Raw genomic sequence first — 72,089 nt, forward strand, 5'->3', positions numbered from 1 at the left:
TCCCCGCGACCCTGAATTGGATTAAGCGGTTTAAAAAATGAATGAATGATGGGGTGCTATGTTCATCAATGCTTTCTTGTTTATTTCTGGAAAAACCTCACCATTTTATACCTCATCCATGTGTTGCTTGGTGTAGCGCTGGTGCAGACTGGTGCAGACTTGTAGGTGATTTTAGTATCACCGTGGCAGCTACCATCTGGGAGAAGGAGACACGCTTTGATCACACCTTTAGTATCTGTACTGGGAATGTGGAAGGTCAGAGTCACACCAGTGTTGTTCCAAACAGGAGATCTGACCAGAAAACACAGGGTGACAAAAACAAAAAACAGTCACCAACATGGCCATGCTGTCATCTGGACATTTTTTTTTCTTTCAATGACAAAGTTTCAAGATGTATTACAATCATCTGGACATCCCAGTTCTACATAAACAAAACCTTTGATGAACATCCAGACATGAGATATCACACTGTGTCATTATTCATTTTACAAGAACAAAGCCAAAGGTACACCCTTACTGCTTCTATGGGAAACGAGGGGGGGAAGTAGCTTCGCAGCTGGGTTCTTCAGAAAAGTGGATTTAATTACATCAGCAAGTGTGAACATTTCCATAAAAGCAGAAGTTTTAGCAGTATACTGGTCTGTAGCTGGTGTGCGTTAATGTTGCGGTGTTGGATTTCCTCCCTCACACATTGCATCCCGAAGGTCTCGTTCATATGGCACTGATTGTGGAGCAGGGTGTCTTTATATCTGGGCAGATGTTTGTCCCGCACTGTGTGTCTTTGGCGGATCTGGTATATGCTGACAGTTGGTGTGTCTGTAGTGGCCGTGGTGGAAACGGTACCAATCAGCATTACGTAGTGGTCTGCTGGCTGTTACAACCACAGTGAAACCCTCGTGTCAGGCAGTTTTACCTGAGCAGGTGTACTGTTTGGCTGTGGGTGAGCCTGCTGCCAGTACAGCTCATCAACCCCTTTCACAGTACTCCTGGTCCACCCCTTTTCTCTCTCCTCTCTGTGGGAGGGGCGACACTTGGCATGGGAATTAGCTGTGCCCTGCGTATGGTGCAAAGTTGCACTCGGTTGTTTCATCTCCACTTGGTTCCGCCAGTCAACCATTTGGTAGACAACTGCTTCTGTTCGAGATGGTTCACTCCTTAGAACCTTACTGTAGTTTGAAAAGTGGATGGACAAACAGATCAAAAAAACCTGCAGCCATTTTTAGGTCCAGCAGTGTGAGCCTGAGTGTGCTCTTGCCCTCTCCAGTTGCAGTCACACTTCAGATGGTGGGAAGAGTTTTTTGCCTTCACTTTGAGCTCGGACCACTTCTTCATCTCTGCAACAGCTCTCTGAGTTACACTGACAGACTGCACACCATGCACAACACTTGCCACCCACAGTGGTTTTTTTTATTTGTGACTCCACTTCTGTGGCAACCACATAACATTTATTTTCTTGCCCGCACTTCACCCATCAGCACTTCTATTTCGGTCTCCGAAAAGTTTAGTTCTTTTTTTTCATGTTGCCATGATTTACCTTTCAGCAGACTTTTTATTGTGCAAAGATGTTTGTGTGCTGCTTTGCATGGTCTCTGTCTGTCTGTCTGTCTCTTTCTCTCTATATCTATCGCTATACACACACACACACACACACACACACACACACACACACACACACACACACACACACACACACACACACCCGTCACTGTCTTGCGCAAAATGGATAGAAAACTTGATAAAAGAAAAAATACATTTAAAGAAATACTTTCGAAATAGTTTGGGGATGACTTACTTCTTTGAGGAGTGTAACTTATCCAGTCTATATGCAAATGTAATTTATGTGCATTAGATTGTAGTTTATCAATCATCTTTCATTCTGCAGAGATTCTTCGTAAAGAGAGGAGGTTTAAAAAAAAAAAAAAAAAAAAAAGGAACTGCATGAAACTGTGCATTGCACTGCTTCTTCATAATAATGTGAGATGTGAACAGTTATTTGGTGTGTTTGCTATTACATGCAGAAGTTCTCTACAACTCTAAAATCGAGGAATCCTCTGCTGTATTCAGACCTTCATCAAGAAACTTGCTTTTAAGACAAGTAATGAATTCAACTTTGTTTGAAATCAGTAAATGTTGCAATTAATAACTGTAGACATTCAGCTGGGACTAATAAGTGCCTGACATCACCTCAGCTCAATTCCACAGGCATAGATTAGGTCATGTGAGATTAACAACAGAATAGATCATTATTTAGATAAAGTGTTCAGTATTTGGAAAAGCAACCACTGTGAACAGTCTCACTATAGTAAATGTGTGTATTACAGATTAAATAAGATATTCTTGATATTTTTACACTTGATGGAAAAATTTTCAGTGGCTGAAATCGAAAATTGAGACGTACAGAAAAACCAAGATAGATTAGAACTTTACCAGAAATAACTTTGATGAAACAGGAAGTACAGATAGACGGCAAAAACAGACGCACCGAGTAAAAGAAGAACAGAGGCAAGAAGACATGAGAGACAGAGACAGTGGTTTGTGTCAAATAGAAGTTGTTTCTATTTTAGGATAAATTTTGGTCTTCATTTGAACTCCAGTCAATACTAAAAGTAGTTTTTTTTTTTTTTTTTTTTTTTGTCTTGTCCAGCATTTAGGCAAGCAGAATGATGGTCTGGATGCTGTGTTCTGCTGAGCAAATTTTCTCTGCCAAGGGAAGCTTTATAGATATAATGATCCCCTTGACTTTCTGAATTTTTATTTTATTTCTATATTTATTTTGTATTGTTGTTTGAATTGTAGAGTTTGTACTGCTGGACCAGAGAGGACAGACGAAAGACAGAAAGAGAAAGGAGAAAAAACACCTCATAAGAAAAGAGAAAGACATAAAGGGAGAGGAAAGGAAGAGAAAAAAAAAACAACAAAAAAATAACCCAAAAACAAAAAGAAAGGAAGCAACCTACAGATGTATACATATACACACATACAGGCACACACATACATATTCACACACATACACACGCATACATACACATACATATACACACACGTATACACACATAATATATATATATATACACATATATATTCATATGTACACATATACATATACACATACATACATATACACACACACCTCTATGCACACACATACACACACATACATACGTACAAACATATACGCACTTGCCAGTATTAACACATATACATACACATACAAGCCAACTTTAGATCATAGTAACTAAACTATGAATCTAAAAAGTTAAATATAAATGAGAAACAAACAGAAATGAGAAAACTAGCTGCTGTTAGTGAATAAAACTGCGTGACGACTCGGTGACTGTGTCACATGCAGAACATGCAGAGTGGAACGTGTTCCGGAAAAGGTGATCATGCCAGTGTGACCCTTCACCAACAAAAAGGCAAGAGGCACGCCAGGAGTACCCCCGAGACCGGGGCCATTGGCAGCCACCCCCAGGCGCAGACACCAACCGCCCCACCCCGGAGCCAGCCATGCACCGACCCAGGAGGCGGCAGAGGGGGGTCCCAGCCAGAGTCCCCCGCAGTCAGGGGGAACAGGCCCCAGCAGGCCCGGACCAGCGAGGACCGGCCCCGCCGGGCACCGGCCACCCAGGGCAGACAGAGCGCGGGCCCCACGGCCCCAAGAGCCCAGAAGCAACCCCCCACCCCCGTAGGCAGAGGGCCCAGCCCACACCGACGGAGGGCCGGGATCCCCAGACCGCCACCGAGCGGCAGCCAGGCCGCACCCCAGTGCACCAGCAGCGCTCCCCGAGCACCAAGACCCTCCATGCACCCACGCACGCACGCACACACACACACACACACACACACACACACACACACACACACACACACACACACCCACACACATACGCACACACATGTGCACACACACACACACACACACACACACACACACACACACACACACACACACGCACCCACCCACCTACCCCCACCCACACCCACACGCATCCACACTTCCTCCTTAAACACACCCTATCCACCCATTCTCTGACACACGCTCAAACTCACACTCTCCTACCCCTGTTCTTTATACACACACACCCCCTCACACACACATCCCTGCTCCCTCTATAATCACCCATTCTTCCATACACGCATACCCCACTCTACACACACACCCCTCTATCCACATTCACACTCCTCATTGTACACCCACCCCATCACTTCCCCGTACCACCAACATAACCCCACATACACACCCCCACCCATCTGAATACACCCCCCCTTCCTCCTATCCCAGCGGCCACCCACTTTCCTAAATTCTTTCACCCTGATCCCCCCCCCAATCTACCCTAACATTCATTCACCACTTCATCCATTGGCTCATGCACGCCCTCACCTTTCTTTCCCAACGTGTCCCCTGTGAGATACCCCCGGGGGAGCAGGGGATAGGAGGGCCCCGATCAGGGCCCCACAACTACCCCCCACCCCTGTCAACGCCCCCCCACCACTTCACACATGCAGCCGATCCAGGACCACCCAGGGCCAGCAGCAGTCCCACCCCTGCAAGGCCAGCCCAGACCCAGGCCCCCTGAACAGAACCACTCCCCCGCCCAAACTCCTCCGGCACACCCCCGGAAATACACCCGTGGCAGGACCCCATTGTCACCGCCTCCCTCCCAGCTTATGAATGATTGTGATTAAAATTGGGAAGAAGTAACCACATCATGTTGGGAGCGGGACCACCAAAGCAGCCCCGCCCACCGCACACTGCATGGCCCGCCCCCCAAAATATGTCCATGTGTTGTCAGTGTGTGTTTTTTGTGTTATGTTGACTAAGTGTAATTAAAACTGGGAGGTGAACCGATGCTGGGTGCAGCGATTGAGACCACCTTGATGGCCTCTCTCACCATCCAGATCAACGTGTCCACCTCCCAACGCCCTGCCTGTGTGTGGTGGAAGAAGGGAAGGAGGGGGGTCCGGGGATTTAGGTCCCGAGGGAAGCGCGCCTCCCTCAAGAAGATGAGTCACCTGGGGCACGAGGCACGTCCCCCATTCCCGGGGCCCCCGAAGGCCAGGACAGGCCAAGGGCAGCTGCCCCAACAACCAGGGCCCTCAGCAACCCCAACAAAGGAGCCGCCACCGGCTCCAGAAGGCACCAACGAAATCTCTGCTGAGATTTTACTGACTGAATAAAACGAGTGAGAACTGAGGTTCAGACTTACAGAGAAGTTCGTCTCAGCGTCCATCTTTGGGCAGAAACTGTCCTGCAAGAGGAAAAAAGAGGAATAAAGGAAACGTGCTCAGTAACTCAAACTACAGGAAACCATTTATCTGATCTTATTTTAAAGTTTAAACATGTATAATATCTAAACTACAGAAAATCTTCAGCCATTATTTGATAAATTATAATTAATAAAATGACTGGATTATTTTGGTTTGCATGTTGTTTTTGCAAAATAAAGAATATGTACGAAATGTATGTACTTATAAATAAAACTTTTAAATGCGAAATAAGAAAAAAAAAATCATTATAACATTCTGCACCCCTTCGTTGGCCCAGGAGCAGCCATTGTTTCTCCATCCACATATATATATATATATATATATATATATATATATATATATATATATATATATATATATATATATATATATTCATATATATATATATATATGTGTATACGTGTGTGTATATGTATGTGTATGTATGCGTGTGTATGTGTTTGTATATGTATGTGTGTGCCTGTATGTGTGTATGTATACATCTGTAGGTTGTTTTCTTTCTTTTTGTTTTTGGGTTATTTTTTAGTTTTTTTTTTCTCTCCCTTTTCTCTCCCTTTATCTCTTTCACTTTTCTTATAAGGTGTTTTTTCTCCTTTCTCTTTCTGTCTTTCGTCTGTCCTCTCTGGTCCAGCAGTACAAACTCTACAATTCAAACAACAATACAAAATAAATATAGAAATAAAATAAAAATTCAGAAAGTTGAGGGGATCATTATATCTATAAAGCTTCCCTTGGCAGAGAAAATTTGCTCAGCAGAACACAGCATCCAGACCATCATTCTGCTTGCCTAAATGCTGGACAAGACAAAAAAGAAAAAAAAAAGTGATGAGTGGTGCTCCGAGGTAATTAATAAATAAAGAATTAGTAGAGGCATATTCTGCTACAAATATAATTAAAAATAAAAGCTTTTTCTTAAATTATATGTTTATTTCCTCCAGACGAAGAGGAAATAAATTGTAAACTAAAATAAATAATAATAATAACCTCAAATAATTTAGGTACGGGGTCTTCAACATTCTTCAGACCAAACACCCCCAAACTGATGGAAAATGGAGCAGAAAGTCTCTACTAGATGTAAATCTTTGGGTCTTCTCCTGTTAGCTGCTATATCAGCAGCAAGTACCACCTCTCCATTTTCATTTTCACCAGTGGTTCCTGAGGTTCAGGTCATCTCTCTTATACTTGTGGTACGTGTGGTTTGTTTTTGTTTGAGTTATATGCCGGACTCTGTGATTGGCTTTTATGGATAAGAGCTGCAGTGCTTAAGCCAGAATGACAGAAGGACTTGCAGGTAAAGTAAATGATTTATTTCATGCATGTGTTTTATTTTACAAAGGTATCTTCTTTTCAAATGACACTGAACCGTATGTCCTGTCTGAGATTGTAACCAGCTGGGGACTGAAAAAGCTCTTTGCCAGTCACAGCGAATCAGACAGAGGCAGCAAATAACATGAAACATCATGTGGGGTACTGATGCAAAAAAAGGGCAGCTTCTCCTTTTTGTGTGCCTGAAGCTTGGAGGCACGGGTCTAAGCTCCTCTTGTGCAATAATTGAATGATTAAACCAGAGAGCTGTTTGCCTCTGTGACTGAAATAAAACACCATACTCCTACATTTATCTGTTTATCACAGTATGTTCAAATCATGCCAATATGTATTCAAAGATATTTTAATTTGTGGAAAATTTAAAAATGTAAAAAAAAAAAAAAGAAGAAGAAAAACAAAAGAAATGATCTAATATTTACAAAGACCTCACATTTAGACTAACTAGCTTGCAATGAAAACAACAAAATCTGTTTAATCCCATCTCCTTCAACTAATATATGTAGAAACACAGTTGAAACACATGGCCTTTTATCCCAAGGGTAAATGTCTGAGTGAGTGTGTTGCTGGGTTTGACTATGCAAAATCCTGACCACCAACAACCAGCCACCTAAAATGTAGAAGCAGTTTTTTCTTCTGCCACCAAGCTCACACCACCACAGAGAAACATGAAGTGAGTTAAAGTCAGCCATTTCTCTTTCATGTTACTTCCACTTTGTTGCAACACTTTGTCATTATACATAACAGGATGTGATGCAACTGTGTGTAAAGGGTTGAAACGCTAATAATCTTAAACCTATGATTCTAAACCCCGACAAGCCAAATTCGAGCCAAATGTTAAATGAAGATAATGTGAGCTTCTATCTGTCTGCTGTGTTCATGTTGTCCACATTTCTCTCTGTTTTTCAGAGAGCTTGCAGATGTTTACTCCAACATATCGAAAGGAGCAGGACCACCAGAAATCATTTCTCATGTCTGCTGTGGGCTAACCATTTCCCATTCCCAGACAAAATAGTCATATTACCCCTTACGTTTGCTTTTAAAATAAAGCTAAGCACATTATGATGGAATATGTTCAACATATTGACAACAATATTATGTCAGAATGTGTTATGGTTTATTTTTTTCCTCTATTGTCAGTTATATGCTTCTGTATGTAACTGCAGTGTGTGTTTAATAAATCAAGCAAACTAACATGATAAATAGTTTAAAAGTTTCGCTGTTGAAGATGGAGGGATAACAAAAGCATTTTATAGAAACTCCATTCAGCACACTTTCATATTAATATTTGAAATTGTTTTTTAAATGACACCTGCATTGTGATTTTGGGAGTAATTTTGTAATTATTACCTCACTAATGTCAATAAATTCTGTCTGGTTCATGATGCTACATCTGCTAATGAAGCTTTTCTCTGTCCAGTGGTGGATGCATGTTATTTTGTCTACACACCTTGATGAGCTGCCCGTCTCCTGTTCCAATGAAGAAGACCATCCAGCTCCTCTGTCTCACTGCCAGCACAGATGTCATGTGGTTCTTCTTGAGGAGCACTGCTTCTGGTTTCAGGATCTTTGGTGTTAACTGAGAAACAAGCATAACGATGATCAGATCTGGTGTTTATGGACAGTTGCAGTTAGAATTAGTTTGTTTTTGAGATTTAAAAAAAAAGTAAATGGAAAGGTCTCCAACATGGACATTGTTTAGCTCTTACATTTATTTATGTTTCTGTCAGAGAAGTTTGGAAGATAAATTATTCCAGTTAATAAGTGGATTGTTTTGACTGGGAGTCTATATCAATGTTGCTGTAGATCACACAATGCTCATTTATTAGAATTTATATAGAGTACATGCAGCACCAGTCCAACGTATGACTGTCTCAATGAAGACACAGAGAGAGACTGTACTGTCTTTACTTTCAAAAATGACAACAAATAAAAGTCTGGATCTTTGGAGGCAAAATGGAAAGAAATCCATCTTAAACCAGGAATTTCAAATTCCAGTCTTCAAGGGTCACTGTCCAGCATTTTTTTTTTTTTTTTTTTTTTACCATTTTTATATGTTTTGACCATTTATATTTTGACTTCACTTTTGTTTTTCTTTCACACGTACAGAGTTCAATCCATCGTCTTCATCTGATACGACCCAGGTTGGGGGATGCGGTCAGTTTCCATGGTTGTAGCTGCTGTGGTAGGTGTCCATCAGCTGGGAAAAGGTGGGCACGTAACAACGTTCAAGTCTTTTTAACTGTTGCAATATTCTTCACTTTTTAAAAACTTATTTATTCTGATGCTCTTGTTTGTTTTTTTCTTTCAAATACTGAAACAGTGTGCATAACAGCACTTTAGGACCAGCCGTGCCCAGTCAATGTGAAAGGGATATGTAAATACGAGATAGCTTTGGGCAGATAATTTTCTCCTAAATTATTATCACATCACAAAATCAAAATCATAAAGCATAATTACAAACTTCCTCACAGTGTCAGACCTACATCAAGCAAAGATACAGAAGGAAAAATCCCTAATATTGAAACATGTTTGCATACAAACCCAGCAACTTGAGCAGCTTTTAGAAGATCTCCCCCCCCCCCCCCCCCCCCACATAACGAAAAGGAGGGCGGAGCTATTTCAAAATTTAAAAACTACAGATTTGAGTAGACCTTGAATTTTTCAAAGCTCAAAAGTTTTTCTTCAGCTTCCTTAAGATCGTAATATATATTACATTTTCAGAAAATTAACACTCCATAAATCCCAGACTTTTTTCACTCTTCTGATTTGTTTTGATGACTTGCTCAGCAGCATCCCAGGCCCGAGAAACTGCACTTCAAAATACATTTTAGTAACAAGTTATATCACTTTAAAGCAGCATTTTGCTGTAAATGTCACATACTGAATATCAACAAAATGGTTGTTTTAAAAGTACACCATGGCCAATTCAACAAAGGAACTCAAGCTGGCAATTCCAGAGGATGCCAGAAAACGACAGAGTACGGGAAAGGCAAGAGACAAGACAAAAGTCTAGATCTATATTTTACTGGCTGGAGAGAGCTCAGAGAAGAGGCAGAATGAAAGACTAACTGAATTAGCCACAATCAGGGGGTGTCTCAATGAGACCAAAGTTCAGGCTTTAATGGTTTACTACTTTAATAGTACAATGACATCTTGTCATCACCTTCTGAACCGAGCCATGACAATTATAAAGAAAAAAAACTTTTTTTGTTCAACAACACGTTATAGACTACCGTTTGTGTTTTTATTCCAACACAGGTGACCAATATTTTTTGATCGATTAAACTGAAATAATGGACAGATATCCGAGTTCAAACTTTTCCAGAGGAAATGTACTTTTTTTTTTTTTTTCTAGAATTTTAAATGTTTAACTTGAATGAATAAAAGACGGTTGTGGAACCCACCGTCGTTGTAGGCTTGCTTGCATGTGTGTAGAAGTCTGGGTCTGAATCAGTCTTAATGCTGTGATCAGGACTGATGTCAAACACCACCAGCTGGGTGTTGCTTTGTTCTCCTTCCACACCGAACACGCCGCTCCAAAGCACCTGCTGTCCTCCTGGGATGATGGAGGAGGCCAGAAGTCTGCAGCTTCCGTCTCTATCAGAGACTCGTAGAGTCGCTCCCCGCAGAGACCCGAGAATCTCACTTTTACTTGTTTTACTCTCAAGCCAGATAAGACGGACTTTGGCTTTTTCATCACTTGGATGTAAAACGTTGGAGAAAAGGTACATTGTTGAGTTGATCTAAAAATCCGTCCACAAATTCCACATCACCTTCACTTTTGATGAGAGTTTTGGTGTAGACATCATGGAAAGAAAATATTCCTCCATTCTGTGTGTTATCTACATTATGAAGGTTGATCGTCTCTGAATCAGAGGCACAGTTTGTAGCCTTACTTGACACTTCTCTTTGTTGTTGTACTGCGGTGAGAATATAATTGTGTGTCCGAGTTAAATCCTTCTTCACATCCACCAGAAAACTGACAGAAGCGTCGCTGCGGTTCTTCGGTCCCACCAGGAACTGTTCACTATACAGAAGATTGGAGATGTTCTTCAGGTCCAGAACTTCACAGTAACCACATATATTGTCAGTCACTCCGCAGCTGACCAGAGTCTTATTCTCAACAAATGGCAACAACACGTTAACTCTGAAAGTTGTGGTCCACGCAGCCGACTCAGAGACCCGGATAAACCTCCCAGCATCCTTAAAACTCCCTCTCTGGTCCAGACTGTGGATCAGTTTCAGGTCGTGTCTCAGTTGGTAAAGCCTTGTTTCTGTAGCAATGTAAACAGTGTTGTTGCCCACGGCAAACTGGCGGAGGTCTCCATCAAAAATAAAAGCATCCTCCTTCTCCAGACCCTGTACTGGTTCTACCCAAACAGAGAAAAGCAGACCAAGCAGCAGTACTATGTCGTATTGCAGTGCCAGCTCCATCAGAGACTTCATCCTTTACTGACAGCATGTGTTACTCTGCTCTTGGCCAGTCACACAGAGCTGTGTTTAGCACCAAGAAGCAACAGGAAGTAGAGGGGTTCAAAACATTTGTCATTGCGGTGTATAACCAAGCCCCCTCATCAATACCTCTCTCTTTAAATCCGAGATCTCTTATAACATATTCTGCAATCAACCAAACTAAAACAGCTGCTGCCAAAACTGATGGATTAAACACACCACAATGAATGGATGAATGAAGTGATGGATTTGATCAACAGCTGATCAGTCTGGCTTTCAAAACAAAACAAACTTTTTCAAAAAGATTTTGAAAAATTCTTTCAAAAAATTGAAAAATGAAAAAATGACAATCGTTCTTTACTACTTTCCTTCAAGCAGAGAAAAAGAAAGTAAAATTTAAATTATGGGTATCATATATCAAGTGCTTTGTATGTCTTGAAAAGCACTATATACACTTAATGCATTATTATTTCCTTGGTTGACTTGCAACTTTCTCTTCTCAACTTTTGTTTGTTCAAAGTTGACATACAGCTGAGCTGACAGCAAGACAAAAAACTTAAAAAACATTCCTCAACAAGGTCATCTACATTCTCTAAAGCAGTGTTTCTCAAATCCAGTCCTCAGGCACCCATACCTGCATGTTTTAGACACATTCCTCCTCCAAAGCACCTGAGTCAGATTATTGAACTTCTTTATCAAGTTTTTTTGCAGCCTGTTAAGAGACCTTTATTTCATTCAGGTCTGTTGAGGTAGGGTTGCCTATAAAACATGCAGGGCAGGGGGGCCTGAGGAATGGATTTGAAAAACACTGCTCTAAAGGAAGGTGACGGGACTTTTCAGAACACTTCCTCTCCAAACCTGATGACAAGTTATTTTGCTAGTATTTTTAAATCTGTGAGGAGATTCATGAACTCATTACTCAGTGACTGAAATGCATTGCGGTTAATTCAAACATAAATCAAATGACATTATAAGCAGTGCACATGTCCAAGGGATTTGAAGGCCGCTTTTCCAGGTTACGTGCTTTTGTCCTCTCCCATGTTTATTCCTTAAGTTCCCAAAGTTTGGCATCAAACAAACTGGACTATTGTTAAAGTTCATGCAATCTATCTAAATTTTCTTTTCAAAGACAGAAATCACAGTGCAGTGGTGGTTATTAATATAACATTTAAAAGTTAAAAGTTTAGAGCAACAAAAAAGTTAAACAAGTTTAGCCCCACTGTATCAGTCTGTCTTGTAATTTGGTTTCCAAATTCAAAATATTTAATTGAAATCATTAATTAGTCACAATGCAGTATGAGTACAGCTAAAGACATGCTAAATTGCTCTTCTTTATAAGGCGGCAGCTTCATACAAAAGTGTGTCAAAAAACTCCATAAAATTGAAACAAAAAGGAAAATCTAAACTTAACTAGTTCTGTTAATCTGTTCCTCAAGAACCAATCGGATCTTCTCTAACCAAACGGATTCTGTTCTCTTCAATTGTTTTTCATTAACCATGGTTGACCCACTCCGTGCAGGTGTTGATGTGGCGAGGTAGCTTCAAAAGCTGATGTCATTTGTATGCAACACAAATCCGTCACAAAAATATGGACACTGGTGATGGTGTACCTGCGCCTTGGTCTATGGCTTGAGTTCAGAAGAGAATAAAATAAAAATAACCAGGAGGCTATGGGTGGTGAAGCAGGTGTTTGTTGCCTGTTTGAGAATATATAGAACAGACCCTGTTGACAGTTTCCTAATGGCAGGGTTCGCAGTCCCTCTCTTAAATCACACAGTGATGTCATTCCCTGGTCAATTAGTGCCCTGCAGTGTGTAGACGTTGTGTTTTCTGCTTCCCTCGCCACAGCTTGCTAAGAACCACAGATGAGTGGGATCTAAAAAAAAAAAAAAAAAAGCATTTACATGGGAAAAGCCAAATGGAAAATTATACAGGCCAAATCAAGTTAAGTAGAAAAGTGGTGAGTAAGTAGTATTGGAAATATACATAGTTCAGTTCACTTAAGGTCCTTGTGGATGAAATGCATGCCTGGCAGGTTTAGGGAGGTTTCGGAAATCAATACAAACACAGATAATGTGCTATGTGACACTGGTGTTTCTCTGCAAGTGAAAAGAGCACATATTTAAAGCACTTAATATTTCTTCCAGCTCTTTTGAAAAAAAAGTTATGCTGAGCTTCAAAGCGTGCAGACCATGGAACCACTAAAGGACCACCATGGCAGATCAAATGTAGGTAATGTTCCAAGAAACTGTGTTTTGGTTTTAGATCACAACAAGGAAAAACTTTAAATTGTGTTCTGTGCTCAGAGATCTTAAAGTCAATGTGGGCAATGGAGTGCTCTATATGAACAGGACAGAAACATGTTCAGCATTGTCCTTTAGGTCTGTCAAGATCTGCCATGCTGGCAAAAAACCTGATCAAACTCCATTTCTTGCGTGCATGACCCTCAGCACTTGTTTTAGATACAAAATTGAGAACAACCCATAAGAGGTTTATTACTTTTAGCAGACCACTTAAAACTGAAAGATGAAATTGCTTAATTTAAAGTTGACAACATAAAATACTTTTTTTTAATACACTGAGGGACAAGGTCATTCAAAAAGAAGATCACAAAGATCATGTATGCTGTCTGGAGGAAACCCTGTGGCAATGTCAAAATAAGACAAATGTTTTGATAAAATACAAGCTGATTTCACACCACAATAACTTCCTCAAGAATTTATCAGGGATCTGAGTTAAAGATTTTGATTCTCAGTGGAAATACACCACTTCTAACCTCTGTATCTTGATTTTCAGCTTTAACTGCAAGGCACAACCTGCATCCAGCTGCAGTCACTTATTCAGCTACCTCTGCAAGTTAGGTTTATTGGCAAAATGTCAAAAGTAGCAGCTGTTTGCAGCAAGCAAATCAAACAAGAACCATTTAAATAGCTCAACACAACTAATTTTATCGGCGGTTTCTCCAAATTCAACAGAAAATGACACCTTCAATGACCAGTGTCATTGAAAGTGGCCTTTACAAAATAATCTCCCCCCTTAGACAAAAGCTCATTTTCACTGAAAAATGTTCCAAAGAAAAACCTCTAATGATCTTATCCACAGAACTTTATTCAGTCGATCTATTTTGATCCAAGAAAACCTGACAGAGACTTGCTGCAAAGACTTTAATACGGATACACACTCTTATTTCTTGTATCAGGTATATCCTCTGCAGGATCTAACACTTTCCACACTTGAAAGGCTTTCTCAATATATAAGCATCATTTTCACAGAAAAGTCAGACATTAAAATTACCTCCAATTTGGTTAAGCTCTGCATTACATGGCTCTTTTTTTTTTATTATTGTACCGTCACTGCTTAATATTCTGTTGATTTTAAGTTCAAAACAAACTTTTTCATTCCCAGTTCAGTTTTCACATATGGCTATATTTAATTTCAAAGCACGCTTCATATGCACAGAGTTAGATCATTGTGCTTAAAAATGATCCATGAGGAAATAGGTCGGGACCCACTGTCCTAACCCATTTATTTTTAGCTGTGCTGCTAAATCCGAAGAGGTACGATCCTTACAAGCTATACTTCATTGTAAATGTGACTAACCGGGCTTGTCAACATGTGTAACAGAATTTATAAAACAACATTAACTGGTATTGTAAAAAGGAAAAAATAATCGATGGAATCTCCCCCCCCCTTTTTTTTTTTTAAAATAACAACCCATGTATTACCACTTCCTGCCACTAGATGTCACTGTCGTTTCTCAATGCGCATCTGCAGCGGCATGCAGCAGCAGCCGCCCGGTCTGAGGAACTCCAGCAGCTCCGCTCCGTATATTTCCACTGACCCTGTGTTTTTCGGATTCATTCATCTCAGTTAGAGCTGCTGTTCGGTCCACCCGAACAAGATCTGTCCATTCGTCCACCCGTCTGTCAGTCCTGCTGCGTAAAGGCCATCTCTGCTTCCAACCAGTGGTGCGCGGCGTCCGCATCTTTATCTCAGGTTTGACATAATTTTTTTTCTCTAATAACCGGACCTGACAACTTTTCCCCTCTTATTCCTCTCCACCTGATCCACGTTTCGATGGTGAGTCGACCTGCCGGTGTTTTAATGTGAGATGTGTCTCATTTAGATGACAGCACTGCAGAATGAGGTGTGGAGGAGATCAGAGCTGTGGTCAGACTGGGAGGTCTCCTATTTCACCATCATCATAAAACCTTTAAGAAAAGGCCATGTCATAGTCCATAACCCGTATACTCTAAAATAACACTATGCCATGGCAAAAGAAATAATATTTATACCATTTGACTATGTTCGCCTTCTTTTTAAAGTACAGTAAAATGTTAAATCTTTATAGCAATACAATCCAAACGTGGGAAAATGATTAACAAAGTTTTGAGGTGTTGTTACAAACTCACAAGAGTGCAAGGGAGCATCTTTGTTTCAATCTGTTGATGTAATCCCCCTCTCCCCCCCACAGCAACTCTTGATTTCTGCAGCTTTAAATCCCTCCAGCTTCCCTGCTTGGTATCAAGGGTGCACTTTGCATTCAGGGGTAGCCCCAAGTGTTACATAACAGCCCAAATCTCAGTAGGATTATGGGTCAGTCATCCCACACAGGTGTCTGCTAAACAAGGGATCATGGAGCTCTCAGGGGTCCTCAAGCAGGAAGGTTGCCAAAATCTTAGTAAGAAGATAGATTTATCTTGTAAGATGTGAATTTCTTTCGTTGTGACTTATAAAAACTAGGAAGACTTTATCCTTAAAATACAGTGCTACCAAAAGTGTAAGAAGAGATTACTCTGGAAGGAGCCACTCTTTGTAATGAATATGGCATAATTTGCTATTTAGAAGATTTCCGTGGGGCATTGCCATTGTGTGCTGTTTTCGTGAGTATCCACATGTGTAATTATACAGATTCAAACATATACACATTAAAAAAATCAAATAGTCACATAAACGCCTGAGCTTGAAGTTGTGCCTCTTCTATCGTGGCTCTGGGAGAAGTGAGGTCTGTCACTGCTGTCTGGCTACATAAAAGGCTGCTTTTACTGTAAAGCGACTCCAAGACACCCCCTTAAACATTAAGAACAATTAATCAACCTTCTTATTGTGTCTTATTGGAGACAGTTTGCAATTCTAGTAGATCTACTTTCAGTTGAATGAGCGGTTCTGAGTGAGATCTTGTGGAAATCTTTTCCCCACTGCCTTTCCTCCAGCTGTGCTGCACCATTTTCCTGAGTATATTTTGATGTCGGACCTGTGGTTTGCCATCTTTCTATAGTCGGTGGTGCAATAGGTCTCCTCCCTTGGTTGGAGTTCTACGCTCTGTAATCTCTCAAAACCACAGAACCACCCAGATTCATTTCTCAGAGTAAAAATGACACAAAACCCAGCTGGGCACACAGTGGAAATTTTGACACGTGCTCGTTTTGACAGTTTGGACGAGGTCCATTTAGCACAGAGTACCATGTGTAATAAAAAAGCAAACTTGTGCATCTTGGACTAGAAAATCAGGCTCTTTGTGTTTGAGTGTATTTATATTTTTCTTCTCCTGGATGGAGAATGTTTAACAATGATTACTCTTGATATTCATCAGGAAACCTGACAATACAGATTATGCCTTCATGTGGTCTGTCAGCAGTTTACTTGACGAAGGACATCATTTCATTCTGTGCTGCAGCAACGAGGACAGCATTTGGCATCTTGTTCCCTTAAAACTGCATGTTTTTAGCCTCCAAAAAACAAATCCCCACACCCAGGGCACTATAGCAGCAGGCTTTGGAGCAGATGCCAAAACCACACTGGTACCTGCACACAGTGTAGGACACATGCTCATACTGAACCATGTGTCCTGTCCTCAACTCACATTTGGGTGGTGGATTTACAGTGGGGGTGGCGAGATGTTGTTGCCAGCCCCCTGGGGTGGCACCCATTGTTCATGGCCACATCTGACTGGGGCCTGGTTGATCATATGGTGGAATGCCTGAGTTCCAGGTCTGTTATTGTTGCCGGCTGCCCCGGTTTTAAGACTCTTTGTTTGCTTCAAATCCTTGGAGGGCTGGGGTTGCATTTGCGTGATTGCACTTATTTTGAACACAACTTATTCTTTATATTTTACAATCACACTCATATACATACACACACACACACACACACACACACACACACACACACACACACACACACACACATCCACCAACAAGCATGATAACACTGTTGCTGTGTTATCCCACAGGCTTAATCACCAATAGCAAGTTATGTTTTCCAGTACTTGCTGAAGATGTTGCTCATGTTTTCTTAGTTTGTGCTCTTGAAGGTGCTCTTGATGATTCTCTGCCTTGCTATCTAGGATATTCTCTGTTTAGTTTCTTTACAGGTGTTGCAGCTGGTTGTTATTTTTACAGTTTGGATTTGGTTGTACAGATGTTTTCTGCTTTCATCTATGTTGCCCCTCCTCCTGTTGTCTTCTCTCTCTCTCTCTCTCTCTCTCCCTCTTCTCCTCGCTCTCCCTCTTCGGTTGTTCCCCATGTCAGGCCCAGGATTAACATATAATTAAGTAGGAACAAAATTATAAAATGAACAATACTCCAGTATCAAAGGGGAGCCTTATATCAACAAAGCTCAATTCCCTTCATATTCATACAGCTGCCCTTTGGCAAAGCAAATTTGTTCGGTGCAACATAGCAATCTGACCATATTTCTGCTTGCTATGAATTTATTCCAAGGTCCAATTAAGGAGAATCATAATTTCTTTTTCACCCTGTTAAGAGTAGTAAAAAGATTGTTTCCACTCTCACCTCTGTGAAATCATCAGTAGCAGATGACTTAAAACATAGTGATTAGAGGCTCCTGAAACTTAGGTTAATTATATGTAGTTGCTTTAATCCACAAAAAACCTCATTTAAATGTGTGTGCTTTTAATAGTGATTTGTGGTTTTATTTTCTCTTTGCTTTGGGTAAAGTAGAAGGAGATCTAATCTCTGAATTTAGCAACAATACATTTCCAGTATAATGGATTCTTTATGTTGAGAAAGAAAGAACTAGTCAGACGGCTCATTCACTGTATTTGGCTTCAGTAAAGATAAATATATTAAAATGTACTCTCATACCAAATAGATCATATAGATCTATTTTTCTCAGTGTGCTTTTATTTTAGTTTTTCTTTAAAAAGAGAAACACGCAACTGAATGCATCCACAAGCTACAGTATCTTGTCAGGAAACTAACACTTTAGATTGTATTGAGCTAAAAGCATCCTCCCGGTTCCAGGTTTGTTGTCCTGTTCTTCTATGCCTGCCACGGCGTGTCTCACCCTGGAATGGATACAGCTGAGATAAAGTGGATAATGATCATCCTGTCTGACACACAGAGGTAGCAAAAAGACATTGGCACCGTTTCTCTTTCAGTTCCTTCCTAGTTTATTGCTGCACTCTGGTACATTATGTTTGACCTCAGATCAATACACGATTTTTATTAAATGAATTTATTTCTCTTGTCTTGGCAACGTGTTTTACTAAGCAGAACTTGCCTCAAGCAGAAACATCCGCATGTGTCGAGTTTAACAGCTGCTTTAGCCTCTCTGATGCAATCTCTTCCTCTGACGTCTACATGACTGAAGTGTGTGTGAAAGCCTGGATGATGAGTGGGTGAAGGCCATAAATGGCAAAATGTGAAGAAGAATGATCTCGTCATACGACCGTGCATTTGTATTCTTCTTCTCAATGGTGATTCCCTGATGCAGCGTGGGAGTGTGTGGGATTTCTGTAGTGTTCTCTCTGTGTCTGTAACAGAAATGGGCTTCAGATGTACAGCGGATAAAGCAGCAATAGAAAAAAGTGTGAGAGAAAAAAAAGAAAAACATATTATTCCATGAAAACACTGCCTGCATTTCTACTGAAGATATAGTGAAGGACTAGTTACCCTTGTGTCTATATGTGCAGATTCACAATTCACAACCACTGTGGTTAACTTCTTAAAACTAATAAATTAGATTGAGCCTGAAGGTATACTTTAAGTGACTGTACAAGATTACATTTTGTAAACATACAGCATGGCCATGATGCTGTCCATTGAGAGTATAAGTAGAACAAAGAAATATAAAAGGTTAGCATAATGCAGAGTGCAAATACAACTTAATTAGTCTATGATGCCATTTAGTGTGTTTTCATGCTCATTTATGCTTGTTTAATGTACAACATATACAATTAGATGTCCCTTCATTGTCAAAATCACAACCCAGATACTCCCCATTCATGGTTTATGTTTGCATGGATGTTAGGAAATACATCCACCAGAGGGTTGTGCAGAATTCAGACTGAGGATAGTGGAGGAGTCATTATAATGCAAATTCTCAGACAGACATAAAAACAGGCAGCACCATGGATGGTGTTGTCTGTGCAACTACTAAAGACATCGTAGCTACCAGTACTTCTTTTTTCTTTACACTGGTCACGTACTAGCCTTGCTGTGCAACACTCCACCACATTTGTTGGTGGTACTGCTCTGTTGTGTTTGGGTATGCATTTGCAAGCTCACCAAAAATGTTCTGAAATACACATGAAATATATACAGAGGACAGACATAAGGGCTTTGTTTCTATATTGTTTGGCATTTATGGGCCATGAAGCTACAATCTGCCGACAGTGCACTCTGCACTGCCATGGACATGTTATGTTAACATGACAATTCTCTAATTAATCCAAGGTTTCCATGAAACCTTTTCATCATGATAAAATTTACTTGAAGTTCAACCAAGTTGTTTTAAGAAAAGTACTTTTTCAGTTGAGCCATAGTACGCAATAAAAAGAACATAATTACACTGAAAATAGACAAGCCAGTTAGCCTAGCAGAAAACAGGAAACAGTTGGATGCAGCTAGCTAGCTAGCTAGCCAGTTTTCCCTTTTTTCAAGCTCCAGTAACTCAAGGACTTCAGGATAACGTCCATCCCAGCTGCTTTATCAATATTTCAATAATAACTTATAGAGGATGAAATAGCTCATATGCTAACTCACTACGAAACCCAAAGTTAATCTTTCTCTTACAAATTCGTAGGCTACTCCATTGAAACCATTTTGCCAGAACAAAGTGCTGCGACTGTTGTTGCAACCTTACTTCTTCACTGTTGACTGTCCTGTCTTGTGTGTAGATTAATAATTGAAAAAAACATATTTAAAAATGCTGACAGGCTTTTTTTTATTTGGCTTTTTACTTTTGTGTGCAACACAAAAGTAAATTTTTGTAAAGAATATTTTAGGCATTTTATTGCTGCTTAAACAAATCAGATGTTCTGTTTTTCTTTCTTGTTTGACAGGGACAGTGTGTAATTACATAATTGCACCGGAGTGAGCTAACAGCTAATTTGCATATGCAGTCCCTTGGCAGGTACAAACAACAATAGACACAAAATGAAGATATTACATAAAAACAGATGCTAACAAATTAAAAAAAAAACAAACATGTACAACAACAAGGCAGTGTTAAAAGTAGCTCTATGAATAAAACAGAAACAATATAGTCTAAATAATCTAGTAAAAAAATATAATCTTTACAGAGCTTAAATAAATAGCAAAAATAGTATTAAAAGACCTAATCTATGACAAAAATGACAAAAAGCACTCTATTTTACTGGTAGGCAAACATTTAAGAAGGGTCTTCGTCATTAATTAAACTTGTAATTTAATAACACATCAAATATGGACAGACTGGAACCTACATGTTCAAAAACTATCTAATTATGATTGTAGTTTTTTTATTAGTTAGTTTTTTTTTTTTTAAATATTGAAGATCTTACATACTCCACCTTTAAGATGTTTTTAAATTTGTTCTCTTAATCCTGCTAATTATTACAACCACAAATGCACCTAATAAGCATAGCCAAACTTTGCATTCAACACTAGAATGACAATAAATATTATGAGAGGCGTCATAGTCAACTATAAATATAACCTTATTACAATTAATAATTATGATCATGTCTGCATAGTTGTTTAAATACCTAAAAACTAATTTTATGTTCATATCTGTCCTTTCATAAAGTCGATTTCATTTTCATGACTATTGTTTGTCCCCTCCTGCTGACATGGCCTCATCTTTTTTCCATTTAAAAATTCATGTTCTTGTATTCTTCATCATAACAATTAAGCAATGAAGTGAATATCATGAGATCAAGATTATCAGAACCACAAGTGAAAGGTTTGGCTAGGTGAAAGTAGTTCAAAAGAAATGTGTAGCTGTGCAAAAAAGTGAACAATTGAGTAGAAAATTGTAAATTTCGAATCAAAGTGGAAAATCTACAAAAATATCCTGTTGGCGCTAGAACAATGCCATGACCAGCAGTAGGCCAGTCGAGCCTTCGCTATTGGTTGTTTAGTTCTGAAATTATAATGCATCCAAACACATAGTTAAGGAGTACATGTACATCTGTAAATAAGAATGAAAACCCCTTTCAATAAAAAAAAAACAAAAACAAAAAAAAAAAACAAAGGTTCTTGGCTACGTCTTGAAACGACATCTCAGACATATTTTGGAGTCAAGTGTGAGATCATCTTTTTGACATCTGCAACTTGACCAAAGTTTGGTCATGTGACAGGACAATTATCCCAAACTAGCAGCAAATCTACCACAGAATGTCTGAAAAAACTAGCAGTATTGCAACAACCCAGCCTCAAAGTTCAGACCTGAACCAGATAAAATGCTGTTTGCCCTAAAACTTCAACAAACTGAAAATGTCACCACCATTGTGTGAGAGACTGATAACCTCATACAGAAAATGATAGCTAAATCTTTGGTGCTAAAAGCTACTTCTGCTAGACAATGGAGTGTGGGTGTGTTCAGTTTTTCCACCTACTGCTTCTCCAGTTTAGTTTAGAGTTTAATGATGGTGTAAATATGTCATCTATTGTTTATCCAGGACACTTAAAGTTGTGGTGATTTTTAGACTTTCAGATGAACTTTCTACTGAGGGAGTAAAGTATAAAAACTTAATCTTTCATATACTGCTGCTGCCATCAAGCAACAAAACTAAAAAAAAAAAAAAAAAAAAAAAAGTCACATAAACATCCTATTTGTTTACCTGCAAAAACAGGCAAAGCAGTTAAGATTCCCAAATCTTGACTTTTTATGTAAAATCCCAAAGACATCAAACAGTCAAAACCAACAGAGCAAATAAGTTGCTAACAAAATGAGACATGCAGCATCATCAGTATTTAGAATATAGATATTAGCAGCCCAGTGGGAACTCTGTTGCATTTCCTCCACCTGCAATTTAAACAGGCAAGACTTAGACTCAACTCCTGAACAGGCTGATGGGAGCCACTGTGCTACAGGACATCACACACTTCAAGCAATCAACATTTGTCTTCTGTTGCAGACACTGAACTGAAAGTTCATAAACACACTCCCCCCAGAGGTTACTTATCTAGTCATCCCTGCTTATATTTAGATGTTTCTTGAGCTGGTGTGTGCTTGTTTTCCAGGATTTCTCTAGAATTATCTTGGTATTGATTTGATTTGACTGTAGTTCATCTCAACTCAACTTTATTTATAAAGCTCTTTAAAACAACCACAGTCGAAACAAAGTGCTGTACACAATCGGCCAAAATAAAAACAGAATAAAACTGTTCAAATGCAAATAAATGACAGAATAAAACAACAGGTCATAAAAGGAATACAAAATCAAAACAATGAAACACACTGAATAAATAGTAAGTAAAACCAATAATAAAATTAACTAGATCACACAGACCAGAAGCTGTCTTAGGTAAGGTTAAAGGCCAAGGAATAAAAATTCATAGTTTGGAGCAGCAACCAGAAGAAAACCAGGGGGATTTTAAGTTAGTCTGTTGAGAAGTCTTCACAGCAAGTTTTCTTATCAAACAAACTTTGTGCACAGTTTTTTTCTTTTTTAAAATAAATCAGACTGGAGTTATTTTTGAGTTTTAAATGATGATATTGCTTCTCTTACGGTATCACTTTGCATTGTGATGTACTTTACCCTTCTGCCATCTTTACATTTCCATGCATATCAGTAAAAAATTACCGTGATGGGAGGTCAACAAATTCTCCAAACAAACCGACAGCATCATTTCAGTCCTAGATGAAGCTAAGTTTGGAATTTGAAACTAAAGCCTTGATTTGTTTTCTTGCAAGAAAAATGTGCTTAAATGCTTAAAGGGGTGCTATTATGGTATTTCGAGTTTTCTGAGCTTTCTACAGTGTTACAGTGTTGAATCCTCATCAGACATGTGAACGGCACCGTTTTTTATAACCTAAACACATGTTTGAGTTTGAGTTCCAGTACGCTCTCCGTTCGGTTTCCATGGCGACGAAAAACGCGTTGTTTTAGAGAGTTTTTTCTACTTGGAAATCCTTGTGACGTCCCGGGGGATAAGGTTCGGTGATTGGTTACCTTCTACTGGTTAACAAGGGCATGTACAAATACATCAGGCGGGTGGAAAACGTGGGATAAAGTTATTTCCAATGATGGCTGGTGAGTTTACCAAAGAGAGACATCCTGCTGCATTCGTTGCTGTGGGTTGCTGTTTTCCACTTTGTTTTCAGGGTCTGATTCAGGTTCCAACATGTAGGGCTGTATGCTATGTGTTGACATTGTATTTTGGTTTTTTTTATTGAGTTCATATTAGCCTAATCCTTCTGTTGATGTGATGTTACAATGATGGCGAAAGCAGGTGCGGTGCGCGCTCCCGATGTAGTGCAGTAGCGGGAGGCGGGGCTTAATGCGGAAGAGTCTCAATCCACTCGTTTTGCCCACAGGCTGATCTGACAGCCTACGGAGAGGGTCGGTCCGAAGTAAATAAAGCGATTTGTGGCAATAACTCCATCAATCCCAGCCCTTCTGGTCTCAGAAATAAAAATAAATTAGCCTGAAATGCACATAATAGTTCCACTTTGAACACTAAATTACCAGGATGTACAGTACAGTAAAATGAGCAAAAATACAAAAGAAAAAAAAAGAATATAAACTCATCAGTGACAAGGTTGGACTAAAACAAGTTCATTTTTAGGACCTAAAAGCAGAAAATTAAGGCAAATGAAACAAAGGAAAAAGCAAAAACCTTGAAAAAAGGTGAAACATGATGAGTGAACAAGTAAAACTCAGTGAAAGCACAGTTCAGCAGCAGTCAAGGTAATGGATAAAATGATGCCATGAAAAGTGCACTGGTACTTGGAGGGTGCGGGTGTCATTTTCTGTGAAGGCTCAAAAAAGTTCCAGGCATCGCAGCTGTACAAAGAGATTTGAGATGAAAAATTGCCTGAAGAACTGACCGATGAAGTCAGTAGAAAATGTGTTCAACCCAGATGGGCTTCGACATGTTTGGCATGAACCAGGTCTGGAATACCACTTTTGATGCTTTGATTAGACAGTGAAGCACGGAAGCGGGAGTGTTATGACGTGGGACTGCAAAAAATGTGACAAAAATGGCTGATTAGATGACTTCTAGTCTCCACATAAGAAATATTCAGTCTGATATTGATCAAAAGAAGAAAAAAAGTGATAACTACGGCCGAGCAAAACACGTAGCCAGACCTGGATGAATAGTATCTGCCAATGAATAATATCCTCCATCTAAAATCGATAAAAACAAGCATTAAATTTGAATTAAATTATGCTTTTTGTCACAAATTTGTGACAAACCTCCTCTGACTTTTGCTTATTACTTTTTGTTAAACTAATTTACTTAATTGAAATATTTACTTTTGCTTGCTTTTATCGTAAGTAAACTAAGACATTAACAGGTTAAAATAATTTAATATTTTGTCTCAAGGTTCCTTCTGTGGGTTCTGCATTAAAAACACAGCAAATTCTAGTTCCAGATAACATACAGTCCACAGCGTTGAAAACAATACTGCTGACAATTTTAGATTAGATTAAAATGTCTTTGTCAGTTGCATGAAATAATTATCTTATACTGTGCTGTATTATAAATAAACAGAACTGGTTTTCATAAAAAGAACTTTGAATACCTGGAGTGCGTTTAGAGCCCTGTACAAATGCTAATAAACAAATCAATAAAATGTACTAATAAAAATAACATCCTTTGAAAATACAGTGCTGCATTGATTTGAGTAGACACATAACAGTTTGTTCAACATTGCAAAATACTGAAAATCATTTAGTTTGCTTGCGTCAGTCCATTTTTCAACAGTGTGCTTATTATTCTCCATTCCCTTTCAGACCGAGACCTGCTGTGCCAGGATGCAGTGGTTTCCTTTATGACACCAAAATTGCTTTCATTCTAAATTTAAGTCTATAAAAAACCTTAAATTGCGGTCCATATTAATGAAAATAAAAGAATTAAAAAAAGAAAAGAAGCATTAACCTTTTACATGTTGTGCACACAAACCGGTCTCCTAGAAACCATTTTATAGACCCGTGTTCATGACTGTATTTGAGACACATCACTTGCCTTGAAGGATACACACTTTATTAACCAAAAACAGGATATTTAAGATGTTTCCTCCCTTTTACTGGGTGCAGACAGGTATACTTTGATGAAAAATTCTTTGTATTCTTGTCTGTATGCATTCTTTACTGAGCTAAATGTGGGAATGCCCTAAAGAAACCAAAAGGTCCCACTCTAATAGGTGCATTTCAGTCAGGATGTTTAATGCTCTCCCCTTTTGAAAATCTCACAAAGCATTTCTGTTCAATTGACCCATTCAGACGCTGCTTCCTCCTGCAAGGACGAGGGGATGGTCGGATGACCTCTGAGCCCACCGATTGGCTCACCGCGCTTCACCGATTATCGCTGCTGTCATGGCTAAAAGCCCGGAGGTGAAGCTGGCCGTCTTTGGCAGAGCAGGAGTCGGCAAGTCAGGTAAAACGCACCCAGTGCTAAACAGCTTTAAGTCCATAAGACAATAAGAAATTTTCCTAATGTGAACCGGCTGTTTTCACACAATTCTGATATTTGGAATGATCTGAACACATCATTTGCAGCTAAACTTTTGCATTGTTCCACTCTAACCAGCAGTACTTTCATGCTCTCCTTCTCCTCATACCAGTTTATTTGCGTGGTCACCATTAGAGTAGGTGGTTGTTTTCGTCAGGTTTACATGCTTTCACTCCTTCAGATAAGCAAGCTGAGTCATTTTCACTTGTTTTCAGCCTTCATCCACGAAGCTGCAGCAGCTCAGCCTCAGCTGGCATCCTGAACATTTTATTCACGCAAACACATATCGCGTGTTTCCTGTCAGCCACTCTGACAAATTGCTTCTATGTAGCAATCAGATACAAGGAAACATGCTTTGGGATTTCTTCCACGTTGAAGGAGGCCATTAAAATGTCGAGGGTGAACTCGAGGGCTGCAGTGACAGGCATAATGACTGAGGAGCTCATAACTGAACAGAGTGGGGCTGTAAAACTGAGAGGATGGAGGCGTCAGACTTAAAATATTGGAATCTTATCCATGAAAATGAGAACTTGGAGCTATAAACTGCTATATTTCTCCATGGATTTAGAAACCTGTAAGTGGTGCCTCTTGCCTCTTTATTTAGTCAAGTTCATCCCCCTAAAATGTGTCAGTCATGTTGACAAGCAGCCATCTGCCCTGATCCTTCACCGCTGCTATGAGTTTTATTTCCTCTGAGCTTTTATTTTGACTTTACGGTCTGTAACGACCTTAGCGTAATATTTTTTTTTCCAGCTTTGGGCACCACGGTATTTTCTTTGAAAACAACACCATAGCACACATCAGTGGATTTTTCTTTTTCTTTTTTTTTTGTTTATTTCTGAAAAATATAAAAGACTGCCAGATGGGAGTCAACATCGCTGCGTTATAACCAGCAGGAAGAAAGCCAGGACCATTGGCTGCTCATTTTTTCCAATCCTCCTTCACTGCTGAGGTATTTTATAATCTTGCAGTTATATAATAATGAAAAAAAAACCATTATATACAGATATTGTACAAGTAAGTGGGCAGCTTCATGAATATTCACCGGTGATGTAGATGTTTTGTGTAGTTGTTTACAGCTGTAAGGGCATGGTGAGCTAAGTGCTAGCATACAAGTGCTATCATATTAAAAAAATAAACAGTGCTCTGCAAGCTAACACAGAACAGTGGGTGCATTCAGTAACACTACAACCTTCCAGGATACCGCTCAGGAAACCTCAGAAGGGATTATGTTTTTTGACCATGCTTCTTTACATTATGTGTTGGAGTTTTGCAGATATGCATGCTGCTGCTTCTTGAAGGCAGTCTCGGGAGAAAGTGAAAGCATCTGGTCTATTGGCTGTTCCCGGTTGTGTTGGTGGTCCTTTCATTGTGCCGTGACAAAGTCACAGTGGAAAAAGATCTGTTTTGTGAACTGTTAAAATACAATAAAGTCTCCACATAATCAGCATTCAATCTACACGTAGCATCAAGTTTCACTCTGGATGACACAAAAGTGACACAACAGGCTCTTACACTATCCTGCAGGTAGCATTGAACAACAGATTGTGAAAAGCAAAAGTTTGCTTTATTTGTTTTTTACAGAATAATTAACTCAGCAATCAGCAATAAAGCTTATTTTTCCCTCCATGAGTTGTGTTTTTATCAATAAAAAAATAAAAACCCCAGTAAACCCCAGAATGACCATGTTGTATGTAAAGCACCAGATGTTTGTAGGTGTCAAGAGATGTATGCCACTGTAACGCATTAAAAAAAAAAAAAAAAAAAAAAAAAAAAAGCACAGTTGTATTATAAGTCTCCTGGACTTGTGAGGTGTTGGGAAATATTCATCTGCAAACAGAAGAAAGAATGACATCATCTCTACTGCTGCAACCTTACACCCCCCTCCTTAAAAACCATATTCAGTTCCAACCAAAGGCCTGAATGCATCATACTATATGATCTGGTCATATATGGAACACCACTTGCAAGCCTGACAAAGACGACGCAGGAAACTCTGGACTGCATGGTTATTTCTTAACTTCACTTAACTTACAAGCCACTAGTCAGATAAAGAGGAAAACGTTGCAGTTTTCAACCTGTGGTTTCACTTTGATGTAAATATTATCTGACCCCTGGAAGACCAGCTGGCTCTCCTGCTAATGGACTTTTGGGTGGATCCTTGTCCATCACCAAAATGCCCTGCTTTGTTTTTTCCTCTGCACAAAAACAGTCGCAGCAGGATGGTAGGCATTGTTGTCACATCTGACGCTACCCTGGTGATCAACAGTAAACTGCTCTCATCTAAACATAGCCCCTTAATGGAAACCAGTGGATGCTAATGAATCCGTTTTCTCTCTATTTGGCTAACACAGAGATTTGAGCGGTAAATTACACTCCTCCTTCTTGAACAATATAACAGGGAGTAAAAAAAAAACATTGCTATTTGCCAGATTTACATTTGGAGTGAGGTAGTTTAATAATGTCAAGTAGATAATTTAGCTGAAACTGTTTTTTTTCCCCCCAATTGTTTTAGTCAAGTTGTGTGTGTAAAGGGAATCTTTCCTCAGTTTTACTGTCCCATAGATCCCCATCTGCATCCATCATGGCAGTAAAGATGCCATTTGAGGAAAATATAAAGCAGACAATAAAAGCTTTTGCCACATCTTTGCCAATCAAACATCATTACAAAACTAATCAATCAGCATTAAGCAACCTGCTCTAAGAAAACATTCTTTCCAAGAGCAAATCTGACAGTTTTAGGCTATCAAAGAGTTATTTCATTTAGTAAAAACTTACATTCTTTGTGCAGTGATGTTTGCATGATGTGTGACTGTAATGCCAACAGTTCGTGTTTTAGTTAGGCTTATGGGGTTCGCACTTAGCAGCGATTATTTCTAATGATCAGCGGCAGAACTGTCGGATGTCTCATCATTGCAGGGGGCTTTCCAGGCCTGGTATGACTGTCTAACCAGGACTCCTGCAGAGCACTAACAAAGAACAGCATGTATTAACTCAAGTGAGAGCTGTTCTGGCACTTTGCAGTCTTTTAGTTTATTGACTCAGCAGGGGGAATCTGGGGTTTGGAAACAAGATACATTTAACTGAGACTGCAACACAAACACACACATACACACATGGGCTTTCGGTTGGTTTCTGAGAAAGAGTTTAAGTAAATATTGAAGACTGATTTTTTTTACATGTCAAAAATTAAAAGACGACAAAATGACTTAACGGCACCAGAGAGAACAACACCTGCATTAATATCTAAACTCAGAGTCACTTTCTCTCTCTGATTCCTAAATCACTGGTGACACAACAATGTACGCAGAGCTGAATGACTCATTGTTGGTCACATTTATTATTATAGACGCAAAACTAGATTTGCACGTTTGTTTTGAACCACATGCAGCTGTAGTGCCATTAATGTGCTGAACATATCCAGCAGTTCTGTTAAATTATCCACAAAATGTGGAGTTCAAACTGTAACCAGCTGGAATAAAAGGATTAGGATGCCTTCCACACGTGCAGAATGTTTATTTTAATACTTATTGTGGTTTGTTATGTCAAAACTATTGTTTAAAAAAAAATTCAACTGTATGAAGGAGATTAGTATAGGTTGATGCTGTGTTTACAGCTTGTTTATGTGTCCAAAGGACAAAAAAAAAAAGGCAGGGCACATTAACATGTTATTATTGCTTTAATTAATTAAAGTTGGTAATTATTTAATTGTGAATTAATGCGTTGTGCGTTTTTTCTTTGACTACTGTAAAAATTAGTGTGATTATTGACAGAATGTATCAGGAATATTGACAATGTTACTTTATTAGCCATATTGGAAACCAGTATTTAAAACCAGTATTGAAATAAACTTGGAAGAAACGCTTAAAGTAGCTCCATATGATACTAATCTGTTTACTTTCATTTAAAGTGTATCAAATTGTACTCTTACAGGATGGGAGTTCTTTTGGAAAGTTACGCTGCAATAAATCACTGGCTCGTAAAAATCTTGTCTTACTCCGCAACCGGATCTCCCCCATCTCCTCCTCTTGACCTGCTTGACAACAAAGTATCAGAACAATAGCAAGTAAAGGAGTCAGAGTGTGTCTGCCCCAGAAATCCCAGTGTTTGTCACCTCCGGTTCCAGGCGTGATCTATGAATCAGCCTGTTGTGTGGTCTGGAGTGTGATGTAAACAGTCGCTGAGAAGGTAGACATGAGAAAATAACTTTAAAAACAACTAGTCATGACAGAAAACAGTGCAGTATTTGGTTTGATTTTTCTATTTATGAAAATGAACTGAATGCAATTAATTATGCATGTCTAACTCCTGAAAGTAAAGTCAACTCAGAAAACTGAGAATGGCTTATCCTGCTGCTTCTCATGTAGCTTTCTAACTGCTGCATTGTTTTACTACCTTTTCCATGACATCAAGCTTTAAGGCTTCACTCTCTTTAAATATCACATATTTATTGAAACTGTTTTACTTGTGTGTTAAAGTCTGCAAATGTGATTAAGTAGTCGGTGTTCTTGCCATCAGACAACATAAGCTGATCAAAACAAACAGGAATTTGTTCAATTGAATCAAGCAAATCCTGATTCACAGCCATTACACCCCACCAGCTTTTCCATATTATCAATCGGCTCCCTGTTCTTTTTTTGTGTCTCATTTGGTTGAAAACAAAGTGAAAGGGTTCAGTATATTTGGATTTTAAACAGGCCTGTCGAGGAGTTATGATCAGGTGATGCTTTTTAATCCAGTCAGTCAAGGGAATGAAGATAAAGGTCCACATTTATGTGCAAACATGTATCCAGACGAGTTCTGTTTGTAGTTAAGTCAGTAAATTGAGTGTTTGCTGTGTCAAATAAGTTTGATGACATTGCTGGCACTCGTGACTTTATCCACATCAGCTGATGAAAAAAGCGAGTCATTTGAAAATGAATCAAGTTTAGCATTTTCCAAGACGTCTAAAACTTGCTCACCTCACAAGTCAAAATGAAAAGTAGCATCAGAAAAACATGTTAAAACTTTCAGAGTACAAATGTATAATCATCAACGAATTACCCTTTTTTATATGTAGCACACAGCATGAGATTGTTTCAGATGGTTATAGGACACACTCATGAAGTGAGGGCTACGGGCTGGTTAGTGTGTGATGCTAAAAGTTTGCTACACTGTTATAACTGAACGTTGGGCCACTCTTTGTTAATGTCTGGTGTGTGTTGCTCTTTATCAAAAGAAGCTCTTAGATCCTGTTGCCTCTTGTTACCTTTTTGGATTCAAGTGATTGTAATCTTCATTTTCAATGTATTCAGATATACTTCTAGCTTAAAAAGAAGGCATTGACAGTCCAACATACCGGCTCGTGATCAAATGTGGACAATGACCTGCTCTGTTTGGAGATTACATGCAGTATCAGCTGAACTGACCTCTAAGTGACACTCAACACAAAAGCAGAGTGAAGTAAATAGTTTAGATGTAGGTACAACTACTGGATGATTTCCATGATATAATGTAAGGCCCCTGTTTGGTCTTTCAGGTGCTACCATGAAGGCATACTTGGTTCAGCCTGCTCCACTTTCCATCAGCATTCCCATTAGCCTATACAATACTTTGTTTTGAGTAATTTAGCAAATATTGGCATGCTAAGTAACTAGAGAAAGATATTATAATAAGCACCCCCTCTGATATCTCAGCTTAATATCTCTGAAGCATCTTAAAATTCAAATAAGTTACATTCCCTTAGGAAGCTCAAGCTCGGTCGCTCCATCCTCCTTCACTTCCTGTTCTGAATGCACGTCTGCTGCTTGCAGCTTCTTTTGTCCTCAAAGGAACATCGCGTCTCTGCTATTCACTTTTCTGATTGAGCTCTTATAAGGCCACATGCCTGCTTCAATGTCCAAACCTCCCTCATCCTTTTTCACCTGACACATATGCACAAAGGGATTGCTAATATTAGAGTTTGCCAGTTATAGAAAATGTCCATGGAGTGACTGACGCCATCGTTCTGTACTTCTAAATATATAGACCAGAACATTGTCCATATTGTCCACTTTCCATTCATATTCTCTGATGTCCTTGGCCAGTAGGCGAGTCTTTTATGGTCATTTCCTTTCCAGCTTTAGAAAAATTTACTCTCAAAATATTAAAAGAGGTTTTTTTTTTTTAAACAAAAATGATAACCTTTATTTAAGAAAAAAATTAAAGGAACAAAATCACTGGTTGCTAAAGACATCTGATTTAATAAGCACTTGGAAGACAATCAGTTAAAGAAACCATCAGAGAAAGGATAGACAAAGAGCTTTATTAAATGTAAAAACTAGAATTCATTTAGGTTATTCTAGAAAGTTCTAGCTTGTTAGAAATCCTGGTAAACAGAAGCCAAAATAAGGGTGACATGTTGATGCTCGACAGAACCCCTAATGCTCTATGCTTCGAAAGGTTCTGTAAAGTGTGTTGATACAACGCATTGGATGTTATGATTTAATTCTGTAAATCAAATTTAACTGCATTGCCTTACTGTAAATGATAAAGTAACAAATGACGCAATAGGCTATTCATTTCATCTTTGATAGACCACAGTGACCAGTTGCATTGGTTATTGTACTGTTGAGGCCTGGAGTTCAGCATTTAACTGCTGTCATGTTGATCTTTTTGCAGGAACGGACCATTTAGCCACCCAACAGTAAAACTACTACACTTAATTCAATACTTTGTTCTTCTAAACTGCTTGTGTAAGGCTTCAAGAACAGGACAAAGCCTGTTCACCTGGCATAAAGACTTCACGCTTCAAAGAAGCACGCCTAGTTCAAAAGTATCACAACACACGTGGACCAAAGAGATTTATAACAAATGTCCTTGCACCAATCTCTTCAGGGTCCAGATGCATAAAACTGTATAAAGATTCATGACTAAAACTCGAAGACAAAAATGTGTACACACATGTATGCTGAATCTATAAAGCTAATAGCACATAATCATCTGAATATCGGAAAATTATCTGAATATAACAAATATGACCATTATCTGCACATATATGATTTCCACCTTGTTTTGTTAGCGCAAATATTTTCCTAACACTATTTTACAAATTAAAATCAACACTCACAATAAATATAACTGACTCGATTCATAAATAAGTTAAACTGGACTTTATCCACAATTATGTAGAATTATGTAGATGTCTGGCATGGCTAATTCAGACGTTTTGTTTTAGCAACTGAAGTGCTTAATGCATCTGCTCTTAGGACTACTAAACAGCTGCTGGGGTTCTTTGTGAAAATATGTACTTTACTTATTCTCAGCTGGTACATAGAGTTTCACCTCTGTAATCACAGAAAATATTGTTGTTTACGGTGTGGTTGCAGAATGTTAGCCTCTGTCCTTTTGCATTTTCAGAGATGCGATATGTAAACCACTCTGGTGTCCCATTTTACAAAACCACAGGACCCCAAGGAGAATGGCTGCCCCCCCACCATTGTAAGTTCATGAAGCTCATCCAGAGCAGACAAGAGGGGTGTTTCTTACCTTTTTTCTAAGAGGACCTTGAATGCACTGTTGAGTTTAAATCATGTCAATTGTTTATTTTCAATGTGCAATTTTTAAGAGAGAAGTTGGGGCGATCGAGACAGCACTTAAGGCTCTAGTACATCATGATCATCATTTCCTCTCGATTAGTTTCACCTTAAACATCAGCATTGATTTAGTCTGCAGAATTTCTGTTTTGCATATAGTATGTTGTTAGTATTTAACGGATAAGACTAGTTGTTCGTCAACATTTCTACCAGCATTTGACACCAATTCTTTTGAGATTTTCCACCCACTGCAAGATTTGGCCCCCAGTGATTCAAATTTGTCAAGGTGAATAAAATCTTGGCATAACCCAGGTTAGTCATTACTGAACTAATGAGACTGCTGACGCCAACAGACCATCTTATTAAACCAAATAATTAAAATCAATCAATTAAAGGGTCGGTTTGAAGATCCTTTACCGTAACAAACACTGCTTTAGTTTACATTTTATTATTTTAATATTAACCCGCTACGAAGGATTAATGACTAGGAAGGATTAATTGCTGCTACGTTCTAACGATGATGCTGCGACCTCCCGGTCAAACTTCTGGCATGTCAGAAATTTTTCGCCGTCGCTCGTACAGTGTGAGTTGTGTTACGTCACGATTCTACGTTCGCACCTGCGCAGAAGACACCGGTGGAGCTTTAAACAATGATGGGCAACCCCAACTTCAGACGTGTGCGGTGAACACAGCTGCTTGAAGAGAGATTAGTAGAGCAATGGAGAGAACACGAGGTTTTCTTTTGTTTTTCGTTTCAGTGCACAAGACAGCACACACAACTGCAACAACTTGCTGCCTGCTCGCCATCTTGTTGTCAGGCACGCTGTGGTTGCCATAGGAACTAGGAACCTTTGTTTTTCGTTGTTCACACTCGAGCACGTCGTGCCGTCACACGCCGACTGACGCCGACAAGTAGTCGTGGTTGTCAATAATCGTGGCTGACAGCAGTCGTACAGTATGAGTACACATGTCGTAGGGTCAAATAGAGTACGAGGGACAAACCCGGTCGTGCAGTGGGAGCATTTCCCCGACAGTCAGATTTCTAAAATCGCACTGGCATAAAAGTGTTCAGAGTTTCCCAACACACCTGAAACACATCAGACTGAATTAGCAGACTGGTGCAGACCTTGACATTAAACTCTGCACAAGTCTGCTTACTAGCCATGGATTTGAGTCTGGTTTTTTGCAGCAGGGAAATTCTAAACACTTGCAGGACTGTGGCCCCCCCAAGGACAGAAGGAGCCCACCTCTCGGCTAATGTCTTCTGTAAGATTGCAGTGATGAGTACAACTCCATCAATAACCAACAATGACAACACATAGTCACAAAGCAAACCTTCAAACTGGAATATCTAATGGAAGTCATGCTGACACTCAGGAAGACAACAACCAATTTGTCTCAGTCTATGCAAAAACATTTATTTAATTTCCTGAGCATTTCTTAATATGCCATGAGACTGTACAGAATTACATGACTCATAATTGCTGCAAAACTGTTTCACATTGCAGAGTATGTAGACAAATGAATAAATAGCTCAGCAGCGTGGAATGCCAGATTGGTTTTTTGCCCTTTAAGTTTTTGTATGAAGAGATGGTTGAAGCTGCAAAACCAATTTATCGGTCAAAATACCTTTGTTGCACACCAGTAATGTGTTTGTGCGCAACAACATTTAAACGAGGCTGCTTACACAATAAACATGTTTTAATTTTCTTTTGTGGTTCTTGTCCAGGAAAAAGAATATTTACAGTTTTGAGTAAAGAGTTTTAGATATTTTGATGGATGATGCAGGTTTTTTGTTGCTTTCTGGTGAACTGGGATGTGAAATAAACACAAGGTTCCATTAAAAATGGAAAGTTAAATTATGTTTGCTCATGTACTGTATGACATGAAATGCATGATATATGAAACTCAGCAGCACTTGTTTTGAATACGTGCCACATCTCTTACTAAATGACGAGTCGTAAATGAGAATATGCACAGCATTATTAGTATAGTATTATATAGCTTTGCAATTTAGCCACACATGCATATTACATGTTACTCTTCATTTTTGTTGTTTGATCAGTAAATTTAAAAAAAAAAATTAAAGCATTCTTCCTCTTTGAATCACATTGATAAAGAAGTTAATACAGGCAGCATGCAGGTGAGTTACTTATAACAGGACTAATTGTCATTTGGTCTCATAACATTTTATCTAACAGCTCATATGTAAAGCACAATTACAGTGTGGTGGATGCAGGATTCCTAATCAATAATCTGATTTAGTAGCTGGATTTTAAAGCAAGTTGTCAAACAGGCTTTTCATTTCTAAATATTACCTATTTTGTCCCCTCACAGAAAAAAAGCCTCAAGATTATCTTTATTAGTTGAAGCCAAATTACAAATAAATGTTAAAAGGAGCATCACAAATATCCCTGTTATTGCATTAAAAAAATAGCGAGCAAAAATGTACCACAGATTTGTGGGGTGATTGTCAACAGGTTTGGAAACATGCTACACCCACACAAGGTTCCTCTTACTTGTCTCACCTCTTCTCTTTCCACTTTCTTGTAATCAAAAAATCAATCTTAGCTGAAACAAAGCTGTGCTTCAGACTGTACTCAGATAATCCATGTCTTCACTCAGCCATACAGTCTTTTACAGAGAAGACTTGCAGTGAGACAGCAGTAGCCAGCTGCTGGTGCACTGTGGACACTACTTATGCTGCTTTATAATTACGGTATGTGCCAAATATTCAGTTATATGTCAAATACCGGCAGGATAGAGAACTACCCACTCTGATGTAATGGACTGCACAAAAAATGATGCCATTTTTTTAAATAGCATGCGACTGACTATTACACTGGAGTAATAGTAGTATTACTAACAATAATAAAAAGGGAAAAAATAAGTAAAAAAAAAAAAAAAAAGAATCGCGGGAGATGACATGTTTACTATTGACGTGTGTTTTTGTTACTCTGCTGCCTTGCCTGACAAAACCCTGACTGATTAAATTGTATTCATCCACACAAAACACAAAAAATAGAATGATATACTGTATCTAACAAAACACATGTGGCTTAACCAATAAACTGCAACCAGGTTGGGATGGATCTGATGGGAAAGGACAAAATTTAAATCAAATAGGCTAAATAAGAGATGATGCTCTTATCAGGCAAATATGAAGTAAAGCTTATATGAAGCAAATATGAAGTAAAAATAACAGCTTTACAGTAAATAGTATAAATATTTTCTTTTGATTCTTTTTATTTATTATTATTAGTATTTTTAATACCGTTTGAATGGAATTTCTCAGTGTTTTCCTTTTTCTTTTCCTTACTGGGATCCTCCACACTGAGGGGTTATGGCTGCTCGGTCTGTAGGTTTACTGCAGTAATCTCCCTTGTCTGGGCGGGTTGCTGGTGTTCTGCACTGCATCCTAATGGTTGTGGTGTGGGATCCAGCCAGCTATGATGTGGGTGGGACCTTAGGTGGCAGCCTTTGTGACTGTAGGTGGGGGTGCCCCCAGTGTGAACGGATTCCCAAGATATTGCTTCCTCATAGCTGCATTAAGCCTGATAGTGGGGACTTTGGTTTGTCTGTGGGATATGGGATTCATGTGTGTGTGAGAGATTATGATTGTATGTATTTTGTTTTTAATTTGGTTGAATTAAATGCTTGGGTATGTGAAGGTATAATTTGAATTTTGTTTTGGTGTTGATATTGAGTTAAAATTGTTCTTGTGTAAAGCACTTTAGGCTTTTCTTTTGAATGAAAAGTACTATATGAAAAAGTATTTTGATTGACTGACATGAATGAAATAAAGGACATAGAAAATGCAAAAGACAAGGCCAGCACTGGAGAAAGAAAGCAATGAACACTTAAGGAAGCCATCTTTATTTCTATGTTTGGAGCCAATAGCTGATAGCACTATATAAATGTTGGCTCCAGGCTGTAAATGCATGGTGGCCTAATTCAACACATGCAGGTGTTTAAATTGTCTACTCATTCGACATACAGTTCAATATGTAGTGAGTCAGCCATTCTGTAATCTTGAATTTTCATCTTATCTCGTTTTTCTTTTTATTCACTGTGTAGCAGAATACAAACTTGTCTTGTGGTACATGAAAAGCAGTGTACAGAAGCTCAACATAATTAATCTTGTCCTACAAGTGTGGAGCTAGTCAAGCATGCTAATGCTAGCGCTACCCCTCGCTAGCACCAGCTACTGCTAACATTCACAGCTTGTTATTGTGATTTTCATTGCCACACTGAATGCCTGGTTATATTTATCAATTTACATGGGTAAAACTAATTTATTATTACTGACTTATTATTTAGTCGGTACAGGATTAATGCAGTATAAACAAAAATAGCAAACTTGGGAAGTCCATCACTTAAGATCTGTCTTGTACGAGTCCTACTGGGGTTTATGTGACATGAATCTTTGACTGTTCTCCTTATTAAAAATGATGAATCCCAACTACTATGATTGTTCAACTTGTTTATGAAACACAATCGTCCTTTCAAGTTTCTGCACACTACTTCCACATGATAAGTTTGTAATCCTATATATCCTATACTGTGGATACTCACCATAGTGGGTTAAACAGTTAACTTCTGTAGCTTGTAGTAAAACCTGTTCGCTACTTTAGGTTACTGAGTAGATTATAGGAAGTATTGCTGCACTGAACATATAAAAACAACATCCAAACTACCTGTCATCATACATGCACAGTGCAGCTTATCTGTAATGTTATGATTGGCTAACATGGTTGCTAAAATGTTTGTGTTATGTTCAGGGATGTTTTTCTTTGTCAAGTATCTGATTCTGAGCCACTGTTTGCCTTTAACCATGACTCTTGAACCCCAGCTCAAGTGAAATATTTGTTCCCGACTGGCCCAGACAGTAACATCATTAATCGCGGGAGATGACATGTTTACTGTTGACGTGTGTTTTTGTTACTCTGCTGACTTTAGACATCCCACATCCGTTCTCCTTGACTATAGGTCCTAAATAAAAGAACATGAATGCAGTCTGATTGGTGGGCTGTGATGTGATGTGGAAGGGGGCTGAGATGATTAGATATCTGACTTGATCTATATCTATATTGGGCAGTAAAGATTGGATTTTCCCTGGCACCATGGAGACACCCAGCAGGACCATGTAACACAGATATGCATGTCTGTCCTTGCTGAGAAAAAGGGTTGATGTCTATTAAATAGGGCCAACGAGGCTTGGTGTTTGTGGTTTGGGATTCAGACATGCCCCAGGGAGAGAGTGGTGGTGAGAGCAACTCTGGGAAAGCTCTGAGATTTGGAATAACGAGCAGACATACTGTTCAGGAAGTGTTTTGGATCATTTTGTAGCTCTTTTGTGTGCTTTTATAATCACATCAGGGTATATGCTGAAGCAATTTTGCTTTAGAAACCAGATATTTTCAGAGATGATAAAGTCAGTGGGCGAACATTTAAACTCATGCTTTTTGGCATCATGTATGATTTAGAAACTTAAAAATGTAGAATGTGTTTTTATCTTTCATTTTCTGCTAAAACAAAGGAAAAGAGAGCTGCTGAAAGCCTTGTAGGTTTATTACACTGCTTTCAAGGGAACCAATCTGTCACTACATACTTATATGCAAATGTTGGATAAATCTGAACTCTTCAAGCAACAACCTTTGTTTTTTCCTTTTAGGTTGCTGCAAACCTTCATGTTGTGTCTGTCTTTTTATTAACATTGTGTTGATTGTCTCATTTCTTTTCATCTCGGAGCGTTTTCTGTAAAAGAAGCACCGTTCTAACGTTTTCCTTAATATTGTTTTCTTTTGAGTGCTAAGTGGAGTAGTTGGAAACCACAAATCAATAATTGTCGCAAAACAGAGAGCAATCCATAATCCTGTTGTCAGCATCTGTGGTAAAAAGTAGAGGGGATATTGATTCGGGGCCAGAGTTTCCTATATAAATAGCCATTTCATGGACACGCGAACAACTAATGAGACTTTGAATCAGGCTGCTTGACAGATTAACTTAAATACCAGTATTTATTTTCTTTGTGCATTGTATATTTTAAAGAGTTTTTCCTCTATATGTGATTTGACCCATATTGTGTCTGTTGGTATGTTTCGCCCTTAAATAGAGGCGCAAGGCAGCGATAGTTTTCTGATAGAAATGGAACATGGAAGGAAACTTTTCATGGAAAGAAACCTTGCCAACAAGAAAGCTAATACATGTCTGATGACATCAAAAAGCTCGATCAAACATCCCATAAACACTCAAACTAAGTTCCAACTCTGAACATGTGCAAATCAAGTTGAACTAAATGACCCTAATTGTTTTAATCACAGATTTATTTGCGCAATTTATGATATGTTGCACTCTCATAAGTATAATCTAATAGAAATAGTCTGCAGACAACATTTTTAACCTGAATAAAGTTCTGCAGAGTCTTGAACAGTGTTTCATATTAACTCACAATGGCTGTGTCCAAATGTCCAACCTCATTTAGAACTACACCACATTGTACACTCATTCTGATGGCGATTCGGACACGAAGCTGGCTATTTTTTCCCCTAATCGCAGATCATGTGACTCCGGCTGTCACCATAGCAACAGCGAGATGATCTTCCAAATCCAATCCAAACTTGTGTGAAAACATTTTATTTCTTTATATTGTAGTTTATTCTTTCTTTGTAGCATATATACTCAAAAAATAAGTCTACAAATTAACAGTCTCGTTTTTGTTATTTAACCTGCTTTGACGTTACTGTCATTTGCACCATTTTGAGCTCCTGCCCGCAATGCATTGTGGTCTATGCTGACCAGTCTAGTGACCAATGATGATCACTACTTTTAAAGATGCATTCACTACTTTATTCTCTCTGGACATTCGGACACCCCTAGAAAATGGTGTGAGCACTATACAGGAAATAGTGTGGACACAGCCTATGACAGCTGCCATGCGAAATCCTATCCAGCTGTCAGCTGTAACACAGAGTTTATTATATTACCAAAGCACAACGTTTCCAAGATTTCATAGTGGCAATAACTTTCGCAAACTTACTTGTGTGGTTCATGCCAGTCTCATGTTGTAGTTCGGAATGATGATCAAAATTAGTGAAAGCGTAACCAATCAGTACTGAATAATACATTCTATACCATTACCAGCGTAAGTATTTAACATAATGCGTTCATTGTGTGTAAGTCTGTGTGCCGCTTATGGCTAACTGGGGAGATGGTGTGGCGGGCATTTTTTATGTCACACTACACAACGTTCCTCCCGATTCTGCGACACTGTAATGCAACATCGCCATTCGGTGGAACTGATCTGAGGGGACTTTTTGTGATAATGTGGAAGAAATGTGACTTCAGCCTGGTAGCAATGCAACAAGTCCTTAAACCAAAGCACTCAGATGATCTCTGCTGCCAGATACAACCCATATTACTATGTTTAACACAGAGACAACAGCTGCTACAACGCAGGACCAAATAAAACATATAAGAGTTTAAAGCAAATGGGACTGAAATAAGTAGGCCAGTTATAAATTGAGTTTGTCAAAGAAATAAATAATAAAATACTGAGGCTGAGTGCTGTTAAAAGCCTCAGATAGCATTTAATTTTCATGTGTATATATGGGAAAAATTTAATTGTGGAAAGCTGTTCCACACGAATACTAATATAAAGGCAAGAGTCAGTAGTTATAAATATATAAGTTGATTGGAGGATGGCAGAAGTCATCTGACCCACTTATCAATGTGGAATAGGGGCAAAATATACTATACTATTATGTTCAATTGGAAGAAACAACTTTTCCACTAGAGGATAATCTGTTTATTCTTTTTATGTTCAGAATAATTTTTTACATTAAGTTTAATAAAATATTAAGCTTTTTTAGAATTTACTTTAATTTTACAGCTTTTCTTTTTCTTTTATATATAATTATATATAAAATAATATAACACATATATATATATATATATATATATATATATATATATATATATATATATATATATATATATATATATATATATATATATAAAAAATAGAAAATATGGTTTATATGAAAAAAATAGGCTGCATGGTGGCGCAGTGGTTAGCACTGTGGCCTCACTCTAAATTGCCCCTAGGAATGAGTGTGCGCGTGAGTGGTTGTTCGTCTCTCTGTGTGGCCCTGCGATGGACTGGCGAGCTGTCCAGGGTGTACCCTGCCTGTCGCCCAAAGCCAGCTGGGATAGGCTCCAGCTTTCCCGCGACCCTGAATTGGAATAAGCGGTTCGGAAAATGAATGAATGAATAAAATAAATAATTGCTTTTACAGCTTTTCTAAAGCTTTGTTTGGTTTATTGTTGAGTATTAGGTGTATGTGCTGTTCATTAGATTTACACACCAATGCCACCTGCTTAGGTTTAGATGACAAATACATGGCTGGACTGAAGTTTATAGCAAGAATCAAACTGATCTTTGACACATTTACTGCATGTTACAAAAAGTCAGTTTTTGTACATATATATTCAAACATATTTTAAATACAAAAGTTGCAGTTTGCAGCATATTGTCATTTTTATGGCCAAGATGGTCTCTAATCCGAAGGCAGAGACTGCAGCTACAGTTTGCTCACAGTGGTCTCTCATGAGCTGTTTTTGCTTGTGTAGCCTTTTTCCAGCACTTTGAGTCCAGTCATTTCTCGCCTGGTCTTATCAGCACAAGTTGTACAAGTATGACATGACCCGAGATGACATGAAGACAATAGGTATAGGACTTTGCTATGGAGGCAAAGCTCTGAGAAAGCCAGTGAAGAGAGATTTATGTGACTGAAGGGAACCAAAGAGCCGTGGGTGTCCGTCTGATGGCCACGGGGAATCAATAGAAGCTTTTCAATGAGTAACACTGCACCGGCTCAAAACAGAGCCATAGGCACCACTAATTGCTCTTGCTTTGTCTGCAATTAGTCCAGCATTCTGCTCCTAATGTGATTAGGTTACTTTGGATAGAAGCAGCTTTTGGCAAACACCTGTGAATGAACTGTCTGATGTAAAATATAAAAACTTGGAGTTCAGTCACATCCACACTTGATGAATGTGGGCCACAGAATTTGAATAAACCAGGTCTGTTTATCCACACAGCTTCCAGCCGTGGAAAATATTAAGCTGTTAAAACCAGCTTCAGGATGTCAGATACACAATGTCAGAAGGCAACAAACAGCTTGCCAGCATGCCAGAACCAGACACTGCATGGAAGCAGCTTTAGTTAATGCAGAACACTGCAGTGCTGGAGAAATGTCTCTAGAAAATAAACACTTTTAAGCAGAATATATTTTCAGTTGTCTCCATACACGAGTCATCCCTAAGCATCACAGACTAGCACCTGTCCTGATAACTATAAAGTGTGATTCGAGACAATGTATAGACTGTATATATATATATATTGAAGAGTTCAGATCCTTCCACACCCTTACAGCAATATGTCAAATCTGACATCTAATTTTCCAAGACTTCCTGTGCTGATCCTGATGGACTGCAGCTTTCTGTGCCAACCTAAAAAAAGGCTTTGTTTGACAGAACTCACTGGACTGACAAACACAATGTCCAACTCAGAAGTCCAAACAGCTCAGTGCAGTTTGGAGGAAGAGAAATACAGATTTACACAAGTCTCCTGTTTCTTTATAACAACATATTCCAGGATCATCGGGACAAACTGCATGTAAACACACATTACTGAGAGAAGAAGAAACTCAAACATTCCCACTACCAAAGAAACAAAAACATTTTTATCTTTAGGGACAATCAAGAAACCACTGAGACATGTGTCGGCCATGAACTGGAAAAACAGACTGGGAGCTGACTGTCTGGTTTAGGACTGAGGGTTAAAATGCTGATGTAGATGTATCTTAACTCATCAAGTGAAGCTTAGTGAATAAAGTAATCAGAAAAATCAATCTGGTTAGACTTTATTTGTGTTTTTAATACCATCTGAACTTTTTTCTGATTAGAGGTTGCAATTTTTCTGCACTCCCCCTGCAGGTTACTTACTGCAGTAACTGCTCTGCATCCTCCACACCTCTCCACATCAGCTGCTGCCGCGCAACAAATTACAGTTTATTTTTTAACAAAACCACATTCATTATGAAGTGCATTGGAAAAAGAAAGAGTAGCCATAAACTTTGGCTTTTCACTGGTTAAAAAAAAACAAATAAAGATGCAGATAGTGAAGCTTCTGCTTTTTCTTTTCTTAAAGGGGTCCTATTATGGTATTTGGAGTTTTCTGAACTTTCTACAGTGTTACAGTGTTGAATCCTCATCAGACATGTGAACGGCACTGTTTTTTATCACCTAAACGCATGTTTGAGTTTGAGTTTGAGTTCCAGCACGCTCTCCGTTCGGTTTCCATGGCAACGAAAAATGCGTCGTTTTAGAGAGTTTTTTCTACTTGGAAATCCTTGTGACATCCCGGGGGATAAGGTTCGGTGATTGGTTACCTTCTACTGGTTAACAAGGGCATGTACAAATACATCAGGCGGGTGGAAAACGTGGGATAAAGTTATTTCCAACGATGGCTGGTGAGTTTACCAAAGAGAGACATCCTGCTGCATTCGTTGCTGTGGGTTGCTGTTTTCCACTTTGTTTTCAGGGTCTGATTCAGGCTCCAACATGTAGGGCTGTATGCTATGTGTTGACATGTGTATTTTATTTTTTTTTTTATTGAGTTCATATTAGCCTAATCCTTCTGTTTATGAGATGTTAAAATGATGGCGAAAGCAGGTGCGGTGCGCGCTCCCGATGTAGTGCAGTGGCGGGAGGCGGGGCTTAATGCGGAAGAGTCTCAATCCACTCGTTTTGCCCGCAGGCTGATCTGACAGCCTACGGAGAGGGTCGGTCTAAAGTAAATAAAGCGATTTGTGGCAATAACTCCATCAATCCCAGCCCTTCTGGTCTCAGAAATAAAAATAAATTAGCCTGAAATGCACATAATAGTTCCACTTTGAATACTAAATTACCAGGATGTACAGTACAGCAAAATGAGCAAAAATACAAAAGAAAAAAAAAGAATATAAACTCAGCAGTGACAAGGTTGGACTAAAACAAGTTCATTTTTAGGACCTAAAAGCAGAAAATTAAGGCAAATGAAACAAAGGAAAAAGCAAAAACCTTGAAAAAAGGTGAAACATGATGAGTGAACAAGTAAAACTCAGTGAAAGCACAGTTCAGCAGCAGTCAAGGTAATGGATAAAATGATGCCAAGAAATCCACTCGTTTTGCCCACAGGCTGATCTGACAGCCTACGGAGAGGGTCGGTCTGAAGTAAATAAAGCGATTTGTGACAATAACTCCATCAATCCCAGCCCTTCTGGGCTCAGAAATAAAAATAAATTAGCCTGAAATGCACATAATAGTTCCACTTTAAGCATACATTTTATATTCATTAATTCTTTTTAGATATTTTCTAACGTTACCTTCCCGTCTCTTCACTCAGACATTATCGCTGAATCTGGGCCACAGTGTCCATACTGATGCATGCTCACAAAGGCTTTTCTCTGCCTTGTGTACATTTCTTTCAAGCGGCAGCAATAAGCAGAAGATACAGTTACGTCTAATGAGGAGAGGACTTCACACCCCATTGGTTGTTCTGTGTACCTGGAATCTAGGCCACTGTAGCAGAAAGACCTCAGTGGGGAATACAGGGCCAAGTAAAGAAAAGTAAACGTGCCTGACAAATTATCCGCTACTGATCTGCTTTCGGTGCGTTTGGGGAATATCTTTCTTTGACTGAAAGGCGGGGAGGCAGATGTGATTTACTGAGAAACAAAATCAACAAGACACGTATTAAACGAGACTGTTAAGTGCAAGACATGTTTGGATAACAGCAGGCCAAAGTAAAGCTTTCTTCACCGTTCCATATTTTCAGTACAAATCATCCTTCACACATGCAAATCAGTCATCAGCCACTGAGCTCAAAGCCTGGACTTGACTTCTTTAGGAATGCATTGAAACGTGACTGGGACATCCAGTTAACACAATAGTTTTCTCCTTTTTCTCTTGTAGTGGTTAATTAGAAAACAGGCCGGCCGAGGGTCTTTTTTCACAGTTCAAAAGCAGCTTTCACAAGGGAAGCTGTCTCCTCATATTCCTGCTGCTGAAAAGGGTTAGCACGATAAGTTGACTTAAGGATGCCAGTACTTATATGGATTCAACAGGGGCCACTCCACTGGGAGTCAGTCACTGACATGGCAGCTCATGCGGAGAATGTAAGTGGAAGTGCGAACAGCAGGCTTGAGTGGTGTTAATGTTTCACACTTTGATAGCTTTTCATCCTTTCACTTGCATACAGCATAGGTTCTAAGATAAAATTGGTTGCTAAAACAACAAAAACAAAGAAAAAGCACTATTACTTAGCAGTAACACAGGGAACCTGCTTCTCTACCAGTCGTTATTCTTTGTAAATACCTTGTTGTATTAACTGGGAAGTATGGTTGGTATAATTGATATGTAACAAAACCTTAACTCGGTGTGTGGAAAGTTTTGTGTCATTTACTGAAATGTACAGGATTCTCTCTCCAAGTCAGCCAGCTTGAGGTCTGGACTTTAGACTGCTACTACACATTGATTCTCTTCTTATTCAGCCTTTCAGTTGTAGATTTCAGGATGAACTTTGTATCATCGTCCTGTTGCATGACTTTGGTCTTATAGTTTGTTTAGTTAGATGCAACTTTCCAGATCTTAGCTGTTTGTTAACAAGTCAGATTTTCTTTTTCCAATTTTACTGTCATGAACTTCGTCATCCAGCATGTCATGAGGCCTGGAGTTCCTCACATTTGGGTTTTTTTGTAGTTTCTCTGAAGACTGCCTGATCTTGGGTGAACTTGCTGTCTGACAAAGTGGCCAGTGAGTGTAAACACACACTTGTGTGTGTTTTTAAGCCACACCTGCACTAAAATGATTTACTGTTTTCTAGTTCTTTGTTGGAACTAGGTTAGCTTTTTCCGACAACACCAGTATTCAAAGTGGCATCTTGCTTACCTACTAACATAACCAACAGGGAAATGTTGTAGGGTTCAGATAAACAGATTTTACATCAGTGTTTACAGTCGCTTCCCCTCCGGCAAAGACCAGAGGGCCGTTTGGTCTGTGTGCTAAACAGGTAATGACAGTCTAATTCTGTCTTAATAAAGGGGCAACACATTTCCGCTCAGCAGATCACTTGTTGATGGTAAATCATAAAGTCAGCCGCTCACTGAGGATTCTGTTTGTGAAGATGGCAGAACCTTTCAAGACCATGTTAATCACCACATATATAACTGATGATTAACTTTGAGAGCTGATGTTTTTAGTAGTGGCTTTTTTAATTCTGCCTTTATCAACCAGATCTTCTAAAATAGGTATTAGCATTTAGAAAAAAGGTGATTAGAGTGGTTGGATCTTGTGCTCTCGTGGTGGTGAGTGTTTCACATATGATTACTAATTAAAGTAGACATTGATGTGTATTTGAGGGCAGTATTCTGGAGTGGTTAGCACCATTAAGAAGTGAGGGTTATGCTGTTTAAGTTTATTTTTAAACCACTATCAAGACAACATGCACTGTAAGAAAATCCTGTACTTCATATCAAATAAATCTTAAAATTCAAATATCACCACACATAACTACTGCTTCCTCTTTTTTTGTTTCATTTGCAGCGTTGGTGGTGAAATTTCTGACCAGACGTTTCATCTGGGAGTACGACCCGACACTTGGTAAGAAAGCTATAAGCAGTACCTGTTTGCCAAAAAAAAAAAAAAAAAAAAGAAAGAAGAAAAATGAATATTTGCTTTATAGTCGGTTGAAATTCAACCAGGTCAGAGAAAACAGTCCAAAAAACGCAGTAGTACCACAAGATATAACAGAGGCCAGGTGACCAGTATAGATAAAATGCAACCAGTAAACAGCAAAAAGAACAAAGCAGCAGCAGCAGCTTTGGATTTAATGGTTAACAGTAACCATACTGGTTATACAGATTTCTCATTGCAATAAGTCACTGACATTCCAATTTCATCTTTAAATGAGATACATTCACACCAACAGTGGCACAGCATTTGTGTCTTACATCCACCTCAATGCAAATTGTGCCTAATGCAGCTACACTGAGGAAACACTGAGCTGGCTACTATCAGCTGATAGAAACTGTTTAAAAACAGGAATAAATCTTCCATAAAAGATTTTATTCAGTCAACAACTACAAACTATTTAAATACTAATTTCCCAAAAGATTTAAAGCATAAAATAGTAATTTATACACCTGAAATAGAAATATATCAAGAAACACTCTGGTGAGAATAAAGCATGTCCAGAGAGCCCCACCTCCCCACATCCCTACATGCATTACCAGCTCAGTCTGGGGTTTCACTGATCAAACAAACATGAATGGTCTCTTACTCTCACTGTTGTATATTGTTACTATAACAATTGCTTGAACTTGTAATGAACTCTGCACAGCCCTCTACTGCATGTACTGTCAATGTAAAGCGTGCACGTGGGGTATGTGGGGGTGTGACATTTGGCATTTTAAACACACGTTCCATATATGCATGTACAGTGTACATAAATGAGCCTTTAGTGAAATCTCCCAGTTCAACAACATCTCCCACAACAAACTTTTTTTTTCTTTTTTTTTTTTTACTGGCAAGAATGCAAATAAATATTTTTTCTCCTGAAATGTTAAACTGTCCCTTCAGTAATTTTATTTTCTTTTTACCTTTTTTGCCACTGTATAAAAACTGAAAAAGTTATTGCTAATTACATTAAAAAAAAAACTGTATAAGATGTGGTCATTTCAACTACACAATTCTAAGTGATACAGTCTGGTTTAACGCAAAACAAGCACAGTGAAGACGATCCTTTTCATTTACTGGTATTGGCTGGTCTGATTGCCTACTCTTTAATTGCAGGGGCACAAAGACAAACAGCCCATTTTGCAAAGTGCTTTTCATTTCCTGGTTGCACAGCTCAGGTCAGAGCCCTGCCATTGTTTACATGGTGCTCTTTTCAACAGCACGCCTGTTTGTGGTGATATGAAAAACACCAGGGTAAAATCAACAATGTAAACAGACCGCTCTCAGAAAATTATTCCATTTTACTGCAACCACATATGACGGGAAGCTTATATTATGTTGTCAGAGATTTCTCAAAACATGGTCTGTTATTAATATGTCAAAGAAAAGCCGCTTTCCCTTTCCTCTAAAATTAGTCCTTGTAACATAACATATTGCTGCTTTATGTGGCGGCTTCATACTGCAAGTGTACTTTAGAAAATCCAATGGTACATGTTTTCTAAATCATGACAGGAAAAAAAGCTGCTTCCTTGGTTACCAGAGTTGCCGTCACAACCACGAAAGCACAGCTTGAAGTTCATAATAGTAATAACAGCACTGCTGGTGGGTGTCTGTAACCAATCAGACTGCCTGGCAGAAATTACCCATAAAGTGGTAGAAACACTATTAAATGCTATTGTGGACACATGACACAGGTATTGTGTGTGTGTGTGTGTGTGTGTGTGTGTGTGTGTGTGTGTGTGTGTGTGTGTGTGTGTGTAGAGTAGTAATTTAAAAAATCTAAGATTACTACCAGAACATGGATTCCACTTCATCAATCTCAACATGCGTGCTACTGTCTTGCCATTCGTCTCCATATTAATTTCTAACAGGGGTCTGAAGGAGCTCAGAACTTCTTTTCTCACAATGAATAATATCTGAGCTATGTATGCCTGCTGAAAGATGTAGTCCTTTTAACACTGCAAATGCAGTTTTTAACACCGTCTATAAATATAATATACATATATATGGTGTGTAAAGAGGAATTCTACGAAGTGTTTTGATCCATGAATGCCGGCTGATGATAACCTTAACGAGGCCGAAAAATAAAGATTGAACATGGTTTTCAAAATAAAACCGACAAGTATAAATTATTTGAGTGGGCCAGATTTTGGTTGAACAAGTTTTTTTTTTTTTTTTTAAATGCAAGACTAAAACAGAAAAGGGGATGACAGCAGAAACTTACTCTGGCATTTGACTGGCATACAGTTGTTCCAGTTAGGTTTCGCTTTTGGCTTGGTTTGTTTTGGACTCAGGTTCTTTCTCGCTGGTGATAAACATCTTGCATTTTTGTATTATGTTTTGTGCCTTATCATCGTCTACGATTTGAATCCACTGAAAATGTCTCAAAAGTTAAACTTCCTCTTGCCTTTAAAATCGGAGCTTTTTTTCTGTTTTAATCTCACTAACTCCAAGATATTAAAGTGTTTTTTTCAACCATATGTAGAAGCCTTTGTGTTATAACAAGTATGAATGGAATATTTCCAATTTAAAAACAGGTCATATTTCACAGTAAAGAGTGCCACATGGTTTTCCTCATCACTCCATTTTTATCATCTCCATGCTCCATTTCCAGTATTAGTAGGATTATTAATCTTTTCCATAGTTAATCTTTTGATCTCTTATCTGTTCTGTCCTGTATATTCTTTGTTGGCACAGACCAATACTACAAGAGCACATAAATGTCTCAAGATATCCAGTTGGGACGTCCGGTTGCAATAAAGGGAACAGTTTGTTATGTTGATGGCCACCATGTTGCCATTGTTAATTCAGTCTCTGCACATCATACAGCAGTATTAAATTTACTTTATTTCACTGAAATTAACTCTAGTTTAATATGTAACAACATGTTTATGTTCAGAGATCTTTTTAAATGAACGTTTTAGAAAACTATGTGCAGAGAAGAAATAGTTGTAAGTTTGTGTGAGTTTATGGGGTCATGTGTTGAGAAGCTCTATCACAAACCTGGACTGTTTCCAGCTGTGTCACACGGAGAGACATGACGGAGACCGACTCTTGCTTTCTCTGTCTTGTGCCTACCACAGCTGTCAAGACATGCCAGGAAAATAACTGTTTTTGTTTCTCCTCACGAGATGATTGTGGGGCTGGTTAAATCGTACCAGTTGTGTCCTGTGTGAGTGAACCAATGGACCAGCGTCCTGGGGAATGGATGTGGACAGATTGGTTTCTGTCGCAGCTGACAGAGCAATGGCTCCTGAAATAGTTTGTCCCACGAGTCACAGTGGGAGACTGGAAGATGCTGCTCAAGCTTCCAGGAAACAGCTGGATAGGCTACTTCCTCTGGCTCTTTGTGACATTTGATTTGCGTCACAGGTACACAGTTTATCCCCCAGAGAGGTGAGAGCACCTGGGGCACGGCAGCGTGACCGCACGGGACCTGCCATTTAAAAATGCCTAACCCTAACCCCTAACATCTCAGACGTCTGCTTTACCTCGCGCTTTTCAATTCATCAATAAAGTAACTTCTTGCATATCAGTTTGGTCATAAGGGAAAAGTGCCATTCAGTAATGACCATTGTTTCAAATGTTTAGCAAACTACATCTCAAGATTTTGTTTTAGATTAAAGCAGAGTTTAAACCATGGTTCTCTATATTTAACCCTTAAATAAGGTTGTTTGTCTGAACTTAAAAAGAAAAATATGCTCAGTCAGTTACTTCTTCCTTTAAATAAAACTACTTTGTGCTGCATCACACACCGTTGGAAAGCCTGACTTGTCAGGATGTAGGGATTATGCTTCTGTGGAATAAGTAAAAGAGCCAACTGTGTAGATGGTGACCCCCAAAAATGTTCTAAAATATCCTGCAATATTCCCTTCTTGATACTCGTTCTAGTTTTGAAAATAAGCATAAATAACAGGAAAATATTAAAGGGGATTTTTAGGAGATGACGTGTGTAATATGTCATGTAGTGTCGATGTATAATCCAAACTATATGTGTAGCTTCGTTATACCATGTTGTAAAGGTGACCAATTAGACTTTACTAACAATGTATAACACAAATGTAAAAACATTAGACCAGGAAGGGAGGATTCAAATGCATACTGCACTCTTATGTCTTCAAATTAATGTCCTTTAACTCAGACCATAAAGTAGAAACCTAGTGGTCAAAAACAGGCAGCCAACTGTATCCAAAGGCTGATGCAGAATGCAAATTACATGAGGCAACAAGGAGAGAAGTAAATATTGGCGCACTGGAAACAGAAGGGACACAGACAAGCCGGCTTGGAGAGAATACAAAGGAGGGAATATATGTACACACTTAGACAGTGATACACTGTAACTCATTTGGGGGTAAGTTTCAGAAGGGCATAAAGTAAAATAGTGAATATAAAACTGAATATTATGATAGAGTGAAGCTGGAACTAAGAACACAAATTAGTATTAATTAAAGGGAGAAATTATTGACTGAACACATGTTTTCTTGATTTTTGGGCTGAGTTTAGTGAGGATATTGCAAAAAATAAATAGATTTAAGTGGAATTTACATTGTCCAACAATTTAACTAATTCATATAAGGAAGATTACATCACTTACTGGTTTTGAATGTCAGTTTTGATTAATAGCCCATCCCTAATTGGTAACTCCAACTGGAATTAGACAAAAAAAATCTTAACAACATCATTAACATAACTTAAAGTCAATCTGTGTGCAGTACATTCACAGAGGAAGTCCACACAGTCCCCAGCATCATTTTGTTGTACAGCTCAAATTACCCTGCAGGAGCCATTTTTCTTTTATAAGTTCCCCATCCACCAGGGGGTGGTATCACGTATCGTGACACTTCTAGCGGAGGTTTTTTAAGGGTCATGATTTTAGTTACACAGTTGTTGTTAATGAGAGAGACAAACAGTTTTTCTACTGTACATTCAACAGATTCATGTTTTGACACCGTTGCGTGATTGCTATGTGTTTTCATCTCAAACCCAAATGAACAACAGGAAGATAATAAATACCGACTTGATCTCAAAACAACAGAGAGGAGTGATTACTGTTGAGGAAGTATACGTATTAAGCTCATTAAGCCACTGACAACCAGTAGCGCCTTGTAGATGTTAAACACTACAAACCCTGTTGTGCATGAATACTTAAAGACAGTGGGCCAACTAAATGACCAGGGGGAACCTCTAACTGCAGCTCAGCTCAACTCGTGTGATTCAGTGAGAGGACAGAGAAGCTCTGATCCTAATTTCCAAACAAACAGGTGAAAAATTGGCCGTATACGATTATTGCAACCAAAAAAAAAAGTGTGAAATGTAACAAAGATTTTATATAACAACCAAATGGATATTTATATTTCATTTTCAATAAGTCAGCATCTTATCTAACTCTGGCAGAAAACATGTCTGCTTGTTTCCACCATCAGTGAAAACGACCCCATTTTCAACATCATAAGTGTATATAAATGGTTGATGGAATAAATAAACCCCAGTAATACTCATGCCTAATTTCTCAAGTGTTTGAGGGGAAAGGTCTTGTGATAATCACACACTTTACATGTAATTGTCTAAATATTGTACTTAAGAGATAATTATATACACCCTTTGGCAGGATCACACATAAAAACATCACCCTCATGGTTATGTCATTTGGAAGCCAAAAATCCATTTTAATGTTTTACACTCATCAGGATTTTTCACCATCAAATGGTAAATAGAAGCTAAATTCATTTTTCACAGATGTGAATAAACTATCTTGTTATTTCCTGTCCTTACAGAGTCAACATATCGCCATCAAGCCAATATTGATGATGAAGTAGTTACCATGGAGATTCTGGACACGGCAGGGCAGGTGAGACAAATAACGGTTTAAATGTGGAGAAACTCGCAACAGCAGCTGGTTATTTAACTGAAATCTGCTTGAAATGTGGATCCAAAGAGACTGAAAAGCAACTTAATTGTCTTGACACTTTGTCCTTTTTTAAAGTTCTAACTCATAATATCCAGACAAGAGGTTTCTTGTCAACTGATTAGCAATTTAGTTCAATTCTGAGTGAAATCAGATGCTTAAAAGTAGTTTGACTTAATTGTAAAGCCTGTTACATACTCCACGAGAAGCGAGAACTTTTTTCTTGTTCTCGAGGCTCCGAGAAGAAAATGACGTCATTTTGTTCTCGCGGACGTGTTTGAAGACAGTTATTGACACACCGGGCTGGCAGAACTTTTTTCTTGCAGGCTGCGAGAAGTATCGTGTGATTGGTCGGACATTGGAGGTGGGCGTCGTTAACACGGAGAAAGCATGAAGCACAGTTGCTGCTTCTGTGTGTTTGCTGTTGCTGGCAAAACGGATTGTTTTGATAAAACAGCTGATTGAGGTGGTGAGAAAGTACCAACATTTTTACATGTGGCATTAAAACACTCGGACCCAGCCGCGTGCACGACGCGCCCTGCCGTGGACGAAGCTGCTGGTTAAATAGGAAACTAGAAAAGCACGCGGAGAGTGGAAACCTCCACCAAGCACAACGTTAAAGGTCCTTTTAAAACATTCCTGGTTCCAAACGGTGATCCAGATCAGCACCAAAATTTAATCCGTTTTTCATTTTTACATTTGCAACAACTCTTGAAATTTTTATAAAAATTCGCCCGTAACCTTTTAAGTTATCTTGAGCAAAAACACGCCTGGAAAAACATAACCTGGCGGAGGTAGTAACCGGGTTCATTGCACAGGACAGCAGACATCGCCCCCCCGCAGTGACCCCTCCCTGCTGCAGACGTGCTTCTCGTGGAGTATGTATGGACCTGACGAACAAGACGTTTTTTCTTGTTCTTTCAGCCTTGAGAACAAGAGCTCAGTTCCTGCTTCTCGTGGAGTATGGAACAAGCTTAAGTGAGATCATTTTAAAATCCATGAAAAAAAAAAAGATGCTGAGGTGACTTAGTCAATTACAAACAAACATGATACCAAATCACATTTTCAGATGGGACTATGAACATGGGGACCAGAGGGCTGGGCTGATATCTTCCCTCGACTGCCTCTTTTGGAGACATTCAACAGTTGTTTGACGACTTGCTGGATGAATGTAAGAGTGAATGGCACTTGAAGATGGTAATTTCCTGCAGCCTAGCAGGAGCCTGTTGCCACGCTCTGACCGCGAGGGAAGGCTTGCGTAAGTTCTCGAGCTGAAGATAAATATGCTGCAGTGCTGCGTAGGTGTTCTGCTGGAGGCTGATTTCCCCTGCGACACTTCAGACCAGTCATCTCCCTCTCATTACACTGTGGGCTATTTTCAGCTGGCATTAGGATGAGGCCTGAATGTTTCCAGACACGACTGCATTGAATGTCAGGTTGCTCCACTCTGATTGCCTCAAAGCATTGTGCAAACTCACGTGAACTTGGCAGATGGAGTCATCTTGATAGCTCATAAATTCCAGGATCAAAAGTTGGGTCAGGTAAACAAAAATGTTAAAGGCTCATCGGTCTGTCAAAGAAATGTGGCATTTCCCCTTTACCAATAACAATGAAATCCCAGTCTGAGTTCCCCCTCCTGGCATGTTATGACTGCATCTCTGCCAAGCAACCAGTTTGGTCATGTTACAGCTGAATACAAACCAAATGGTTTCTGCCTGGACATGATCAAATTAGGAGCACATGCCTGACTCTGCGTTCCTCGGATGGTTGCTGAATTCAATTTATGTATCCAGCTGTGAGAAACAGCATATAGAAAGTCAGAAACTGGACATAAATTCTTCACACATCAAAAATACGACCCAAAAAAATCACCATGGCAGATTATCTTTTGGATGTTTAAATAAACCAGCTCGTTCAGTGCGGAGACTGACTGACCTGATTTAAAACGATAATAATTACGATATCATGTTATCATATCATGTTTTGTTTAAATTCTTGCTAAATAAGCTTAAAAAGACACAGAAAAAGTTCTGTTCTTTGGAGTCATGAAAAATGGAGTTCAAACTGAGCCTCTGAATGGCGAAGAAAAGGGATTTAAGTGACACTGAATGTGGCATGGTTGCTTACGCCAGACACACAACTGTTTCTGCGGTTGGGAGAGAAGGGCTAAAAATAAAAAATTTCCAATAAGCAGCAGTTGTCTGGACTAAAATGTCTTGATGTCAGAAGTCAGAGGTGAATGGGTAAACTGATTGGAGATGATAGAAATGCAATAGATACTACTACCACTGGTTCCGACTCGAGCGGGATGTGTACCGTCAGTCTACGAGGGCCGCTGTCCTGCAGGTTTTCAGTGCTTCAACACACTTGAATCAAATTAAATGGTTCCAACAGCCTATGATGTTCTGCACAATGGCTCATTAATTTAAGTCAGGTGTGTTGCATCAGGGATGCCAGGAAAGTCTGCAGGACTGGAGCTGGACACCGCTGATACCATTCATCAGTGGCGTGACAAGTTTTTCAAGAATGTGGGGGATGCGGTTTGTGGTTTGTACCATTCATACTATGTTAGGTTTTCTTAAAACCTGCCAAAAAAAAAAAAACCTACAAAACCAAATAAATGATCCCCAAGAGACTAAATCCACAGCATCTTAAACATGGTGTCTTTCTCAGATGCATCTCAAATCCCACCCATTATCACAGAGAAGTACAGGTGTGAAAATGATAATCCATGCATCACATGCTTTGGAAAGTTAAGAAGTCTGGTTTCTCTGCAATGAAGTGTTCGAGCCTGTTTCACAAACTTCCATCAGACTTTGTTGGAATTTAAACATTTCCATTTGCTGCTCATCAGTCCTGCACATCCGTTTAGAGGAAACTGGGATGTTGGTGGGTTTTCTACCACAATCTGCTGCTCTTTTGTCCTTTTAACAAAAGTTCTGTCGGATTAAAGCCTGTACAGACTCTTCCAAAGCATTAACTTGGTTTACCCTTTACTAGTATTTGGTGGAAAAACCTGTGTGCTCAGGCTTGTTCACTGATGTATCACACTCCCTTGAGATCAAGTTAACAGACAGATTTCTTGATATTTTCTTTTAATTAATGTGAATTCCCATGGGGCAGTTCCTGTTCTATCTTATTATTATTATTGTTATTATTATATATTATTCCACCGATTTTTGCCGTGCTACTAGTCCTGCACCGATCAAGTCACTTCAATCATTCAGATCTTAAACCGTGCAGCTCTTTCAGGACATGTGTGCTACAATTTTTTTTAGATGTTTGGCATTTTGTCAAAATAAATTCAGCCTTGTGATTGGATGAAAGTCCTTCAAACCAGATGCGGATTGGACGTTGAAAAAATTCTGCTCGGTGAGTGGTCGGTTTTTGCATAATGAGCTGTAAACAGCTTCAACGGGGGTTCGGAGTTCTGCACCAGTTTTCAGTGTCTGGTTCATCTTGGTCCTGGTTTCCATTGTCTTTTCTTGCAAAATCTTTGAAATGCTACTCCTCCTACACTGTTTATCTCACTTCAACCATTCAAATATCAAACTCTTCAGCCCATTCAGGAGATATGTTGTACGACTTTTGGTCTTTGTAACATTTAAACTTTTTAAGTTATTCAAGTTTTTGTCAATGTATTGAAATCCGTTCCTGTGATTGGACGAAACGGAATTCAACTCAGCGATTGGTCCATTTTGTGCACCGGGACACAGGTACACATACAAGGCGCTGGTTCAAATGAAGCATTCAACAAATAGCTCCATTGTTGGTTTTCGGCTGTTGCTTGTGTGATGGCATGCAGTTCTGCAGGCTGCTCAATGTGAACTGTTGGTCTCAACTGCACACTTCACAGGAGCAACAAAATTTATATGCAAATGTCTCAGTTAAATATGAAGGATTTGTTCCAATAAATCCTCCCTGCAACATTTCAAGACTCTGATAAATCTTAAACAAATTTAAAAAAAAGTTTTTCACATTGAACAATAAAGTCTGTCACATCTTTAATGGAGTTTTGTTCAACCTCTCACATGTTTGTGCAATTCCGCTAATTACACCCTACTGGAAAAAAGACATTCCAATGCCAATTGGAAAAAATGTGAACTCTTTTTCCGTGATGCACCCAAGAGTGCTAGTGGCGTAGTGAGTTAAGTCAGTGTGCTATAATGCAGATGGTCATCGGTTCAAGCCTTGATGTCGACCAAGTGGAAAAAATGTCTCTTGTGAATTTTTTTTTTCCGGTATCTGACACTTATGCAATTTCATTTCAATCATTCAGCATAGTTCAATAAATGGGCATTCACATTTGCTATTATTTCAATAATAGCTGGTTCTAGTTTGACTTGAGTTTTGTTTATAATTCCTTGCTTTGTCATTAATGGCATCTTGGCCGATAAATGAGACTTAACAGGCACCAAGCGCAGCACAAATGAAAGCACTAATGTGTATATTTAAAAATAAAAGTATGACGAGTATATTTCTTTAAAAAATATTCAAGTAGTTGATTTAGATTTTTCATCACCATGTTTTGCATCTTCATCACAGGAAGACATCCAGCAGAAGGAGGGTCACATGCGTTGGGGTGACGGATTCATCATTGTGTACGACATCACAGACCGGGGAAGCTTTGAAGAGGTGGCCCCGCTACGAAGTCTCCTAGAAGAGGTGAAGAAGCCGAAGAACGTCCCTTTGGTACTGGTGGGCAACAAGTCAGACCTCGATTATGCCCGCCAGGTCACCACAGAGGAAGGAGAGCGACTGGCAGCTGAAATGGCTTGTGCCTTCTATGAATGTTCGGCCTGTGCTGACGAGGGTGGTGTTGTGGCCGAGGCTTTCCACGAGTTATGCAGAGAGGTGAGACGGCGCAAAGCCGTCCAGGGCAAGGCCAGACGTCGCAGCTCCACCACTCACGTCAAACAGGCCATCAACAAGATGCTGACCAAGATCAGCAGCTAGGGACAAGCTAAGCCGCTATCAAAATTAAAAACAAACTTTAAAAAAAAAAAAAAAAGGACTTTCTTCCCATGGAAATGCTTTGGACAATTGTTGGCAGCGATGTGACTGATTCAATGTGGAAATTGTCTGTTTTTCTCCTTTTCTGCTTTGCGTGAACTTTCTCTTCTCTTCAGAAGAGGTTTTTGATGGAGGATTTCCTGTTTAATCCTTAAATTTAATTCAAATTAAGATAGTCCTTGATACTGCTGCGATATGCTAACTTGCTAACACAACAAACCAATTATGTTGATGCTGTTGACTTCTCGTTTCTATTCATACCTACATGAGAGTTTTAACCCAATCTAATTCTTTAAATACTCCACAACCCAGAGTAAAGTCTGAAAATGATGCATGAAACTATTCCATGTTGCATGCAGGGAATTCAGAAATGTATAAATTGAACGAGATTTAAAGTTACTTCATTGTATCCTGTCTATTGGACTATATAGTGATGTGCTTCAGCCCTGGTGTCAACTTTCCCCATCAGCATCGGTCGAAGAACATTAATATCAGGAGACGAGATGAAGGTCGATCCACTGTGCTTCACTCTCATCAATCCAAGACAAATGCCCAAAATCGTGAATGTCTATACCTTAAGATAAAGTTGACAGGAGCGGTTCTTCCGTGGACTACTGTGTTCATCTTGGGCGCTTCTCAATGTTTTTTTTCCATAAAAAACTAAAGTCAAATTTCAAGACATGTCACCGCCCATGAATGGAGGAGTTTGCTGCATTCTCAACATATACGAAGGGAAGCAACATTGTTCTAGGGATTTTTTTTTCATGTCTGTGATGTTAATACTGTAAGCAACAGCATGTATGATGTAGTTTATAGCCTTAAGCACTGCTGGGTCTTACAGTAGGGATGGGCAGAACCCAAAGGCATCTTCAGTAGAAGATAATGTAATTGTTCAAATATGATATATTATATATATATTATATATATATATATATATATATATATATATATATATATATATATATATATATAGATAGATAGATAGATAGATAGATAGATAGATAGATATATATATATATGAGCTGTCTGTCAAAATCAGCTGTGCACTTGTAATTAAAAGCTGATATATTCCACCAATACTTCTTCTAATGAGTGTTTAACAAAGATCTTCAGACAGTGATATGAAGATCTTTAACCAAACTAACAAACCTGTTTTAAACAGTAATAACAAGTTTGATTTTTCTTCTATCTTCTACCTTTGTCGTCAGACATCAATGACATCAATCCTGAGCAATAAATGTACAGAAGCCAAAAACTGTTTTCGACATCCAACGACTGTATTTGCAGCTTTATGTAGGAAGGAAGGTACAGTTCTTCACAAAATGTTCTGCAGCTTTATTGCACTGCTTGAAACAGGTTCTAGGATAATAACTTGAGGGCTCTCTGTGTGTTTAACATATTTAATGATTTTACTTATGTGGTAAGATGAGGCCTGAAGCATTTCCTGGCACTCCTGTAATTTCACAGTGGGGTACCAATGAAACCAATCCATGATGTCATAAAAAGTTAAGAGATTGAATCAACGGCGTAACTTCTCACGACAATTTTCATTGCTTTAAAAAAAACATCCTTTCATAAAGCTCACTATCTCAATACTTACGTATTTTCTACATATTGTGTACATAATACCAACTTATAAATGTTAATTTCTCTTCTTCTAATGCTTGCTCTGTTCTCTCAAAACCTTTAGAATGCTTCTTTTTCCTTTCATACATTAAAGAAACACTACAGATCTGTGGCAGGTTGAGTTAGAAAAGCAAAACCAAAGGTCAGCCACTTCTGACAGTGGGCTATATTTAAAAAAAAAAAAAAAGAAAAAAAAAGACCTCACAAACTACACCCTGATACTTTACATAGAATTCCAAATCGAGGGGAGAACAAAACACAAAAATGGCCTTCTTTAGTTAAGCAAAGAGGAGTGGCCCTGCTATCTAGCAGATAATTACTAAGTTGAAAATCTCAATGAGCGGGGAGAGAAGCCACAGAGCTCCTCCTTATCCCCAACCAGCTGGAGGAAAGGACACCACTGGAAGTTAAAATCTGCCTTATAAATATCTACTAGGATGAGGTTTGAGTTTCTACCTCTACCATAAGGGAAACTAAAACATACAAAATGAACTTAGTGACAGTAAATCTGGGCTGTGCATTCGGATGATTTTTCTGCGTTACCCCATAAAGGTTAGCTAATGTGGTCAGACTGCTGATACTTTGCAGAGATCTGAATGCAGCTGGAGTGCTGACTGGTCTAAGGGTCCATATCTGATGACTCACACAAAATCTACCAAGCAAAAAAAGCCAAGAGTGAGCTGCACATATACACTCACCGCCACTGGCTGCTCTTTTAGGTACACCTGTTCAGTTACTTGTAAACACAACTAGCTAATCAGGCAGTCACATGGCAGTAACTGTGCATTTAGTCACGTAGACATGGTGAAGATGATAGAAAGGTAGCACTAACCATAACTGGTAGCCAAGGTATGCAGAATACCATCTCTAAACATACAAAATATCCAATCTTGAAGTTATGCCACTACAAAGAGGAAATGGAGGCTTCACTTTGCACAGTTTCACCATAACTGGACAACAGAAGATTGGAAACTAGTTGCCTGGTGTGATGATTCTTGAGTTCAGTTGCAACATTCAGACAGGCTCAGAATTTTGTATAATCAACACAAAAGCATTGATCTTTTCTATTATCTAATAATAATTCATGCTGTTAGTCATGTAGTGGTGTGTGAGCACACTCCTGGTCCTTGCCCACTACTTGATCTTCATTTAAACACAACAGCCTAGCTGGAGTATTGTTGCTGACATTGTCCACACAGTCTAGCATCTTGTGGTGGCTTTGTGTGCTGTTTTCCAGTGGCCTCCACAGTCACCAGATGTCAATCTAATAGAGCAGCTTTGGGAAGTGGAACAGAAAATTCTCATCATGGATGTGCAGGTGAGAATCAGCAGCAACTGTGATGCCATCATGGAGCATGGAGAAAAATTAGAGCCATTCTGAAGGTAAAAGAAGCTCCAACTTGGTATTAGCAAGGTGTACCTAATAAAGTGGCCGGTGAGCGCACATGTTGCAGAGAACAGATACACTTTCCACCACAAACTGTGATGGAAAATAAAAGACATTTATTTTATGATCTAAAAAAGGACACTTTTTGTGGATGTACACACAACTCAACCATCACTGCATCAACCTCCTTTTCTCTGATGCGAATAAAATATTACATTTCCTGCAGATTTATTGCGCATTATGTTCCTCCAAAGTGAAAATGTGCATGTCGATGAGCTAAAATGTTTCTAACGTCAACATGCAAAACCTCGGTGGCAGTATGATGTAAACAAACAGATGCATGTAAGTGGATAAAACATGAGTTCTGTTTGGCACAAAATGTGTGTGGACTGTATTTAAGTGCTTCAGCATGGAGGAAATATGGGAGGTTGAGGAACTGTTGGCTAACTTGTGAACAGGGAGGTGAGAAAGTCACAGTGGAACAAGAGACTGACTGCACACAGATTTCAGAGTCAGCAGCATCTTCAGCTTGAAGTAGGATTGAACAAGTGCATCAGTGAGTATGAGAATGTGTGACCGCAACTTGCAAATACCAGCTACCAGGAAGATCTGGACAGTTAGATCTGGATCAGGAAGACCAGCAACAAAAACCGTTCCAGCTCCATTATTTACAATACTGTTTTACATGTTGATAATAAATACTACATTTGAATCTTTTTTTTTTTTAAATTTTTTTAAGTCAATTAAAAAACAACTTTTCTAAAATAGCTTATACTTTCAGTAAACAGTGCTTCTGCTTTTGTGATCAACACAACATTCATGCTTTGCACTTTTCCATTAATATTGCCGATTTGAAAATGTACAATTTGTTGGGGAGATTTTCAAAAATTGATTCTGGTCTAAACTTTGGATAAAGACACCAAAATATCAATAAAAACGCAAAACAAAATGATATGATGCATTATGATGCAACACAGTATAATAAAGCTTAACACGCCGATAAGATCAGGATTTAACATTAAGCAAAAAGGCTCATTGAGATTACCTTCATCATGGTCAGATTTTTTTTTCCTTTTTATGAAAATCAATCGTTTAAGCATTCTTCTGACCCGTTTCAGAATTTCCATTTCTGCTTAACTGTGATGGTTAGGTGGAGTTTCACATACAACCTAAGTTGAATAATAAATTAATCTTCAGGACAAAGTCTTCTGGATGATTTCTGGATGTGTATGTCCCGCTGACATCCTTTGAGTTTATGTTAAGGTGCAGCTGTTAGGTCACTTACTGAAGCCAAAAGGTTCTTCAGACCAGTTCCCTTTGAGCCGCACAGTGGCTTTAGGAATATCTCATGGTTTTAAAACTGACGGGAAGAGTTCTTGACCAGGCATCACAGAAGGACCCTTAACAGCTACCATTTGAGGATGCTACGTTAGCTTATTGTAGGACTGTTCTGGCGTCAAGGATCCTTTAAAGAATGTAGTTCTTAGTTCACTGAGGTGTCAAGTATGCTCCAGTATATCATGTTTGTTCACCAGGCTCCTAGAATTCTTCATACATGCTGAAAATGGTGCAAACAGAAGGTGGGTTGAGGTTGGAGTAATACGGTGGCACATTTATGCATTTTATAGGATATTTGTTGTCATCGTGAAATTGTTAACACCGTTGTGTTCCTTCATATAACAGCAAAGTATAAACTGCCATCATAAATGACAATTTATGCTTCAGGCCTTCCAAGCTGTTAAGAAGTTGGGATTCATTGCTGAGAGTTAAGCCCTCTTGTTTGGGCTGTTCCATGATGTGTGTTTTGAATGCGAGGAAAATGATATGAGTTTGAAGGTCCTGACCTACCGTTGAAACATCTTTAAGAACAGAGTGTGAAAAGTTGGGAATGACATTGTGCTTATTTCTCATTGCTGGGTCCCGGATCATGACAGCCTCTCTGCTGATGCTGCTAGATAGCTATAACAGGGAAACTAATATCTCCTATAGCCTTGCAGATGTTTGATGTCATCATGCATCCTCTTTAGATTTGCAGCCATGGAGAAACAGAACATTTCAATGATATGATCCCAACCTTACAGAAATAAAACACACAAGCATCTTCACCATGTGTAAAACAGACATGCAACAGATGGAAACTAACCAAGAGATGAATCATTTACAAGCAAATACTCGTTGTATTAACTTTTCCGTGTTTACATGTACTCTTGTTTATTTTCATAAACTTATTTGGGAGGAGACATGTTCTTGAGATGCATTTGATTAAATTTTGTTTTACGAGGCAGAAGAGGAGGGAAAAAACAAGAGTTTCATAGCAGAGGAAATGAAAGCCGTTCAGAGAGAAGGGTAACGTTCCTTCTGTAAACAGGCTCTCCCCAGAGCTCTTCACTCCTCTTCAGTCCAATCTTCTACAAATAACATACTTCTACCCTAAGTAGGAAAGCTGTATCTTGACATACTGTTTAAGGTGAACTCGAAGGGTTTATTTCCCAAGTGACAAATGACACACATGTTTTGGTAGAGACAAACATAATTACCTCTCCATCATATGGTGTCTTTTCGCATTATTGTGTTGCAGCCCTGTAATTTCATCAAATCAGAGCAACACTGATGATGTATATTAATTTTCCCTCAATCCATCTTTGATTTCCGCTTCATCTGCTTCAAGCATGTTTTTCAGGTCGCAGAGTATCCAGAGAACACACATGCACAGGGGCAACATGCAAACTGAGATTCTTAGCATAATTTTTCAACGTTTGTAACCCAAAAATTATTATGTTATGTTTTCATAAGACATTACACTGTTCTTTGCAGACAAAAAGAAAGTTATCGTGTATAAAATGATTTACTTTACAGCACAACTTTGTTGAAATGGTTTTTGTTCTGTCAGGCTACAAAACGTCTGCAGGAAATGAATATAAATCAAAGCAATTTCTTCTGAATACACTTCAGTGCATGCTTGCGTATGTGTTGTGTATGCTGACCTTTTTGGCAAAATTGTGTTTTGACCAAACATCCTGTTAAAACAAGAAATTCATCACATTTCAGGTGTAATAAAGAGCCCAAGGGTGTTTTTCATAAAATAGGAAGAACTGACTGTTTTTTCTCCAGCATGATGTTATGCTGGTGTGCTACACCAGCTTCTAAAAGCTTAATGCTTCCATAAACAGCTGACCAGGCTTAAAAATCCAGTAGAGTCAAAATTATTCAACCTCCACTGCAAATTAGGTATTTTGGCAAAATGTACAAACTGGCAACTGTTTGCAACAAATCAGTCAAAAGCCATTTAAATAGCTCGACACAGCTAGTGTCACAAGTGGTTTCTCCAAATTAAACAGGAAATCCCACTTTCAACAAACATTGCAGTAGCAGAATAATTCAACCCCCTGAATAGAAGTCTCCATAAGCAAACCAGATGTGGTTTCAAGCACACCTGATACAACCGACCAAGGTTTTTATTAGTTGCAACATGTGAGTTTCAAATGGAACACCTCAAATACTTATATTGTTGACGGGAATGTTGCATGTTAAAGATGGCCAAGTCAAGTCAATTGTCAGAGAAGACATTAATGCTCTGCCTTAACAAGAAAATTAAACAAAAAGATATTCAAGGCATTGAATGTTCTTGGAGAGACAGCTGGAAGCATAGTTTGAAAGTTTTGAGTTGACGGAACAGTGGCAACACCAGCTAGCAGAAAGAAGCCATCACTGGCAGCTACCAGAATCCTGAGGAGGCAGGTGGTCAAAAACACTCGACTGCCTGCAAAAGACCTGCAGCAAGACTTGTGGGCTGCAGGCACTGAAGTTTCAGCTTCCACAGTAAGGCTCACACGACATGCTGGAGGACTCCATGCCTGAATTCCAAGACGTACACCACTGTTGACCCAAAAGCACAAGAAAAGTCGTCTCCAATCTGCTCAACACTGCATAAAAAAGGCAAGAAGGTTTTGAGATGCTGTTCTGGGGACCAATGAAACAAAATGGGAACTTTTCAGGATCAGCGGTATGTCTGGAGAAGGAAGAATGAAGCAAACGCTGAAAAGAACAACTTGCCTACGTCGGATCAGTGGTGCTCTGGGGTTGCTTTGCTTCCTCTGCCACTGGAAACACACAGGAGGGAAAGATGGATTCAGTGGATTCATCTTTGGCAGGATTTGACAACGGGCTTTGCAGCATGCAAACCCAGGAACATTAGTGCGCTAGTGAACTTTGCTCATGAGGAATGAGCTAAGATTCGACAAGAATGCTCCCAGAAGCTGGTGTCTGTGCATCACATTTCATAAGAGCAAAATAGTGCTCTATTAAGTACAATGTTTGTCATGAAGGGGTTAAATCATTTTGAGACTGCAATGGTTGTTGAAATGGCCATTTTCTGTTCAATTTGGATAAACTGCTTATGACATAAGTTGTGTTGAGCTATTTAAATGCTTCTTGTTTAATTTATTTATTGAGACAGAGAGCAGTATGCAAAAAAAATTGCAGCTATAAGTTGTGGAGCAATCTCAGTAAAATGCGCCTGAATGTAAATTGGAAACCATTCTATGGCATCAGGATCACTTGCTGACATCACTGTGTGATACATTATACTGTATCATGCACATGCAGGTTAAATCTCCATCATGCAAAGAAGTCACATGTGACACAAGCCAGACACACCTGCCTTTTCTGAACCAAAGATATGTCAGATACAACATCCTTCAGCCCTACACAGAGAGAAATCACCTAATTAGTTTATCGGAACTCAGTTAAAAAGCCTTCTGCTAATGGTATGATTGTATATTAGTCCCTAATGAACTAGCAACGAGAACATCTGGAAAGATAAAAGGGGTTTACACGTTTTAAAGCAACACATACTACTATCCAGATAGCTTTTCAGAGAAGACCTTGCATATCTCAGCAAAGCAAATACTGCTTCAATTAAAACAGCGGGACTTTGTAGAGGAAGATTCCAGGTGCTAAAAGGTCTGCCCTGTCTGCAGCCAAGACCTTTACCAACTGCAAACATCTGGCACAGCTCAAGAGCCACAAGTGTTTAATATAACATTCCTCTCCCAAAGTTGGTCTGTTAAGTTTGCAGATATTTAGACACTGACGTTGATGTTGCCATCAACTCAAGATGAGCTAATGTTTTTCATTATTATTGTTGATAATAATGATAATTATTATAACAATATTATTATTGAAATGTGATGTTTTCCTTTGTCTATTTTTTGGTCAAATAAATATTTCAGCAAATGTGCATTCTTTATTTATTTACATTTTACGCAATGCAACAACTTTTCTGAAGCTGGATCTTTACATCATGTGTCCAGATGCTTCTCAACCAGAAATACGTGCAATCTGATCCACATAATCACCTATAGGTGGGTTAGGTATAGGTATGCAAAAATCATTTGTAGTGGGTTTTAGAAAGAGAACTTGTAACTTTGATAGCCTGTAATGCCATCTGCATGTTCCATTAAACATGACAAGAAAATTGCTTGAATTAGTCTTCTCGACTGCTGCAGTGACATTCAAACAGGAATCTACTTCCTTTGCAATTTTAAGGACATTAGAGGTTTTTAAGCTGCACAAATATTCAGAACGTATGACTTTAAAGAGCAGAGATTTTTACAGGGGAATAATAACTACTGGGGTGGGCCGTGCATAAAACACGACATCTTTTTTTTTTTTAATTTTACAAAAACTGGAAATATGTCAACAGATAAAATATAAAGTGTCAAAAGAAAACAAAAGTAGGCTTTCCGTCTTTCTCAACTCACCTGCACTCTACACAAAAAAATTACAGTCACTATGACAACCAAGGCCCTTTTTTTTCCTTTAACACATACTTATGATGGCTAAGGCTGCACAAAACACACACACACACACACACACACACAGACAACTGTGCAAAACAGGATGCTCGCAGTGAAACGCACACATCTGCCCACACATGCAGTATGCACTATAACAGAGAGGGTAAATGTTGCGATGAAACCTCTGCGGCATGCTGAGACCTTTAGGATTTGACATATAAACCGAGCGGAATAAAACACATTGAAGTTCAAATATAAACGCGTCACTGCAGCCTTTTAAATTAATGCTCCCCTTGCAGACAATGTGGTCATCACATGCTTATGCTTGCAGTTTGGTGATGAAACGGCAATTTTTGAAAATATTGATTGATTCACAATCAAGAGAGGGAACTACAACAAAATCATTTCCTACATACATTTACCCTTCAGCATTTTGGCATTTTAGTGTGTTAGTCTACTCCTCACTGACCTAAAACAGAAACACATTTAAACAGATGCAGCCAAGAAAAAAATTCTCACTTCACAGCTCATTATGTGTCCATCACACGAGATGCACTGCAGAAGTCAAAATGATGGAGTGATTTCAGAAAAACAGTAAACTTGTAGCGCCATGCAACATACTGGACGTGTTTCTGTGATTCTGATTGGCTGTCACCCGGCTGCTGATGCAAGGACAACTTTAAGATGTTACTATGTGAACACATCACTAGTAAAGAACCGAATGATTTTTGCATGTGTTGTCTTCTGTTTGTTGATACTTCAGTTGTTGCTAAGCAACATCTTCTCCGTTCCTTCATGTCCTTATAGTTAAATGGCGAACATTTCAAATGAATTCTGCAGACAGAGCTACCCTTCAGACATCAGGACATTGAAATCCTCTGAGGTTTTGGTTTTCTCCCTAAAGTAGGAGCTCTAACTTTCCTTTGGCTCTGGATTGGAGCTGAACAAGTTGGACCGTCTCAGAACAGAAGCAGCTAAAAGACCGAAGATGCATAAAACATGCAGAAGTGAGGAAAACAGTTGCTTTGATTGGAAAGAAAAATAAAAGCTAAATTAAAACCGCAAGCGGTGATATAGGCCCTCGCACCATGGCGCCGCTCGGCATAATGCCACCGCCTCCCCTGGCAACATCCTTCCCATGCCTCTCTCAATCTAAAGTACAGCCAGACTGCACTTCAGGCCATTAAGGCCTTATGAACGGTCACTTCCTGTCACCAAGGGGCGGGGCTAACTAATAATCTAATTATTGACATGCACAAATGTGAAGGATATGACTGGCATCATCTGTAGCAAATTTGGTGCAGGTTGGTTGTTTTTTGTGGGAGTTATGTCAGTTTTCCTTTTCATTGCATCACATCTGCTTTGCTGCCCCGCCTCTCCTAAATGATATCCCCTATTAAAAGAAATAGCACAACTTTTAATCACACATGTCTCTTGAGCATCCTGACTCATTTGGGTTAAAGTTGGACAAAATTCTTAGGAGAAGTTCCTCAAAATGCATGGCAAAGAAAATGACAGAAATGACCCCAAAAATGGCACCCTTTTCAAAATGGCCGACTTCCTGTTGGATTTAGCCCATATATCCAAGAGACTTTTTTGAAGGTACTGGGATGGTCTACAAGTTTCCCGAATCATATCCATGTCAGTCAATGTAGTGGGCGGGGCTGATTGATTGAAATATTGTAGGGGGCGCTATGGAGCCATTTACTATCTTTTCCACTATATTGTAATTTTATTCTATTAAGGACATAACTGTCATGACTCATGGCAAGTATGGTGAAGATCAACAATTTCATGGCTTTGTTACAGGTACTTCCTGGTTCATGATATCAGACACTTGTTGTTGCCAAGGGGTGGGGCTAGTTCAGAGTCATATTATTGCATTGTAGATTTTGTTCATCATGGGACTGGCATCAAATGTGTCGATTCCTGTGCTGATATGTTGTTTTATGTGGGAGTTTTAGCAATAAGTCTTTGTTAATGAGACATCAAACTTTGAGGGCCCGCCCCTCCTAAACTAAATCTTCTATTAGAGGAAATAACACAACTTTAAATCACACATGCCTCCTGAGCATCCTGTGCAAGTTGGGTGTCAGTTGGACAATATCCCTAGGAGGAGTTGTTTAAAATGCATAGCAAAGAAATGACCCCAAAAATGGCACCTTTTTCAAAATGGCCGACTTCCTGTTGAATTTAGCCCATATGTCCAAGAGACTTTTTTGAAGGTACTGGCAGGTTCTCCAACTGTGCTGAATTTTATCCATGTCGGTCCATGTAGTGGGCGGGGCTGATTGATTGAAATTTTGTAGGGGGCGCTAACCAAGAGATCCATTTATTCCATAATGTTTCAATGGGGCTTAGTTCAGGGCCTTACTGTCATCAGTCATGGCAAGTTTGGTGGCGGTCCAAGGTTCCATGGCTTGGTCACAGGTACTTCCTGTTTCATGGCGTTGGACCGCCATTCGCCATGTCCCGTTTAGCGTAGCAACTTGAGGTTTTTATTGTGGCATCATGAAAGGGTTTGACATGTTTTGGAGGAGTCTCAAGTGTTTGGGATCATTTGCTTAGAAGCATGATCCTCAAACGTGGAAAAAAACACTTCCTGTTGTAAGTGGGCGGGGCTTAGGTCTACACCAGCAATGGTCACATTAATCTGTTCAGGACTGATCCCTTATTAATCCCTATAAGTTTTAGGGTGATCAGATCAAAATTGACAATTTTATAGTGATTTATGGTGTCACGCCGCCGCATGGAACTTCGCCATGGCGTCACGGGCACGCCGTGCAGCGTAGAGCAACGTCCTTTACCAGATCTCTTCACTGACATGTTTTGTGATGCCTGAGTGAATTTGGGCCATGTGGTGTCCACCAAGCCAGAGTTATGGGTGTGTGAGCAAAAAACAACACTTTTGACCTCCAGGGGGCGTGGCTATTTCATAATCAAAATATTGGCATATAGAACTCTGTAGGAGGGGACTGCCATCATATCTAGCAAATTTGGTGCAGAAATGTTGCTTTATGTGGGAGTTATATCCGTTTAATTTTTCATGGCGAGACATCAAACTTTGAGGCCCCGCCCCTCGTAAACTAAGTCTCCTATTAGAAGAAATAACACAACATTTAATCACACATGCCTCCTGAACATCCTGAGCAATTTGTGGCTCAGTGGGATAAAAGCTCTAGGACGAGTTCGTTAAAATGCGAGGTGCTAAAACGCCAAAATATTGACTTTGACCTAAAATGGCCGCCTTCCTGTCGACATTTCACCATGACATTAAGAGGATTTTTTGTTCGCCCTTGCATGTAGATCATGTGTATGAATTTTCATAAAGCCTAACGACATGCAGTGGCGGGGCACCTAAAATAGATGGCGCTCTCATTCAGTTTCGCCCAAACATTCTGGAGCACCTCAAAATATCAAATTTTTCGTATTCCCTTGGGGGGGTACGCAAAATTTGGTGAGTTTTCGAGCACGTTCAGGCCTCCAAAAAAGCACGCGAAGTGTCCGAATAAAAATAATAAACACTGCAAATACAATAGGCCTTCGCACCGCCAAGGTGCTCGGGCCTAATAAGAAACGCTGCAATTACAATAGGCCTTCGCACCGCCAAGGTGCTCGGGCCTAATAAAGATGTTAACAGGCATGAAGAGGAGTTTTGAGCTTAGTTTGAGAGGATGATGCCCCCTTCTGGTCTAATTCATGTCCCACACAAGCCCGAAGTGGACCATTGATTTCTGCTCTTGGTGCTGTGCAAGAGTTCAAGCAGTGTTGTGAGGACAGGCCATCACCAAGCCTGCAGGCAGGCAGGGACCTGCAGCAGATGAGAGATTCGACATTCCATCTTAAGAATGCAAGAAATCACACTGGCAGCAGATTACCATCAGGCTGCCAGTGGTCTGGTATGCAACACGTGTCTGGTTCAGACAGTTCAAATGTGAACGACAGAACAGCCTGTGAGGAAGTTTCAGGGTTTAGAACACTGTGATGGGGTCAGAGGTTGATGGATGCGAGTTAAACTCATAAAAGAAGGAGGTTCAATGTCTTTTTAAGGATGAGATATGTGCATGTGTACTTGCAAGGTCAAAGCTGGGTGAACATGACTGGTAACTGCATCAAAGGGATAGATATAGAGGATAAGAGAATTTCCAAGAGGTAACGTTATGCAATGCTGCATCTTATCGCCAAATCACTTAACTGCTGCAAAGTTGGAGGGTTTGAAGTCTGAAGCTTCACATCATGTACCATACAGGCAAGAAAATGGTGTTTCCACTGGAAAAAAAATCTAATCATATAAAAGAAAGAAACAAGAAAAGCTGAAGCTGTTCAAAGTTATTGCTCTAACATGATTTGAGGTGGATTACATAAATATTGCAAGTCTGCACCACCTGTATTAACATGGCACTGAATGAATAGAATAGCTATTGTTCTGCTATGTTTTGTGGAAATATGGGGAATTTTGGTCTAGAAACAAGCCTACAACAGAGGATGTGTAAAAACTTTAATGCCTCAGAAAACAAGTTTTCTAAGTTAATATTGGGCTTATCTTTTTACAGATTAGTCCATGACTGATACAGATACATTTAGTGAAATTGAAGATGTTCTTCTGTGCTTGTGATGCCAAGAAAGTTTGAAACTGAACCATATTTATATCGAGTATCCCCAATCCAGAATAACTTGTGTAATTATCACTAGGCCAAGAAGGCACAAGGGATTTGTTTCGTGAGGATGCAGATATTTTTGATCAGGTAATGTAGGTGTGTGTCAACATATTGTGCTTTTGGTTAGCAGCTTTTCACATAATGTTCTGGTTGGAGTGATGTTTGATATGCATGAAATAGAAATTCACCAAGCTATGCTTGTTTCTCTCCAAGGTCCGCCTCATGAAAGATGGCAAAAAGTAGTAATCACATTTTCACATCAAGGCAGAACCCCTTAATGCCAACCCTTCTTTGCAAAATCAGTATTCTCATGGGTCAATATTCAGCTCTAACTTGGAACCAGAATGCTGTCAGAGATGTTCCCAAAAACCCTGACAAAAAAGCTCCAAAACCCTCTGAGCCCACCCTCGTATGC

At 39.1% G+C, this 72,089-nt stretch overlaps 1 protein-coding gene across 1 annotated transcript; it reads left to right on the forward strand.

Annotated features, from left to right (window-relative positions):
• Positions 1-14,924: 14,924 nt before the first annotated feature.
• Positions 14,925-58,148, forward strand: rerg (RAS-like, estrogen-regulated, growth inhibitor; the record flags this gene model as incomplete). The annotated part of the gene is made up of 5 exons (XM_079263276.1): positions 14,925-15,042; positions 25,727-25,880; positions 47,156-47,212; positions 53,062-53,135; positions 57,738-58,148. The coding sequence occupies exons 2-5, from the start codon at positions 25,820-25,822 to the stop codon at positions 58,146-58,148; spliced, it is 603 nt and encodes a 200-aa protein (XP_079119402.1). The 5' UTR covers positions 14,925-15,042; positions 25,727-25,819.
• Positions 58,149-72,089: the final 13,941 nt, after the last annotated feature.

This window comes from Telmatherina bonti (genome assembly GCF_933228915.1).
Source record: "Telmatherina bonti genome assembly, chromosome: 23".
Classification (NCBI taxonomy): Eukaryota; Metazoa; Chordata; class Actinopteri; order Atheriniformes; family Telmatherinidae; genus Telmatherina; species Telmatherina bonti.